A 72,089-nucleotide genomic window follows, 5' to 3' on the forward strand; every position below is an offset into this window, starting at 1 on the left:
CGTCCGCATATGGTGGCCCTACGTTTGGTGCCCGTGCATTGCGGACCGCAATTTGCCAGGCTGGCACACACTTGTGTACATGAGCTCTTATTGATGACCTATCTTCAGGATAGGTCATCAATATCAGATCGATGAGGGTCCAGCACCCCAACTGGAAACAAAATGGTGGACGAAAACAGAAGGCTCTACTGGCAAGTCTAAATCTCCAGATAGGGGGACCAGATCTCGAGAATGGAGGCACCAGGGATCAAGCAAAAAGGCCCCAGGTATGATGACTGTACATTTCCAAAGTGTAGTCAAGTTTCAGTTTTAAACTTTATTTAACCCTGCTGACGGAAGTAATCTATATTGCAGACAGCTATATACTGGAAGACTACCTTGATTTTGCCCTATCCCAATTTCAGTTTTGGGTCTGGAGGGATGCTTTAATCTGATAATTAAACTGGGAAACGATGGGCTAGAAGATCCTTACCTCTAAATTTACATGTTCTGTTTTTCACTCCCCCGCACCATGTTTCAATCTCATTTTTAGCATTGTTCTTAAAACAAACGTATGGAAGAAACCAGAGAAACAAGCCCTGGGGGTCTGTCTAGTTTAATAGCTGTAGGCATCTTCCTAACCATCGGCATGTAGAGGGTTTTCCATGATGTAGCAGAACTAGGTCTGACACAACTTATCCTGATGACTCGTTATCCATTATAATACGAGCTGTGGTCTCGCACCATGTGAGAACTGGCATCCGTCTTCATTGAAACTTAATTTTGTCAAGTCCAAGGAAATTCAAAGCATTTTCGGACAACAGCTTCTCCTAAAAAAAAAAACAGACATCACATGAAATAGATAAAGAATAGTTATAATAAGAATAGCAGCAACAAAATGAGAACAATGGAAAAAAAAAATTCGAAGCTCAGACGTTTTCTAAATTTCAGATGAAGCTCGGCACATAACAGATTCCACCGGGTACTTATTGTTTCGGCAAAAAATAAGCCAAAACGGAAAAGCAGTGTGTGAAAAACTAAGTCCACCCCATGAATGAATAGCTTGTAGTACCACCTTTCCCAGCGATAACTTAAAAATCATGGTTTTATGGAGGACTTTATCAGTCTCTCACATCTTCTGGAGTCTTCTTTACAATGTTGCTTCAGTTCATTGAGGTTTGCGAGTTTATACACAGCTCGCTTAAGATCCCGTCAAAGCATTTTAATTGGGTTGAGGTCTGGACTTTTGGGCATTGTAACACCTTGTTTCTTTTCTTTTTAAGCCATTCTGTTGTAGGTTTGCTGGTGTCTTTGGGATTATTTGCATGACCCAGTTTCACCCAAACTTTAGAATTTAGATACATTATGGCCAAATATCTCCACTTTGGTCTCCTCTGTCCAAAAAACATTGTTCCAGATGTCTTGTTCAGATGCAACTTTGCAGACTAAGGCTACTTTCACACTAGCGTTCGATCGGATCCGTTCTGAACGGATCCGCTCATATTAATGCAGACGGTGGCTCCGTTCAGAACGGATCCGTCTGCATTATAACTTAGAAACATTTTCTAAGTGTGAAAGTAGCCTGAGCGGATCCGTTCAGACTTTCAATGTAAAGTCAGTGGGGGACGGATCCGCTTGAAGATTGAGCCATATGGTGTCATCTTCAAGCGGATCCGTCCCCATTGACTTACATTGTAAGTCGGAACGGATCCGCTCGCCTCCGCACGGCCAGGCGGATACCCTTCAAACGGAGCTCACAAGCGGACACCTGAACGCAGGTGTGAAAGTAGCCTTAAGCTGTTCTGCCATGATTTTTTTATTATTATTTTTTTTATTTTAGAAAGAAGAGGCTTCCAAACAAGCCATACTTTTTCAGTCTCTTTCAAATTGTACTGTCATGAATATGAACATTTAACATGATGAGGCCTGCAGAGTCTTAAGGTTTATTAACACTTTGCAATGAGAAGAATGCTTCCTTCTCTACGGCTGGCTACTCGCGCAGTGGTCTCCTTGACAGTGTGAGAACGAGGGATCACTATTGCAATCACTCGTCCTAATACAGCTGCATTGTTTTTGGGCAGCATATCACTGTTTAGCCCACACAATCTGCTGCCCAGAAACTATAATTTAGGTGCCTGCGCGAACGACAGGATCCCCCGATGAATTAGCGTTTCGCTCGTTTATCAGGTGATCTGCAGCACATTTACACCAGTAGATTGTCGGGAACAAGTGTTCGTAGGAACGTTCGTGCCCTATTATAGCAAGGTGTAAATCCACCTTTACACAGGCTGAGAAATGAACAGATCATCGGTCACAAGCGTTCATAGTAATGCTCTTTAGCAATGATCTGGTGGTGTAAATGTACCGCCAATTACGCTCGCTCATCGGATAATTGGATCGCTTGTGCAGCAAACACGATCGATCTGCTGCCGGGAAATAACCAGTCTGTATGGGGATGAGCGATGGCATTAGCGATCACTTCTCCCCATACTGTGGAGGAGAACGCTGCATGTAAATGCACCGGTTTCCTCCGCTAGCGATCAGCAGATTGTTGGGAAGGAACGCTTCCTTCCCAACAATCTGCTTGTACAACGTCCCGTGTAAATTTTCTTCCCAATTTCCCTGAGCAATGAACGGTTTGACCTCTGGGTTAATTTGCTAGGATGACTGTCGGCTGTCTTGAATGTTTTTCCACTTGTGAATAATCTTTCTGACTGTAGAATAACAGACTTCAGTTTGTTAGGAAATGACCTGATAAACCTTCCCAGAACGATGTGCAGCAACAACTGCTTCTCTGAAATCCCTGCCGAGGCTTTTCCTCCTTGGCATTGTGGTAACGCACCCGAATGCTCCAGACCAGCAATCTGCCAAATCGTCTGGTGGTCACACTTGCTGATGATCAATTAATCAAGGGCATTTGATTGGCAGGTTCTGACTGCTACTTACCTTCTTAATTCCTATGGAAGCAGTAAGGGTGTACTTATTTTTTCACACACAGCTTCTGCCTCTTGGCGTAGTCTTTGCTAATTAAATAATGACACAATGTAATTTTGTCATGTTTAGTTGTTCGTTTCAGGTTGGATTTACCTAATTTTCAGACCTTCTAAGGACCAGATGATTTATTTATTTATTTTTTAATCGTGTCCTGATACGTAAAACCATATAATTCAGGGTGGACTTTTGTTTTTTGCTCACGTCTCTTTTCAACCTTGCATGCCTTCTAATCAAATATAATCCATTTTCCAACCTTTAATCTTCTGTTGAAGTCTTTCATTGACTCAATCAGCAATCCAGGTTTATACTCTCCAAGGGGGAAGGGGTAGTCAGTACCCAGCAGCACTTTGTCCTGTAAGTACAAATATATATTTTTAGGCTTTGTCCCACCAGCAACATATCCACACAATGTACCCCTGATCATGAGAAGAAGGGGAGGGGGTCCCAAATCCTCAATGGAGTGGCGGTCCCGTATGCGTGCTGCCACTCTATTCTCTATGGGACTGTGTGAACTCTCGTTACATGCCCTTTTTGTCTCTGCCTAAGAAGTTATATGGCAGTTTGACTAAAGTGAAGATGACGTAGGGTCCCTGCCAGTAACTCACCTCTCCTATTATATCTACAAGGAGTTCCAGGGCCCGAGGGTCATGTACTAAAGAATCAGTGTAGAAAGAGCCAAGATATTTCCGAGGAGGTTCTATGTTGTGTACGGCGCAGAGATCAGGTCGCACGTTGAAGCCATGATTAATGCGGCCAACAGTAAATGGGAAGGCTCCACCTATAAAGCACAAAAATGTTAAAACCTATGGCTACACCTTGTCCTAAAAGATAGATTTCGCAACCATGCTGTGGAGCCAACATTGTAAGTCTCTGTATTTGAATACATACCGAATAGCAGTGGACTCCAAACTGCAGGCCTCATGTTGCTGCAAAACTACAACTCTCATCATTCTCTGCACTGGTTGCTCATTCACTTTAGCTTACAATTAGACTGCACCCCTCTCATCCACGCAGCTGCCTAACTCAACTCACTGTTCTCCGTCTACCATACTGTCCGTGCGCTATGTTCTACCGCAATCTAACGTCCTCTATAGTCTGAACCTCTCACTCCCATCTCCAAGACTTCTCTCTGTGCTGCACTATATTTATGGAATGGGCTACCCTGGACAATCAGAGTAATTCCCAACATCCACAGTTTTAACTGCTTCCCCAACATCTGCAGCGCTGGCCGGGACTTTAAAGATGACGCCCAGTCGTGAGCGCGGCAGGCGCCTTAGCTGCAGGGTACAGCAGACACCCGCAGCTAATGTCGAAGACCGGCAGGAATGCTGGTCGCAGACTTTTAACCCTAAAGATGCCGTGGTCAAACGTGACCACGGCATCTTGACGCGCCAAAACCCTGAAGCGCGCGCTTCTAGGTGTCCTCCTGCTACTCCCAGCGAGGATCGGGGTTGCCGGATGTAGTTTGCGGCAGCCCCTGTCCTCCTGTGTGACAGGAGGCTGCTGTACATTTGTTCCTGTGGAAGCCCTACCTCTGGCAGGGCTCCATAGGAACTTGGTATAATCCCCAATGAATTCCCTATGAACTATAAAAAAAAATAAAAAAAAAAGTTTTTAAAAATAAAAAAAATATATAAAAATTCAAATCACCCCTCTTCCCCCAAAATGAAAAAAAAATAAAAAATACACATAATTGGCATCGCCGCGAAAACACCCATACTATTAAAATGTAAAAATATTTATCTCATATGGAAAACGGCAAAATAAAAAAAAAAAGTCTAAATGGACGATTCAGCGATTTTGGTTGCTTCTCCTCCTACAATTATTTTTTTTTTAATGAAAAGTGAACAAAAAGTCTTAGACACCCCAAAATGGTATCAATGAAAAGTACAGAATGCCCCGCAAGAAATGAGCCCTCAGACGGCTCTGTAGAAATAATTAGAAAAAAGTTACAGGGGTCAGAATATGGCAACAACAAAAAACAAACAAATTTTTTTCAAACTTTTTATTTTTTTCATTCAGTATAAAAACGCAAGAAAAACTATACATATGTCGTATTGGCGTGACCTAGGGAATGAAAGTAAAACCATGGCATATTTTTTATATTTTTTTCCAATTTCACCCCTATTGGATTTTTTTTCCAGCTCCCTATTATATCATCCCTATATAGAAGTTATAAATAGTGGAATTAGGAAGTGCAACTTGTCCCACAAAAAACAAGCCCTAATAGGGCTATGTCAATGGAAAAGTTATAGCCCCGAAAGGCAGGGAGTAAAAAACATAACCCGCAAAAATGAAAAAAACTGGGGCAGGAAGGGGTTGTGTCATGAAGCATATTCTACATTTTTCAAACCTGGATCTGAATATTTTTGTATTTGGATGTAATTAAACATCTGGTACAGGCACTGAGCTATTCAATACCATCTATCTGTATGGCGCCACCTGCTGTCTGTTCTTTTCCATATTTTGTTTTATCTGTTTCACAGAACTGGTTCAAGGTACTCGGTTTAAATCATTTAACTGCCACCAGCCGTATGTTCTGCAGCAGAAAGGACATGTCCCTGAGCTACCAGGTAATTGGAGCAGTTAACATGGAGATCTCTGGATCCATGTGAGGTACAGGGCTGGTTCTAGCTTTGTTAGAAAGAGATGGTCATCTCCTATATGATGTCTGATTTGCAATTTTTACATTAACCCCTTTCAGCAGGCACATCTTTTTAGGCAGGTTTATCTTGGTGCTAAAGAATATTATTAGTCCCTGACAGTCTATTAGGACATATAACTCTGTAACCTACCTCCATGAGCAAAGCAAACTTTTAGTTTTGGAAACTTCTCGAATATCCCACCCATAATCATACAGCAGATGGCAGTCGTGGTCTCCGCCGGCATCCCTAACAAGAAGCAGCGGAGAACGAGGTTATTATGATGACGTCGGAGATTTCCGTTCTTTATAGCAGTCTATATAAAATGCTTGTGTCCTGAAAATAATTCAGATTCTGAAATGAGTCCAGGGATCACACATGGGAGTCTCATATCCAGACCTAGAACATTCAATATGGTGCGGCTTGCCTAGCGGGGGGTGCCGTCCGCCTTGGGTGCTGGCTCTCAGGGGGGTGCCAGAAGCAATGAGCGCTTCCATCAATACAGATGGAAGTGATCATTGCCGGAGCGCTGATGCCCACATACTGCGGCCGGGAACGGGAGCGCCCCGCCGCCGATCATCGCCATAGGCTTCAGGCCTAGTAGGCAGTAAAATCCTGGCACAGGTGTGCGTGATGACGTCATTGCACGCGCCTATGCCGGGATGCAGCAGCACAATGAAGTGTCCTCGCCTTTCTCTGCGAGCAAGTGCAGGTGAATATTTAGCTTTTATTTCTTTTTTATTTTATGTGCCAACTTTGGGGGACATGGGGAAAAATATTATGGTGGAATACTGTGTGGGGGCAAATTATTATGGGAGAGATTACTATGTGGGGGGGCAAATTACTATATGGGGGCAGTGTGGGGGGAAACTACTGTATGGGGCAGGGTGGGGGCCTTTCTATTGGGGGGGGGGGGGGCACTGTAGGGGCAATTCTATTATTTTTGGGGACACTATACAGGGATTATTACCTGGAGCACAATATAGGGTGTCATTATTACTGGGGGTCTCTAGGGGACATTATAGCTGCTGTGGACACTATAGGAACATTCGGGGTAATTTATCAAACTGGTGTAATGCAGAACTGGCTTAGTTGCCCATAGCAGCCAATCAGATTCCACCTGTCATATTTGACAGCTCTTTTGGAAATCCAGTTCTACTTTACACCAGTTTGATAAATTACCCCCAATTATGTCTATTAGGGTCACTATTTTTTCAGCAGTATAGTACCTGGGGCATTGGGGAGCACAACGGGCACAGTATTGGGGGTGGCAGCAGGATGACACTGTGGGGACACAAGGATGGGGCGGTTGATGGAAAAACTGAGAAATCTAACGTGTCTGTGTTACAAACTCTGTAGAGACGAGATCCGGCTGAAAGAATTAATCATGGGGGTCTGGGTCAGATGCAAGAGAAGAGGAAAGAGAAGGTCTACATGACAGGAGATGCCCCTGCATGTAAGAGGTATGTGGTCAAGTATTGGGGGGGGGGGGGGGGGGCCAGAGAAAGAACCCGCCCCGGGTGCCAAACACCCTAAGCACGCCACTGGGTGCAGTCCTGGACTGGGGTTCCTTATGCCCACCCGCCAGATATACAGGGGTGCATGTCTGCTTTCAAACGATCTGCTCCACAGCTTCAGATTCAGGTTTTCTGCTGCTTTTTTGGCCTGGACCTATCATGGCATCTGTATCTTGGGAGGTGGACTCTTCTGCAACCATCAACTGCAGCAACCATCACACCCCATACATGTCTGAAGTAGGAAATTACCCCAATATAAAGAGATTGTGTGACGCGCTCCGTTATTTCATCCTACAAAGTGGCACAACTGCGTTACAAGGAATAATATGGTGCAAGCTTCACCCAGAGCTAACCTAATGCAGTTCACATCAAGCAGGATTGAAGGGGTAGTAGTCCTTCCTTAACAGGATTTTCTCACTTCACCAAATGGCATTTATCATGTAGAGAAAGTGAATACAAGGCACTTACTAATGTATTGTGATTCTCCATATTGCCTCCTTTGCTGGCTGGATTCATTTTTCCACCACATAGAAACATAGAATGTGTCGGCAGATAAGAACCATTTGGCCCATCTAGTCTGCCCAATATACTGAATACTATGGATAGCCCCTGGCCCTATCTTATATGAAGGATGGCCTTATGCCTATCCCATGCATGCTTAAACTCCGTCACTGTATTTGCAGCTACCACTTCTGCAGGAAGGCTATTCCCTGCATCCACTACTCTCTCAGTAAAGTAATACTTCCTTATATTACTTTTAAACCTTTGCCCCTCTAATTTAGAACTATGTCCTCTTGTAGCAGTTTTTCTTCTTTTAAATATTCTCTCCTCTTTTACTGTGTTGATTCCCTTTATGTATTTAGCAGTTTCTCTCATCCCCCCTCTGTCTCGTCTTTCTTCCAAGCTATACATGTTAAAGGGACACTGACAGGCCTTCTGATCATAATTAGCTCTTTATATGCCCCCCTAGGTCTTATAATAAGTTTCCAATTCATATAAGTATTATCCCTGCGCGCATTGTAAAACGTTAAAAATAATCTTTATAATCACCTGTCCTTTCTGCCCAAGGGGCGTTCTTTGTGCCGCATTTGTGCCCAGCCGCGTCCCAACTGCCAGATCCTTTGACACGCCCATCTCATTAGTATTCACTTCGCTGGGCGGTATTTTCCTGTCCCCGACATTCGGAGATCTTGCGCATGCGCCCGGCACCCTCGCTCGCCGGGATCACATTGCGCCAAGTGAATACTAATGAGATGGGCGTGTCTAAGGATCCGGCAGTTGGGACGCGGCTGGGCACAAATGCGGCACAAAGAACGCCCCTTGGGCAGAAAGGACAGGTGATTATAAAGATTATTTTTAACGTTTTACAATGCGCGCAGGGATAATACTTATATGAATTGGAAACTTATTATAAGACCTAGGGGGGCATATAAAGAGCTTATTATGCTCAGAAGGCCTGTCAGTGTCCCTTTAAGGTCCTTTAGTCTTTCCTGGTAAGTTTTATCCTGCAATCCATGTACCAGTTTAGTAGCTCTTCTCTGAACTCTCTCCAAAGTATCAATATCCTTCTGGGGATATGGTCTCCAGTACTGAGCACAATACTCCAGATGAGGTCTCACTAGTACTCTGTAGAGCGGCATGAGCGCCTCCCTCTGTCTACTGGTAATGCCTCTCCCTATACACCCCAGCATTCTGCTAGCATCTCCTGCTGCTCTATGACATGGTCTGCCTACCTTTAAGTCTTCTGAAATAATGACCCCTAAATCCCTTTCCTCAGATACTGAGGTCAGGACTGTATCACTGATTTTATTTTCTGCTCTTGGGTTTTTACGCCCCAGGTGCATTATCTTGCACTTAACATTACATTTTAGTTGCCAGATTTTTGACCATTCCTCTAGTTTTCCTAAATCCTTTTCCATTTGGTGTATCTCTCCAGGAACATCAACCCTGTTACAAATCTTTGTGTCATCAGCAAAAAGACACACCTTACCATTAAGGCCTTCGGCAATTTCGCTGGTAAAGATATTAAACAATATGGGTCCCAGAACAGATCCCTGAGGTACCCCACTGGTAACAAGACCATGGTCTGAATCAGCGACGGACTGGGAACCTAAAGCGGCCCTGGAAAAAATACTAAAAGTGGCCCCAGTTTTGTAGTCGGGTCCAAATTGATGGAAGGCAGAGCCAGCAATACCATATTGTGGCACATTATACCACCCTAACAGAGCCAAATACCACAGTACATCATAAAATACTGTCAGCAGAAACAAAATACATCCCCCAAAAATTCCACTAGCTGGCCTGAGGAAGGCCCACCAGGAATTTTCCCTGTAAGGTCTATGGCCCATCCGCCCCGGTCTGAATATACTCCATTGACTACAACCCTCTGTTGTCTGTCCCTCAGCCACTGCCTAATCCATTCAACAATATGGGAGTCCACGCACAAAGACTTCAATTTATTGATAAGCCTTCTATGTGGGACAGTATCAAAAGCCTTACTAAAGTCTAGATAAGCGATGTCTACTGCACCTCCGCCATCTATTATTTTAGTCTGATGTCTACTGCACCTCCGCCATCTATTATTTTAGTCACCCAATCAAAAAAATCTATAAGATTAGTTTGACATGATCTCCCTGACATAAACCCATGCTGTTTTTCAGCTTTCAATCCATGGGATTTTAGATGTTCCACAATCCTCTCCTTAAGTATGGTTTCCATTCATTTCCCCACTATTGATGTCAGGCTTACTGGCCTATAGTTGCCCGATTCCTCCCTACTACCTTTCATGTGAATGGAAACAACATTTGCTAATTTCCAATCTTCTGGGACGACTCCTGTTGCCAGTGATTGGTTAAATAAATCTGTTAATGGTTTTGCTAGTTCACCGCTGAGCTCTTAATAGCTTTGGGTGTATCCCATCAGGCCCCTGTGACTTAATTATATTAATTTTAGACAGCTGACTTAGAACCTCTTCCTCTGTAAAGACACATGCATCAATAGATTCATTAGTCTTCTTTCCTAACTGAGGTCCTTTTCCTTAATTTTCCTTTGTAAAAACTGAACAGAAGTATTCTTTGAGGCAGTCAGCTAGTTCTTTATCTTCTTCCAAATACCTTCCTTCTTTTTGTTTTTAATTTGGTAATTCCTTGTTTTAGTTTCCTTTTTTCATTTATGTATCTGAAGAATGTCTTATCGCCTTTTTTCACTGACTGAGCTAATTTCTCTTCTGCCTGTGCTTTAGAAGCTCTTATAACTTGCTTGGCCTCTCTCTGCCTCATCTTATAAATTTGCCTGTCATCCTCGTTTTTTTTTTATAATTACTAAATGCAATCTTTTTGTTTTTAATGATTTTGGCCACTTCTGCTGAGTACCACAGTGGTCTCTTCCTTTTTTTGCTTTTACTGACAAGCCTAATGCAATTATCTGTTGCCTTCAATAGTGCCACTTTTAAGTAGTCCCATTTCTCCTGGACTCTATTGAAACTGTGCTTATCTGATAGGGACTCTGTCAGTTCTGTGAGAAGGTCTGTTAGACGTTCTTCGCTACCTCATGCATGACATTCTTTGTTTTGGTTTCACTTTGTCATCTCCTTTCCTTCTCCCAGCTGTCACCTATTTACACTAATTGTCTCCCTTTATATTCCCTCCCATACTGCCTCACTTTGCGGTTTATACTTCTTCCTGGATGAGTTGTTCACTGCTGGATGCTGCTTCTGCTGATTCCTCAGATAAGTCTGTTTCCTTTATTTGTGTTTCCTTGCTGGCTTGATTCTAGGTGTCCCTGACTCCGTCCGTATTAAGTGCAGGGAGCCGGTGGTCGTGTCCCCTCACTATTATAGGGTTTTCAGGTGTCACATAGTATTAGGTACGTGGGCATGCAATCGTCTACCATAAAGACCTTTGCATGGGCATAGCAGTCAGGGAGAGCTCTAGGGGTTTTATAGGGCTCACCCATATGCTCCTTAGTTTGGGATCAAGCCAGTCGGATGTTTATTTATAAGTTCCAGCTTTCTGCAACACCATCCGTGACAGACTTGTATACCACTAATCTAATTTTAGAAAAGTCTGTTTTTCTAAAATATAAAACTTTTTTGTTTTTGTGTGGTGTGACTCAGTCACTGTACTTATAGTAAACCACATTGACTGGTGATCACTAGATCCCAAGCTTTCCCCTACAGTAATATCAGATACCAAATTCCCATTTGTGAATACTAAATCTAAAATGGCCTCCTTCCGGGTTGGCTCCTCAACTACTTGCTGTAGAGATAATCCCAGTAGGGAATTTAGAATATCTGTACTCCACATTATACACGGCTCATTTCCAAGTGTTACGGCCGCCCTGTAATCTAGCAGTGGTGGTTGTGCTTGCACACTATAGGAAAAAGCGCCGGCCTGTCCGACTCAGTGGTGGTCATAACCCCTGGAAATGAGCAATGTATAATGTGATGGAAAAATGAATCCAGCCAGCAAAGGAGGCAATATGGAGAATGACAATACATTTTTAAGTGACTTGTATTAAAGGGTTATTCCAGTTACATTAATTATCCCTAATTCACAGGGTAGGGGATAACTATTAGATCGGTGGGGGTCCTACCGCTGTGGGTGATGGATAACTTAATGTAACTGGAATACCCCTTTAACTTTCTCTACATGATAAATGCCATTTGCTGAAGTAAGACCACCCCTTTAAATGTGCTGCAGAAGACTATGAACGATTAGAAGACCCAGAAGCTACACATACTAACCTACCAGCCAGGGAAGCCAGTATTTTGACATCCTCCCATCCATCTGCATGTCCCAGGGGTGAACAAAAATGGAGCAATTTAATTCTTCTGCAGCCTGAAACAGATAAAGGCAAATAAGAGATGTTCGTCAGCACCACCATAGTAAATTTCTAACTTTAAAGTGTTTATCCCATAAAAAGTATTACTATGCAATGAGCGGGCAATCCATTGAAGTATTACTGCAATATACACACAATAAAAATATTGTTCTTTTTTTCTGCATTACATTTTCCTCTCTGGTGGCGCCCCCTGCTGTTTCTCCTTCTCCTGCATTCAGCGCTGGACTGACATGCTCAGTAGCTTCCTTGCTCTCTTCCTCCTCTGTTGATCTCAGACCCCTTTAATTCATTTATCCCTACATCTAAATTCATAAAAATATATAGCTGTATCCCTGTCTAGACAGTGGAGAAGGAAATTGTGGGGATGTTACATACAGTGGTGCCGGAAAGTTTGTGAACCCTTCAGAATTTTCTATATGTCTACATAAATTTGACCTAAAACTAAATCAAATTTTCACACAAGTCCTAAAAGTAGTTAAATATATCCAAATAAAACAGGGGAGGCAAAAATATTACACTTTTGGGTCATTAGGTAATTTATTTATTGAGAAAGATCATCCAATATCAGATGTTTTTTAACTAGCAAAAGTATGTAAACCTTCAGGATTAGCAGATCATTTGAAGGTGAAATTAGACGTTTTCAGTCAATAGGGTGACAATCAGGTGTGTGTGGGCAACCTGTTTTATGCAAAGAACAGGAACTATCACACGTTTGTGGAAGTGTATCATGTCACGAACATAGGAGATTTCTGAGGACCTCAGAGGGAAAGTTCTTAATGCTCATCAGGATGGAAAACGTTACAAAACCATCTGTAAAGAGTTTGAACTCCAGCAATCCACAGTCAGATTGTGTACAAATGGAGGAAATTCAAGATCATTATTACCCTCCCCAGGAGTGGTCTATCAAAGATCATGCCAAGAACAACATGTGTAATAGCAAGGTCACAAAGAAACCCGAGGTAACCGTTAAGCAACGAAATGCCTTTCTCGCATTAGCTATAATGAGTGCACCATCAGTAGAGCACTGAACAACAATGGTGTGCACGGCAGGATTTCAAGAAGAAAGACTCTGCTCTCTGTAAAAGCACACTGCTGCCCATCTGCAGTTTGCTAACGATCACATGGACAAGCCAGAAGGCTATTGGAACAATGTTCGGATGGGGCCGAATTAGAACCTTTTAGTGTAAAAGAGAAGCTTTACGTTTAAAGAAAGTAAAACTCTGCATTACAGCATAAAAACCTCATCCCATCTGTTTATGGTAGTTTTATGCTTTGTGTCTGTTTTGCTGCAACTGGGCCAGGACAGCTTGTCATCATTAATAGAAGAATAAATTCTGAATTATACCAGTAAATAACAAAGGAAAATGTAAGGACAACTGTCTATGAGCTGAACCTCAAGAGAACGTGGGTCATGCAGCAAGACAACGGGCCAAGGCACACTTTCTGCAAAAGAATGGTTAAAGGTGTTATCCGAGCCTGGAAATGCCCCCCCCCCCCCCATATATGCCTGGGCCCCTCACACTGTTTTTACTTACCTGGCTCCCCGGTCCCTGCGCCGCTCCTGGTCCCCGCACGGCTGCCGCTGTTTCTTCCTGTGCGCGGATGAAAACATCTGGGGAAGGGGGGCATTCCTAGCATCGCGGCGCATCACGGAGCCGTGCGGGGACCAGGAGCGGCGCAGTGAGTGGGGAGCCAGGTAAGTAGAATCAGTGTGAGGGGCCCAGGCATATAGGGGAGCATTTATAGGCTTGAATAACACCTTTTAAAGAAGAAAGGTAAAGTTTTGGCATGGCCAAGTAATAGTCCTGACCTTAAAGGGGTTGTCTCACTTCATTTATCATGTAGAGAAAGTTAATACAAGCTGCTCTCCAGTACGTATAGTGTGCAAGCACGACCACCACTGCTGGATTGAAGGGTGGTCATACCCATGGAAATAAGCAGTGTATAATGTGATGGAAAAATGAATCCATCCAGCAAAGGAGACAATAAGGACAATCACAATACATTAGTAAGTGTCTTGTATTAACTTTCTCTACATAATAAATGCCACCTGCTGAGGTGAGAGGACCCCTTTAATCCAGTAGAAATGTTGTGGAAGGACGTGAAGCGAGTAGTTCATGGGAGTCCGCCTGCATAGCAGAGCTGAAGCTGTTCTGTACAGAGGAATGGGCTAAAATTCCTCCATGCTGCTGTGCAGGACTGATCAACAGTTACCGGAAGTTAGTGAAAGAGAAGGTTCACATACTTTTACACTCACAGATAAGGGATATTGGATCATTTTCCTCAATAAATACAAACCAGAGTCCCAAAAAGTTGGGACACTAGACAAATTGTGAATAAAAACTGAATGCAATGATGTGGAGATGGCAAATGTCAATATTTTATGTGTAATAGAACGTAGATGACAGATCAAACGTTTAATCCGAGTAAATGTATCATTTTAAAGGAAAAATACGTTAATTAAAAATTTCACGGTGTCAACAAATCCCCAAAAAGTTGGGACAAGTAGCAATAAGAGGCTGGAAAAAGTAAATTTGAGCATAACGAAGAGCTGGAAGACCAGTTAACACTAATTAGGTCAATTGGCAACATGATTGGGTATAAAAAGAGCTTCTCAGAGGGCAGTGTCTCCCAGAAGCCAAGATGGGTAGAGGATCACCAATTCCCACAATGTTGCGCAGAAAGATAGTGGAGCAATATCAGAAAGGTGTTACCCAGCGAAAAAGTGCAAAGACTTTGCATCTATCATCATCAACTGTGCATAACATCATCCGAAGATTCAGAGAATCTGGAACAATCTCTGTGCGTAAGGGTCAAGGCCGTAAAACCATACTGGATGCCCGTGATCTCCGGGCCCTTAAACGACACTGCACCACAAACAGGAATGCTACTGTAAAGGAAATCCCAGAATGGGCTCAGGAATACTTCCAGAAACCATTGTCAGTGAACACAATCCACCGTGCCATCCGCCGCTGCCAGCTGAAACTCTACAGTGCAAAGAAGAAGCCATTTCTAAGCAAGATCCACAAGCTCAGGCGTTTTCACTGGGCCAGGGATCATTTAAAATGGAGTGTGGCAAAATGGAAGACTGTTCTGTGGTCAGACGAGTCACGATTCGAAGTTCTTTTTGGAAATCTGGGACGCCATGTCATCCGGACCAAAGAGGACAAGGACAACCCAAGTGGTTATCAACGCTCAGTTCAGAAGCCTGCATCTCTGATGGTATGGGGTTGCATGAGTGCGTGCGGCATGGGCAGCTTGCATGTCTGGAAAGGCACCATCAATGCAGAAAAATATATTCAGGTTCTAGAACAACATCTGCTCCCATCCAGATGTCATCTCTTTCAGGGAAGACCCTGCATTTTTCAACAAGATAATGCCAGACCACATTCTGCATCAATCACAACATCATGGCAGCGTAGGAGAAGGATCCGGGTACTGAAATGGCCGGTCTGCAGTCCAGATCTGTCACCTATAGAGAACATTTGGCGCATCATAAAGAGGAAGGTGCAACAAAGAAGGCCCAAGACGATGGAACAGTTAGAGGCCTGTATTAGACAAGAATGGGAGAGCATTCCTATTTCTAAACTTGAGAAACTGGTCTCCTCGGTCCCCAGACGTCTGTTGAGTGTTGTAAGAAGAAGGGGAGATGCCACACAGTGGTGAAAATGGCCTTGTCCCAACTTTTTGGGGATTTGTTGACACCATGAAATTCTGATTCAACATATTTTCCCCTTAAAATGGTACATTTTCTCAGTTTAAACTTTTGTTCCGTGATTTATGTTCTATTCTGAATAAAATATCAGAAGTTGGCACCTCCACATCATTGCATTCAGTATTTATTCACAATTTGTATCGTGTCCCAAGTTTTTTGGAATCCGGTTTGTAAATGACCAGGTCTAATTTTCTTGACTCATTTGTTGGATTTGGGTATCTTTATCTACTTTTAGGGCTTGTGTGAAAGTGTGATGTGGTTTTAGTTCACATTTATGCAGAAATAGAGAAAATTCTGAAGGAATTCACAGACTTTAAATCACCACTGTATCCTAGTGCCGTATATTAGTGGAATCACTGGGCTGGATGTGAGGTGCAATTTTCTTTGCAGGGGACAAAGTGGATATAAAGATGGTTGATGGCCACATGTGAAGAGCTGCTGCCCACCCACAAAAAGGAAAGAGACTAGATCTGCAGAAAGGTAAGAACAACAAAAAAGGCAAAAAATGACACTAGAGAGCAGCGTGTTTTTTTTTCCCTTGCCTTGACACAGTCAAAGTAATGGTATGTGTTAATTCAGATTTTTTTCTTCTTAATTCATTGATGCTCATGTCTGTAAAGCTCTGCGGAATATAGTAGCCCTAGATAAGTCCATAAAATAAAAAAAACCATTTAGGCCATTGCTGGTCTTACTGCATATTTCCAGAATTGTTTTTGTACCATGGATTGTTATATGGTAGCTTTTTTTGTAACAAATTGGTTATTGTGGGGGTTTTTTTCCCCCGGAATAATATTTTTAAAGGATTCTTAATAAAAGATATTTTAGGTTTCTGTATTGATCTAGTGATCTATATTCTGATAACCATAAGGCTGAGTTCACCTCAGCGTTCAGCCTTTTCCGTTCTCCTGCTCCGTTATAGGAAAGGACGGATTCGGCGCATAACTGAGCCCGACGGAGCCTGCGGACCCCATAGACTATAACGGGGTCGCGTTCGGCTCAGTAATCTGCCGAATCCCTCCTTTCCATTTTTCTTCTCCTATAACAGAGCAGGAGAATGGAAAGGCTGAACGCTGATGTGAACTCAGCCTGAGCAGCATTTGTTTTGCCACTAGATGTCGCTATTGCTATGCGGAGAAATATACAAAAGTTGAGACAGTATTTTTTTGTTTAAAAAAATAAGTAAATCTTAGCAAGTGTGACACCTGGAGGTAGAATGGGGGTACTGCAGTAAATGTACTTAAGCTAGATGAGTTACAAAGCTCTACATTGTTCTCTTCATGGAAAAGGGCAGCATTTCCGTATTCAGTACCTGCGTAGGTCCAATTGTAGAAAGACCCAAACCTTTACTGTACCTGGACTTACATTCTCAGTGCTTTGTACTGGTTAAGCACATGGCGAACGCTTTGAAAATCAGTAAACCCTTAAAACAGTCACCATTTATTTCTCCTTAAGAACAACTGCTTTTCTAAATGAAAACCTTCAGGCGATCACCAGATAACAGCCGGGTGGTTGCACATTTTTTCTGCAGCAACTGGTCGCATTGCGCTTTCCTGACTGTGTGTAACTCTCTGCAGGGCTCCTCTGATCTGAGGGGGTCTGCCCCTCTGTGGGGTGACATGCATACACCCGATATCTATTTACTGTATACTACAGTCGTGGCCAAAAGTTTTGAGAATTACACAAATATTAGTTTTCACAGAGTTTGCTGCTAAACTGCTTTTAGATCTTTGTTTCAGTTGTTTCTGTGATGCAGTGAAATATAATTACTCGCACTTCATAAGTTTCAAAGGCTTTTATCGACAATTACATGACATTTATGCAAAGAGTCAGTATTTGCAGTGTTGGTCCTTCTTTTTCAGGACCTCTGCAATGCGACTGCGCATGCTCTCAATCAGCTTCTGGGCCAATTCCTGACTGATAGCAACCAATTCTTTCCTAATCACTTCTTGGAGTTTGTCAGAATTAGTGGGTTTTTGTTTGTCCATCCGCCTCTTGAGGATTGACCACAAGTTCTCAATGGGATTAAGATCTGGGGAGTTTCCAGGCCATGGACCCAAAATGTCAACGTTTTGGTCCCCGAGCCACTTAGTTATCACTTTTGCCTTATGGCGCGGTGCCCCATCGTGCTGGAAAATGCATTGTTCTTCACCAAACGGTTGTTGGATTGTTGGAAGAAGTTGCTGTTGAAGGCTGTTTTGGTTCCATTATTTATTCATGGCTGTGTTTTTGGGCAAAATTGTGAGTGAGCCCACTCCCTTGGATGAGAAGCAACCCCACACATGAATGGTCTCAGGATGCTTTACTGTTGGCATGACACAGGACTGATGGCAGCGCTCACCTTTTCTTCTCCGGACAAGCCTTTTTCCTGATGCCCCAAACAATCGGAAAGAGGCTTCATCGGAGAATATGACTTTGCCCCAGTCCTCAGCAGTCCATCCACCATATTTTCTGCAGAGGATCAATCTGTCCCTGATGTTTTTTTTTGGAGAGAAGTGGCTTCTTTGCTGCCCTTCTTGACACCAGGCCATCTTCCAAAAGTCTTGGCCTCACTGTGCGTGCAGATGCGCTCACACTTGCCTGCTGCCATTCCTGAGCAAGCTCTGCACTGGTGGCACTCCGATCCCGCAGCTGAATCCTCTTTAGGAGACGATCCTGGCAATTGCCGGACTTTCTTGGACGCCCTGAAACCTTCTTAACAAGAATTGAACCTCTTTCCTTGAAGTTCTTGATGATCCTATAAATTGTTGATTGAGGTGCAATCTTAGTAGCCACAATATCCTTGCCTGTGAAGCCATTTTTATGCAACGCAATGATGGCTGCACACGTTTCTTTGCAGGTCACCATGGTTAACAATGGAAGAACAATGATTTCAAGCATCACCCTCCTTTTAACAGGTCAAGTCTGCCATTTTAACCCAATCAGCCTGACATAATGATCTCCAGCCTTGTGCTCGTCAACATTCTCACCTGAGTTAACAAGACGATTACTGAAATGATCTCAGCAGGTCCTTTAATGACAGCAATGAAATGCAGTGGAAAGGGTTTTTTGGGATTAAGTTAATTTTCATGGCAAAGGAGGACTATGCAATTCATCTGATCACTCTTCATAACATTCTGGAGTATATGCAAACTGCTATTATAAAAACTTAAGCAGCAACTTTTCCAATTTCCAATATTTATGTAATTCTCAAAACTTTTGGCCATGACTGTAGACACCGCAGTCTTTTGATGTAGAGACGCACATTCAACCAGAATGCAGTGCAACCAAGATAATATCATTATAGGTGGTCAGCTACGCTGTTAGGGGTGCGTCTGTCGACGAGCTGTTGACGGTTTCCAGTAGCAGCCAGTAGATTGTCTACGTTCCTGTGTCTTTTTTAGGACTACTTACAGCATATACTGGGTAGAGCTCTGGCGAGTCAAGTTCATATTGATTTACATGAGAGCCAATCTGAACCCCCGGGAACCCCAGTTCATTCACACAGCGATACATTTCTTGCACTGCCAGGTCCGGGCTCTGCATTGGTAGCGTTCCGAGGCCAACAAATCTCTTTGGATGCTTCTTGACCACAGCTGCCAAGTCATCATTGAGGAATTGGGACAGGTCTAAGGTGTCTTGAGGCTTGGCCTGGTAAGAAAGAGCACAAACCTGAAAGTGACATCCTTGTCCTTTTTAAATGTACAATTTATGATTTCTTAAAGGCGCAGCAGAAGGTTAAAAAAAAGCTCTAATTTTTCTTCCACACAGGTCTGCAGTAGTCGGTAGGTGCCATTGAAGGGTATGCAATGGGCACAGGGTTTTCTAGTTTTATGTGAATATAGTTTAGTTATTGTATAAATATGTGGTTTTGTCATACACTTTGTTTTTCAATTCTTCATAGTTTTCAAGATCTCTGCTTGTTGTCATTGAATTGCATCCAGGACAGATTTTTTTTTCCTCTGCAATTAAATGATGAAGATTTCCATTTGCTTACAGCAAACAAAGATCTTGAAAACAGCATGAAATTAATACACAGAATTCTAGAGCTTTGCTTTAGACTGTGATTTAGCTATTATTGCTGAAACTAACCCCCCCCCCCCCTCCTTTAAGGCTACATGCACACGACTGTATGTGTTTTGCGGTCCACAAATTGCAGATCCACAAAGAAAAACGGATGCCATCAGGTTTTTTTTGCGGATCCATTGTAACAATGCCTAAAACGGACAAGAATAGGACATGCTCTATTTTATATTTTTTTTGCGGGGCTACGGAACGGAGATACTGATGCGGACAAACAACGCTCGTGTGCATGTAGCCTAAAGAGTATCTCTCCCTTTTCCTGACATGTCTCTGTTAGTAAATACTTCTGGGTTAACTTTTCCTATAATTCTGTGCAGTGTTCCGTCGTTATTTCTCCTGGAAATGTTTGAATAAATTGACAACTAGGCGTGACCTTTTTCCCTTATGAGAGGGGTGTGTCCTTGCGCTCGCCGCTGTGGTGAGCACTGATTGGACAGTGTCAGTAGGTGAAGACACCCCCAAAACTGATAACCGCAGTTGTCAAATTATGCCTAGCTTTCTAGGAGGAGTAACCGAGGAAAAGCACAAAGCAGACCTATAACAATAGATGCTCCAGAATTGTTACACTATGAAAAATACTAGTGTATACTATAATTATCATGTCCGGATAACTGGCGGGTCCTCTGGAAGAGATCTTAGTTATTGAGCCATTTCCAGTATTTTTTTAATAGCACTTACCCAGTAGCTGAACATTACTGGAACGGTGGACAGAGCTTGTATGGTCACCCCTGTTCAAGAAAAAGAGTCTCGTTGGTAGAAAGTTCTCACAAAGTTTCCAAAAGAACATGCCCCATACTGTACCCTGCATGCTGATACTGGGGGTGGGGGGGGGATAGGAACGCCCAGTGCCTGATAGGATCCGGTGTGTTGAAGGCCGACCTGGCCAATCGCTTCCTCTGACAATGGACATGTCATCCCGGAGACCTGACATTGTCACCAGAGCCCCCTCACTATGTGTCTGTGGTCCGTTGTGTCAGTGATATCTTGGAATCATCAGTCATAAGGGGAAGGTGAACACAAGCAATGCTGCAGCGTATCTGATTGTACAACTCGTCAGTTATTGCTGTAAATGGGAGCCACTGGAGACCGAGCTGATCGTACTGGCTCCATAGGTTAATGTCTATGCTGACCCTACTGTATGTAATCATGCCTGTACTGACCCTATATGATCATAGCTATGCTGACCCTACTGTATGTAATCATACCTGTACTGACCCTATATGATCATACCTATGCTGACCCTATATGATCATACCTATACTGACCCTATATGATCATACCTATGCTGACCCTATATGATCATACCTATACTGACCCTATATGATCATACCTATGCTGACCCTATGTGATCATACCTATACTGACCCTATATGATCATACCTATGCTGACCCTATATGATCATACCTATGCTGACCCTATGTGATCATACCTATACTGACCGTACTGTATGTACTCATACCTATACTGACCCTATATGATCATACCTATATTGACCCTATATGATCATATCTATGCTGACCCTACTGTATGTAATTATACCTATACTGACCCTATATGACCATACCTATGCTGACCCTATGTGATCATACCTATACTGACCCTACTGTATGTACTCATACCTATACTGACCCTATATGATCATATCTGTACTGACCCTATATGATCATACCTATGCTGACCCTATATGATTATACCTATGCTGACCCTATATGATCATATCTATGCTGATTCTACTGTATGTAATCATACCTATACTGACCCTATATGATCATACCCATGCTGACCCTATAGGATTATACATATGCTGACCCTATATGACCATACCTATGCTGACCCTATATGACCATACCTATGCTGACCCTATATGACCATACCTATGCTGACCCTATATGATCATACCTATGCTGACCCTATATGATCCTATACCAATACCTACCTAATTGTTTATTAAACTGAAAATAACTCTTTGTAATGTCTATTCTATTTGCTCTGTCCATGGTACTGTACTGCATTTGAATTGGGACTATTCATGTAATGAAATATCTTGAAATATTCCAGTTTCCATAGTGCTAGGAACAGCACACACAATAGACTGCCTGCTCCTGTCTTCTGCAGCTCACACTTCAGCTTTGCTGTGTTCACTGATGCAGAACCTGCAGAGTCCTTTCATGATAATTAGACAGATCTATTGTACTGCTAGAGGCCTCGATAAGGGGCAATCTATTAAATGCTTATACTACACACGCAGTTCCCCTGTCACCCCCAGGAATATTATTGAGGCCCTCCCTCACTTCCTATTCACTGTTCGTATCTTGATATTTTTGTTCATTAACTCCGATGGTTGCAGCTGCTGTAAATCAGCCCCCAAATGTCTGTACAGACAATGCAGGGAGTGTGTGCCTCCAAAACTGTGACCCCTGGTGAGGTTTTTTAAAGAAGAGAAGCAAATAAAAAATTATAACCACATTAGGCACATTGGTCATTCCCCTGTGCCAGTTTTCTGGCATAAAAAAGTTGCAAATTTTTATGTGCTTTGCAGTTTGCTCGTCATTTTACAAAGAAGCGGGTGGTGCAGGGCTGGGCCTCGCTAGCCTGGAACATTTATCAGAATTTGCGCCAAGTTTGTCATAACTTTTAACTGGAATCTACATCATCTTCAGGCCTGGATATCACTCCTGGGGCTCAGATATACAGAAGTGTGCCTCAGTTACTAAGAGGTGTGCGCCAGTAAGTTTGGTGCATCTGAAGCCAGCAGCGGAGAGATTAAGGCCGGTGTGTGAAATATCTTCATAAATGTCCCTCATTATTTTTCTTCTACAGACTTACATCCAGTTATTGTCACTAAAATGTAATATTAGACATTCCTTTTACCTGACTGATCCATCTCTTTTAGCCGCACTTCTGGATCCCAGCAATTGGATTGAACAACCCTGAAAACATTTCCATCCTTCATCAGTTTTGCCTCTCCCTGGGGAAAGAAGTAGATTAATTGGAGAAAAGTAACATACACAGTGACTGCACCAGCAGAATAGTGAGTGCAGCTCTGGAGTATAATACAGGATGTAACTCAGGATCAGTACAGGATAAGTAATGTAATGTATGTACACAGTGACTGCACCAGCAGAATAGTGATTGCAGCTCTGGAGTATAATACAGGATGTAACTCAGGATGAGTACAGGGTAAGTAATGTATGTACACAGTGACTGCACCAGCAGAATAGTGAGTGCAGCTCTGGAGTATAATACAGGATGTAACTCAGGATGAGTACAGGGTAAGTAATGTATGTACACAGTGACTCCACCAGCAGAATAGTGAGTGCAGCTCTGGAGTATAATACAGGATGTAACTCAGGATTAGTACAGGATAAGTAATGTATGTACACAGTGACTGCACCAGCAGAATAGTGAGTGCAGCTCTGGAGTATAATACAGGATGTAACTCAGGATCAGTACAGGATAAGTAATGTATGTATGTACACAGTGACTGCACCAGCAGAATAGTGAGTGCAGCTCTGGAGTATAATACAGGATGTAACTCAGGATCAGTACAGGATTAGTAATGTAATGTATGTACACAGTGACTGCACCAGCAGAATAGTGAGTGCAGCTCTGGAGTATAATACAGGATGTAACTCAGGATCAGTACAGGATAAGTAATGTAATGTATGTACACAGTGACTGCACCAGCAGAATAGCGAGTGTAGCTCTGGAGTATAATACAGGATGTAACTCAGGATCAGTACAGGATAAGTAATGTAACGTGAGCAAAGCAAGTTTTACTCTATCTTTGTACTGTATAAATATATATATTTACAGTATATTTAAACCTGACCCGATCAGAACTAGAAATGTCATGCTTTTCCTCTGTGTAGACCTTAGAAATTCCTAAACAATAGTAACTGAGTGTCTATGAGACTCCTCATTCTTTAACCTTCATTCCTATGCTGGGCCCTATAACATGATTTATAAGTTGCTGACAAAGCTGCAGCTATAATACAATATTCTGCTCTCCCCAGAGTAAATATGTCCATAGCTGGTGTTTTTATAAGATTGATCGATGGCTGTTCCCAGCTACCAGGTCCCAAACTAAAAGGAAAGCTCGGCATCTAGTATTTACAGCATTCCACAATCGCATTGTTAAATCTATTTGCTGATAATTTTCTTTATTTGTTCTGTTATTTAATAATACAGTATGATGCGTTATTCTCTTTTCTAAAATCTAAATTCATCAGCGTGCAGATCATTGTGGGAGGTTAGAGTCACACATGGCTGCCCGTGGCCTGTGGTGTCTTTATTTTGTGGAATGAGTTGTATTTTTTAATTTCACCATTTTGGGGGACATTTAATGTGTTGTTTTGGTTGGGGGGTTGGGGGTGGAAAACAGCAATTCTGCCATGATTTTTTGAGCTTTAATTTTACAGTATAAGTTATATGTTTTACACCATTATTGCCACTTTTGAGTAAATGGGTGGGGCTTAGTAGGAAAGGGTGTGGCACAAATTATAATGCAAATCTATGCCAGCTATAACCATGGGCGGCCAGAAGATGTGCCAAATTAATTGAGTCTGTGACCATAAATTCAACGCACTTATTCAACGCACTTCTTGTTAAGACTGACCTATGACACACCATTCTTAATAAATTAACCCCAATGTATTCTTTTCATGGGACAGGTTGCTACAAATATACCAATTATGTATCTTTTTTTATTTTTTAATAAAGGGTGTTTGACAGGAAAAAAATTATATATATTATTTTTCCGAAAACCATTTTTGTACTTTTTAAATTCTTTATTTTAGTCCCATTCCTGATCTCTGATACAATACACTGTAATACTTATGTATTGCAGTGCATTATGTGTAAAACTGACAGGAAACCTACTAGGCCCTTCCTTAGGGCCCAAAGCTGGCCATACATATACTTTTATCAGCCAAACCTCCTGAGAACGGTGGGTTCAGTCGACACAGTAAAGTGTGTGGGGAGCTCCTGACTCTCCCCCTGACAGAGGATGTTGGGAGAGACAAGTATAGGGCGAAATTAATATTTTTGCTTGATCCTTTTGTTCTCTGGGGAGGTAAGCGGTAACCAGAGGCATCTGGCAGCGGCTTCTCCTCTCTCCCCATAGCATCTGCAGACATGTTCGGCCGAGCCAAGCATGTTATGTGTATGCTCAAAGAGTATAGACACCAAGCTGTTTATTTTGTAGTCATCATTTGCTTATATCTTTGTGCATTTAATAAGCAGTGTGCTATTACTTGTAGTTCTATGTATTGTGTTTCAGCCAAGATAGCGTGCACCTGCGTTCTTATTTTTATACATTATGGAGGTGCTGGTTCATAGATAGGTCTTAAGCATAGCAAACCACCGCATCCGTCTAACCACTTGAATTTCCCGGTCAGCATTGACCGCAGCATCTAAAGGCTTGCACATCTTGGATCAGAGTTATCTGTGGTTCCGACCACGAGCGCAGTATGTCAGCTGTATAATGCAGTTTTCTTTGAAAGCAAAATGAAAAATTCCTTCCTATTGAGAGATTAGGGTTTTGTTAGAATCTGTAAAAAGGATGTTTTCAATAGGTCAAGAGGCTGAATTTCGGGAAACAAAGCTCTGCCTGGTATCTGAGAGGAGCACAATCAAAGCAAAATCAAAGGCCTATTTTTAGCGCACCCTCTGGCCTAGTTTTACTGCAGTCCGCACTTAAGGATGAGGAGACCAAGATACAAGACTGAAATCAAAATCAAAAGCAATCGATTTATAAAGCTTCTTCCTCCAAGTAGTTACTGAGTAAAGCAAAGTTTATTTATCTCTCTTTTCTGTGAGATTCTGAAAGAGGTAGATATGCTCGGTATGGTTAGAGAATAAGATAAAAATGCCAAAAATTTGACATTACAACAATTCACGATACACATTATATCAATATAACTAGAGATGAGAGAATTTCAGGTTATTAAAAATGTTCACACTTTTACGGGTAAAATGTTTCACACTGTTTACGGGTAAAAGGTAAATTGCGTTATGGATTCCGTTACCACGGGCCATAGCACAATTCTATGACGGAAGGACTCCCCTGCATAACGGGAATGGAGCGGATCCATTTTGCAACCCATTGACTTCTATTATGACGGAATGAATAACAGAATGCCTCTAAAGGCATTCCGTCATAGAATTACTTTATGGTCCGTGGTAACGGAATCCATAATGCAATTCACCTTTTACCAGTAAACGAAGCGTGAACGAATTTCAAAATATGAAATTCGCTCATCTCTAAATATAACCACCATGTTCCACAAATCAAACAGTAAAAACAGACAAATGTTGTGATCAATGCATGTGAATATTTATTATATACAGTACTTTTGTCAGCCAAACCTCCTGAGAACGGTGGGTTCAGCCGACACAGTAAAGTGTGTGGGGAGCTCCCGACTCTCCCCCTGACAGAGGAGGTTGGGAGAGACAAGGATAGGGCGAAATTAATATTTTCGTCTGATCCTTTTGTTCTCTGGGGAGGTAAGCGGTAACCAGAGGCATCTCAGGATGAATTACTCTGTTTGCCCTGGAGGAACTTTCATCCCAAAGTCACTTTACAGTCCTATTCAGAATGAGCATGCTTACCCCTTCTAAGTTTAGCCTACCAACCATGCTTATAACAGCAGCCCGACTACTGGTCCCTCTCCTCTGGAAGAACGATGCGGCCCCTTCGGTCGTGATGTGGACCGAAAAAATTGACCAATTATACCGGTTTGAAGAACTGGCCCACTGGGAAGGTCATTCTAGAGCGACATTTGAAAAAATATGGCTCCCCTGGAAACGATTCCGCAAGTTCTAAGCTTTGATTTTCTAGACGGAAAGATACAAGATTGACATCTGCTTTACCCCTCCCTTCCCTCCCTTAGTTCTACCCTTCCTTTGTCTTGTCGTGTTCTCCCCACCATATATCTGTTTCGCAAATTGATTGTGTTTCGTGTTATGTATGCCACCATTTGAGATGTAGCGTACTTGCTGATTAATTAATTTTCCAGCTGCGTCTGGTCCACGTGATGTATGTTATTTTACATAACTTTGTGTATTACTTCAATAAAAAGAAATTTGACAAAGAATATAACTGCTATAATACTGCTCCTATGTACAAGAATATATCTACTATAATACTGCTCCTATGTACAAGAATATAACTGCTATAATACTGCCTCCTATGTACAAGAATGTAACTACTATAATACTGCTCCTATGTACAAGAATATAACTACTATAATACTGCCTCCTATGTACAAGAATAGAACTGCTATAATACTGCCTCCTATATACAAGAATATAACTACTATAATACTGCTCCTATGTACAAGAATATAATTACTATAATACTGCTCCTATGTACAAGAATATAACTACTATAATACTGCCTCCTATGTACAAGAATATAACTACTATAATACTGCTCCTATATACAGGAATATAACTACTATAATACTGCTCCTATGTACAAGAATATAAGTCTATAATACTGCTCATATGTATAAGAATATAACTACTATAATACTGCTCCTATGTACAGAATATAACTACTATAATACTGCCTCCTATGTACAAGAATATAACTACTATAATACTGCTCCTATGTACAAGAATATAGCTACTATAATACTGCCTCCTATGTACAAGAATATAACTACTATAATACTGCCTCCTATGTACAAGAATATAACTACTATAATACTTCTCCTATGTACAAGAATATAACTACTATAATACTGCTCCTATGTACAAGATATAACTACTATAACACTGCTCCTATGTACAAGAATATAACTACTATAATACTGCCTCCTATGTACAAGAATATAACTACTATAATACTGCTCCTATGTACAGAATATAACTACTATAATACTGCCTCCTATATACAAGAATATAACTACTATAATACTGCTCCTAGTACAAGAATATAACTACTATAATACTGCTCCTATGTACAAGAATATACTACTATAATACTGCCTCCTATGTACAAGAATATAACTACTATAATACTGCTCCTATGTACAAGAATATAACTACTATAATACTGCCTCCTATGTACAAGAATATAACTACTATAATACTGCTCCTATGTACAAGAATATACTACTATAATACTGCCTCCTATGTACAAGAATATAACTACTATAATACTGCCTCCTATGTACAAGAATATAACTACTATAATACTGCCTCCTATGTACAAGAATATAACTACTATAATACTGCCTCCTATGTACAAGAATATAACTACTATAATACTGCTCCTATGTACAAGAATATAACTACTATAATACTGCCTCCTATGTACAAGAATATAACTACTATAATACTGCCTCCTATGTACAAGAATATAACTACTATAATACTGCCTCCTATGTACAAGAATATAACTACTATAATACTGCCTCCTATGTACAAGAATATAACTACTATAATACTGCCTCCTATGTACAAGAATATAACTACTATAATACTGCCATATGTACAAGTAACTACTATAATACTGCTCTACAAGAATATACCTACTATAATACTGCCTCCTATGTACAAGAATATAACTACTATAATACTGCTCCTATGTACAAGAATATAATACTATCTAATACTGCCTCCTATGTACAAGAATATAACTACTATAATACATGCTCCTATGTACAAGAATATAACTACTATAATACTGCCTCCTATGTACAAGAATATAACTACTATAATACTGCTCCTATGTACAAGAATATAACTACTATAATACTGCTCCTATGTACAAGAATATAACTACTATAATACTGCCTCCTATGTACAAGAATATAACTACTATAATACTGCTCCTATGTACAAGAATATAACTACTATAATACTGCTCCTATGTACAAGAATATAACTACTATAATACTGCTCCTATGTACAAGAATATAACTACTATAATACTGCTCCTATGTACAAGAATATAACTACTATAATACTGCCTCCTATGTACAAGAATATAACTACTATAATACTGCTCCTATGTACAAGAATATAACTACTATAATACTGCCTCCTATGTACAAGAATATAACTACTATAATACTGCTCCTATGTACAAGAATATAACTACTATAATACTGCCTCCTATGTACAAGAATATAACTACTATAATACTGCCTCCTATGTACAAGAATATAACTACTATAATACTGCTCCTATGTACAAGAATATAACTACTATAATACTGCCTCCTATGTACAAGAATATAACTACTATAATACTGCCTCCTATGTACAAGAATATAACTACTATAATACTGCTCCTATGTACAAGAATATAACTACTATAATACTGCCTCCTATGTACAAGAATATAACTACTATAATACTGCTCCTATGTACAAGAATATAACTACTATAATACTGCCTCCTATGTACAAGAATATAACTACTATAATACTGCCTCCTATGTACAAGAATATAACTACTATAATACTGCTCCTATGTACCAAGAATATAACTACTATAATACTGCCTCCTATGTACAAGAATATAACTACTATAATACTGCCTCCTATGTAGCAAGAATATAACTACTATAATACTGCCTCCTATGTACAAGAATATAACTACTATAATACTGCCTCCTATGTACAAGAATATAACTACTATAATACTGCTCCTATGTACAAGAATATAACTACTATAATACTGCCTCCTATGTACAAGAATATAACTACTATAATACTGCCTCCTATGTACAAGAATATAACTACTATAATACTGCCTCCTATGTACAAGAATATACACTACTATAATACTGCCTCCTATGTACAAGAATATAACTACTATAATACTGCTCCTATGTACAAGAATATAACTACTATAATACTGCCTCCTATGTACAAGAATATAACTACTATAATACTGCTCCTATGTACAAGAATATAACTACTATAATACTGCCTCCTATGTACAAGAATATAACTACTATAATACTGCCTCCTATGTACAAGAATATAACTACTATAATACTGCCTCTTATGTACAAGAATATAACTACTATAATACTGCCTCCTATGTACAAGAATATAACTACTATAATACTGCCTCCTATGTACAAGAATATAACTACTATAATACTGCTCCTATGTACAAGAATATAACTACTATAATACTGCCTCCTATGTACAAGAATATAACTACCATAATACTGCTCCTATGTACAAGAATATAACTACTATAATACTGCCTCCTATGTACAAGAATATAACTACTATAATACTGCTCCTATGTACAGGAATATAACTACTATAATACTGCCTCCTATGTACAAGAATATAACTACTATAATACTGCTCATATGTATCAAGAATATAACTACTATAATACTGCTCCTATGTACAAGAAATATAAATCTACTATAATACTGCTCCTATGTACAAGAATATAACTACTATAATACTGCCTCCTATGTACAAGAATATAACTACTATAATACTGCTCCTATGTACAAGAATATAACTACTATAATACTGCCTCCTATGTACAAGAATAGAACTGCTATAATACTGCCTTTCTAGAACACATACTGTATTTGTAAATGATATTCCATATTTTTCAGTAGTTTTCTTCAGATTTTTTCTGAGCTGTTGCCTGGAGATGCGGTGAGATTGGGAATGGCTCATTATTTCACCAAAAACGTGTAACATTGTGTAAAAAAAACAAAACACGTGCATTGACAGAAATGTCCTTGGCAGGATATTTATAAAAGATGACATTGTTACCTTGGCAACCATCATCTTCAATATGGTTGCACCTGAATATGATTCATGCCGTTCCTTTTTTTGTAGTACGGGTACCTATATATGTCAGCTTCAGCGAAACGCCTTTATTAAAGGGCCTGGTCCAACCCCTTCCTCTGGATAGGCCATAAGTATCTGATCGGCAGGGCCCCCACCAATCAGCCGTTCTGCAGTATTTCTGGCTCTGGAACTACACAGCTCTGTCCCTTGTGATCTGCAGCATTCCCTATAATAGGAGCAACCTAATGGTTCTTGCAAATCCGAAATTACATGCGACTTGCAGCTTACAATGCGGCCACAGCGGGTCACAGGCGGCAATCACTTCTTGATCATGTGACCACAGTTACAATGTAGCCCTGGCTTTAGTCGGAGCAGAGAGTTGCTACAAACTGCATCTTCTGTGTCTTAGTAAGCAGTGTGGTGGAGAAAGAGGCACACTCCTCTTAATAAATATCGTATCTTGGCCTGTCCGCGCGCCACAAGCTGACATCCATGCTAGCTATGGCGCTAGAGTTATAGATTTGCCTTATCTTAGATTTCGAAGCACCGAAATCCGCATCAAGATACACTTAAAATATGTGTCCTATTGATTTAAATGAGAATCCACCAGAAGTGTGACCTCCTATCGGTCGTCATATGCACCGCTGCCGCCACTCACCGGCCTCATGATGCATCCGCACGTCACACGTTATTGCAAAGCGCACATGACCATGGACCGGAAACATCAGGGCCAGAACCCTTACCCTGGGTTCAGACCTGAGCGTTCTGAAACGAGCGCTCTGTATGCGCGATTGTACCGGCGTTTACAATCGCGCATACAGAGACAAGCGAACACACATTGTCGCGCGTTCCCGAAAGTCTATGTATGGGAACACGCGACAAACGCCCCCAAAAAAAGCTCAAGAACTTGTTTGAGCGTTGGGCGTTTTACAGCGTGATCGTACACGCTGTAAAACGCCCAGGTGAGAACCATTCCCATAGGGAAGCATTGGTTTCTCCTTGTTGAGCGTTTTACAGCGCGTAGGAACGCGCTGTAAAACGCTCAGGTGTGAACTTAGGGTTAGGCCGTATGGCTTTTTCAGTGTTTTGCGGTCCGTTTTTCATGGATCCGTTGTTCCGTTTTTTGTTTCCGTTGTGTTTCCGTTCCGTTTTTCCGTATGGCATATACAGTATACAGTAATTACATAGATAAAATTGGGCTGGCCATAACATTTTCAATAGATGGTTAAGGAAAAAACGGAACGGAAACGGAAGACATACGGATGCATTTCCGTATGTGTTCCTTTTTTTTGCGGATCCATTGACTTGAATGGAGCCACGGACCGTGATTTGCGGGCAATAATAGGACATGTTCTATGTTAAAACGGAACGGAAAAACGGAAATACAGAAACGGAATGCATACGGAGTACATTCCGTTTTTTTTTTGCGGAACCATTGAAATGAATGGTTCCGTATACGGAACGCAAAAAACGGCCAGTAAACGGGGAAAAAAAACGGCCGTGTGCAGGAGGCCTTAGCGCTGGAACAAAGCCGTCGGTGAACAGATGACTGGCTTAAGTTTTTCTGTAGGCTGAGTATTTTTGGGGTCATAAGGAAAATTTATGTGGGGGTCGGAGAACCTCTTTAAAATTTAAAAATACAAAAAAAAAAAATATATATATACATATATATTACAAATAAAATTTACAAATAAAAATAGAGACGATCAAACCTTGCATGAATGTTCCATCTGGACCCATCCTCCGTAGCCATATCTCTGAGGAAAAAAGAAATAAATGTTAATCATGTTTTAACAGATTAATTACATCAGACTGCAAAGAAAATTGGTTAAAAATCCCTTTAATCGGGCAAATTAAAAGGGTTGCCCCAAGTACTCCCATGGCAGTATTATGTTAGCACTATATGGTTGTATTATGTGGGCTATGTGTGACAGTATTATTTTGGCACTGTGTAGTGTCCTGTATATTGCAGTATTATGTTAGAACTATATGGCAGTATCATGTTAGCATCATATGGTGGTATTATGTGACTTGTGTGCACACTATGTAGTAGTATTATTATGTGTTCTGTATATGGGAGGATTATATTAGCTTTAGGGACCATTAAGGGATAGTACCCTTTATTAATTTGTGATATTTATTTTGGACTGTTTTAGGCTGCTTTCACACTAGCGTTCGGGTTTCCGTTCGTGAGCTCCGTTTGAAGGAGCTCACGAGCGGACCCGAACGCAGCCGTCCAGCCCTGATGCAGTCTGAATGGAGGCGGATCCGCTCAGACTGCATCAGTCTGGCGGCGTTCAGCCTCCGCTCCGCTCGCCTCCGCACGGACAGGCGGACAGCTGAACGCTGCTTGCAGCGTTCGGGTGTCCGCCTGGCCGTGCGGAGGCGTGCGGATCCGTCCAGACTTACAATGTAAGTCAATGGGGACGGATCCGTTTGAAGATGCCACAATGTGGCTCAATCTTCAAGCGGATCCGTCCCCCATTGACTTTACATTGAAAGTCTGGACGGATCCGTCCCAGGCTATTTTCACACTTAGCTTTTTTTTGCTAATATAATGCAGACGGATCCGTTCTGAACGGAGCCTCCGTCTGCATTATTATGAGCGGATCCATTCAGAACGGATCCGCCCGAACGCTAGTGTGAAAGTAGCCTTACACATTTGACCCCAAAACAGTTAAAATGTAACACATATCTGACACTAATCTTTCTCTAAGTATCTGCTGTTCAACCAGTACGTGCCTGTATTGATTTCCCATGCATGCTGTAGATTATCAACCATGTATCTCCCATAAATCATGTTAAGTGATCTGGAGGGTCTTTTTTTTTTGTCTATTGACAATCTTAAGAAATTTAGTAAAAAGACGTGACAATAGTTTCAGATGCGTAAAAAACCGAAATTGGTAATAAATATTTTATGATTTTGAAATCAGAATTAAGAAAACTTTTTGCCCTCCAACGATCAACTGTATTCTATGAATAAATCTGTCGGTGTTTTATTGCCCTGCAGCGCCACCACAGGAGAAATGAAATATTACACAGTGTCCATTCATATCGATGCAGTGTCTGTGTAAGGCCCCTTTCACACGAGCGAGTTTTCCACGCAGACGCAATGCATGACGTGAACGCACAGCACCCGCACTGAATCCTGACCCATTCATTTCAAGGGGTCTGTGCACATGAGCGTTGTTTTTCACGCATCAGTTCTGCGTTGTCTGAAAATCGCAGCCTGTTCTATTTTCTGCGTTTTTCACGCAACCCTCGCCCCACAGAAGTGAATGAGGCTTCAGTGAAAAACGCATTGCATCCTCAAGCAAGTGCGGATGCGAAGCGTTTTTCACTGATGGTTGCTAAGTGATGTTGTTTGTAAACCTTCAGTTTTTTTATCACGCGCGTGAAAAACGCATCAAAACGCATTGCACCAGCACGGAAAAAACTGAACGCAATCGCAGACAAAACTGACTGAACTTGCTTGCAAAATGGTGCGAGTTTCACTGAACGCTTCCGGAGCCAATCCGCATCGCTAAGGGCTCATGCACACGAACATATTTTTTGTCCGTGTCCATAATTTTTATTTTTTTTGCGGTCCATATGCGGAACCATTCACTTCAATGGATAAGCAAAAAAAAAAAATGATGGAAATGACTCAGTGTGCATTCTGTTCTCATAGGTCCACATGGCTGTTCCGCAACAAAATAGAACATGTCCTATTATTGTCCAATACGGACAAGGATAGGACTGTTCTATTAGGGGCCAGCTGTTCCGTTCTGCAAAATACGGAATGCACGCGGCCAGTATCCGTGTTTTGCTGATATGCAATTTGTAGGCTGCAAAACATCCAACGGTCGTGTGCATGAGCCCTAAGGCAGCACAGGACATGTCCTCCAGGGTGAGAGGCGCTTTTCACTCTGGTCCGAACACTCCCCGCTCTCAAAATACCCTCCTAGGCTGTGTGAGAACGGGTTTTCTAATCAGGACAAACCTGTATATGGGTAAATTCACACATTGCGCGCAGCTGCTGCTCTCTGTTTACTTCAGAGGTCTCATTCTGGAGATAGGAGTGGGTCCCATCGGTGGTACCCGCACTTATCCGATCCATCAATGTCGGAAGCCAGGCAATCCCCTTAAAGGGAACCTGTCACTGGGATTTTGGGTATAGAGCTGAGGACATGGGTTGCTAGATTACTGCTAGCACATCTGCAATACCCAGTTCCCATAGCTCTGTGTGCTTTTATTGTGTATAAAAACCGATTTGATACATATGCAAATTAACCTGAGATGAGTCAGAGCTTGAAAATATGACTCTTCTATGGTCACACAAGTAAGATATGACTCTTTTATGTTAATTTGCATATGTATGAAATTGTTTTTTTTTTACACAATAAAAGCACACAGAGCTATGGGGACTGGGTAATGCGGATGTGCTAGCGGCCATCTAGCAACCCATGTCCTCAGCTCTATACCCAAAATCCTGGTGACTGGTTCCCTTTAATTCTACCACTGCTTGCTTTATTTATTTTTGGATTTACAATGTTTTTTATTTATTTATTTTTTGTGAATTTTTTCATTTGTTACTTTTGTTACAATTTGTTTAGTTTGTTACTTTTTTACATTTCCACCCTTGTGTTTCTTCTCTGCTCTGTCTATAACTATTGTACGTAAATATATTATTCGCTGTTTCTGTAAAGAAGCTGAAAAATCTACAAATCCCAGGACACGGAGTCTGATGCCACGGGGATCTGGTTAATGATTTCCATAGGCGAAAGTATATGGATCGTGTTGTTTACTGCTCCTGAGTCTGCAGCAGTGAAGTAAAGGTCACCTTACCCTCTCCATTAATATTTGAAGAGCATAGAAAGTCAGGGGCGGTGTACATCTTGCTGCAAATGACTGTCCGCTGCCCTGTCCTCCCTCCTCGTGCGATCTATTGATTTGTTAACAAGGTGCAATGACCCATTCATACAGTATTCATCCCCTGAGGAGGGGGGAGGGAACCATAGTCAATAAATCTATTACCGATAATGACTGATTATTGAAATCCCTGGGATTAAAGTTGTTGTGCCCATGATGCCAACTGTGCAAATAGTGTTGATTAAAATGTTCCCATTTTCAGCTCCTATGCAAAAAAAAAACACAACAAAAAAAACACTTATTCTTGGTATAGTTTCTAAGATTTCTGCGGCTTTGATCGAATTATATTTGGGCTCTAGGTTTGGCGGATACATTGGGAGCCCTTGTTGACGTACACACACATTAGCCAGGCTGTCCTACGTTTTGCCATATATTCGGCCCCACTAGTATAAGCCCTCTGGTGCACTGCTGGTGTTGGGCGTAATGTGCTTGCAGGGTTATAAGCGGGCAGAACGGAGAGGCGCGGACTTTGCTGAGTCAGTTGGAAAGTTCACAAGTGAAAGTTTTCTCAGTTTACTAATTAAACAGTAACGATCCTCTGTGGAAAAAAAAAAAAACATAGCCAGTTTGCTGATTCTCTGATCTAGGCTGTATTTACCCCATTTAGGACAATGGAAACAATGAGATTGATTTTGTCATAGATTTGTATAGATAATGCCCCCCCCCCCACTTGTGCCCCCAGTATTATAAAATCCCCCTTTTAGCCCCCAACCCATAGCACAGACAAAATCACACCAGGTGCTGCAGGACCTGCGCTTCTAGCAGGTCTTGCTGTATCCAGTGAGTAGCAGCGGTTTAAGGAGTGAGTGTCCCTATGCATCCAAGTGGATTAGGTTTTTAATGATTTTGTTTTTATCTTGTAAAATCTCATCCACCTTTTTGGCGCTGTAGTACGCAGCGTATTTTCTGCCCATAATTTTGTGGCGGAAAAATCTGCATCATATTCCCCAGGTGTGAACATACCCCTAAGTTCAATAACTAGCTGGTACGGTGTTGAGTTGCAGTGCAGTGCTAGTCTTAAAGTCTTAGACTTAAAATTCACGGGAGCGTATTCAGTCCGTGAAATACATTCTGTACGTCAGAGGTAATTCCCGGGCCGAACGCTGCTCCTGTGACACGACCTCATGCAATTATAATGATTTACAGTTCTGTGTGTCCCTGCCAGACCTTGGCTGTACATGATGCCATCAGTGCGATTCAGTACAGCCAAGATCTGTCAGGGACACACAGAATTATAAATCACAATGCCCTGACATTGCGTTGCAGGAGCAGCGTTCAGCCCGGAAAAAAACCTCTGACGCTCAGAATGTATTTCACAGACTGAATACACTCATGGGAAATTAGCCTTAGGCCTCTTTCCCACAAACGTATTTGTTCTGTGGCCATATTACGGGACGCATACGGCGGTTCCACAATACAGGGGTCACCAGCTGTGTGCATTCAGCATCACGGATGCGGACCCATTTACTTGAATAGGTACGCAAATGCAGTGCAGCATGGAGCAGAACCCCACAGAAGCACTGCGGAGTGCTTCCGTGGGATTTCGTTCCGTGCTTTCATACCGCAAAAAAATAGAACTTGTTCTATCTTTTTGCAGAATGGACGGATTGCGGACCCATTCAAGTTGAATAGATCTGGATCCGTCCTGGCTGCCGCACGGACGTTGCCCGTGCTTTGGGGACCGCAAATTGCGGTCCCCAATGCACGGAACGAATATCTTCATGGGAAAGAGGCCTTAGGGCTGTTTCTCACCAGCGTGTGCAGTCTGGAAATCAGGCTCCGTGTGTGAGCACGATTCTCTGTTCTGGACACTGCTCGTCTTGCAGGAGCTCTGGGCATTATACTGATTTATAATGCTGTGTGCCTCTGCATGACCTTCCTTCTACAGGATCATACTGACCTAAAGCTGTCACTATGATTCTGTAGCAAAAGTTCATGCAAAGGCACACAGCATTATAAATCAGTATAATGCCCAGAGCTCCTGCAAGACGAGCAGTGTCCAGAACGGAGAATCGTGCTCACACACGGGAGCCTGATTTCCAGACTGCACGCGCTCGTGAGAAACAGCCGGCTTAATGGTCCAGATTAGTGTGCAGAAGACTTGCATGCAATCCGCACAAAAATTGGATAAGGGTACCTCACATGGTTGCAGGATAAAAGGCAGAAAACCCTTGTGGTTTTTTTTTGTGCGGATTTCTGTGCATTTCTGCGCCAGATCCGCACCAGAACCCCCATGTGTTATTTGTGGTTTCACCCTGGAAAAGGGTGAAATCTAGTGTTGATCGAGCATGCTCGGCCGAACACCAGTTGGCGGTATTCAGTCGAACGTAACGTGTGCACAAAAAATATCTGTGAGATCCAGTGTACTTTTTCCGTAGACGGTGTCCACTGTGGACAGTGACATTACCTGGGGTACATCTCCTGTGTAACATTTCCTTGTAATTTTTGGCAGCACTTGCACTTTATATACAAGTAAATATACAGGAAAGAATGTTTCCTAACACTTTTTCCCTCTAAAATCGATTTTATCTTCCGTTTGGTGCGTATTTTTGTCAGTCTGTAAAAGTGGCGTACTACTCGGACAACATTGTTCCCAGCAGCGACCTGGGAGTCCAAGATGCATCCAGACATCCTCCGCATGCTGTTCACAAACCATTTCAGTGGAGTTTCCATCAATTTCTGACCTTTTCCTATGAACCAGACACCCTCCCCTCTTCAGAGCAGGGGCTGCCTGGTTTAATGCTCGGGTTCTCACATTGAGTTCCATTATACTAGGGTGCTCGGTAGAGCACCCGAACATCCCGAAGTGTTCCACCCGAGCATCCTGAGGTGTTCGACCCAAGCACTTTGGAGCTCGATCAACACTAGTGAAATCCAAATCAAAAATTGCACAAACAATTGACATGCTGCAGATTTCTAGTACTAGTTTTTAACCAGAACTAATGCTGGAAACAAAACTGGGCCCCAGTATGGTCAATTGGGTTTGGTGGTGCTTCCGCCATTTCCAGCTATCCTGGATACAATTAGCTAAATGTTTTTACTGTAATGCTAGTGTGAAACTAGCCTTAAAGAAGCACTCTCACCAAAATTTTCTCTGGCACGTTAGAATAGTGCATGATGTAAACTGCAATGAAGGTAACCTTGTTACTGGTGACGGTATTTATGAGTTATTCTCTCCCAACTGATCCTGGGCGGACTCTGTGACTCTCCACCTGACACAGCGTCTTATGTGTGGACAGTCTGACTCTGCTTATTCCTATCGGAGCCTCCATGTCAGTCTCATTGGAAAAAATAGAGAAAATGACTTCCTGGCCACCAGGGGTGGGATCCATCCTGTTTCCCTAAAACAGCAGTCACTCTGGAGAAGTGGGGAGAGGCAGGATGCCAATCTGGATCCCTACCTTCAGGTAACGGGCAGTGGAGCACCTCAGGACGCTATGGCAGTGCATGGAGCTATAGAGTCCCTACTCTACCATTCTCTTGGTGACAGTCAGTTTAGACCTGTGGCCTAGAAGACATCAGCGACCTGGTACAGGGAATGCAATGCAGGCCACCAGTGCCAGAGGGCTGGAGAGCTGTGCCTCTTGTCGGGGGATCAAGGTAAGATGAGTAAGGAATTATTATTTTCTGTTAAGAGCACTAGAAGTACCAAGAGGAGACTATAAAGGGTGAGGGAGAACTATTAATGATGAGGGGGCACTACTAATAATAAGTGGCACTATTAATGATAAGGTGGTACTACTAATGATAAGTGGCACTATTAATAATAAGCTGCACTATTAGTGATGAGGGGCACTATTAATTAGGCATGGACACTTTTAACGGTTAGGGTGTGCTCTTAGTGATGATGAGGCACTGTTACTTAGACATGGGCACTATTAATGATTAGGGGGCCCTGCTAATGATGAGGGGACACTGTTTATAATGAGAAGGCACTATTAATGATTAGGGGGCACTATTAATTATGAGCGGGCACGATTAATGATTAAGGGGCACTATTAATGTTAATGACAGTAGCAAGGTGCAGAAGTGGTAACACCACTCTGGGGTGTTACATATAGTCACTGTATGCCATGTAATACTGGTTGTTGAATAGTGTTTTTATTTAGTAACAGTATGGTGGTTCTAGTCAGTCACTATGTGGTGGTAATAGAAACATAGAGTCGGCAGATAAGAACCATTTGGCCCATCTAGTCTGCCCAATATACTGAATACTATGGATAGCCCCCGGCCCTATCTTATATGAAGGATGGCCTTATGCCTATCCCATGCATGCTTAAACTCCTCCACTGTATTTGCAGCTAACACTTCTGCAGGAAGGCTATTCCCTGCATCCACTACTCTCTCAGTAAAGTAATACTTCCTGATATTACTTTTAAACCTTTGCCCCTCTAATTTAAAACGATGTCCTCTTGTAGCAGTTTTTCTTCTTTTAAATATTCTCTCCTCTTTTACCTTGTTGATTCCCTTTATGTATTTAACAGTTTCTATCATCTCCCCTCTGTCTCGTCTTTCTTCCAAGCTATACATGTTAAGGTCCTTTAATCTTTCCTGGTAAGTTTTATCCTGCAATCCATGTACCAGTTTAGTAGCTCTTCTCTGAACTCTCTCCAAAGTATTGATATCCTTCTGGAGATATGGTCTCCAGTACTGAGCACAATACTCCACATGAGGTCTCACTAGTGCTCTGTAGAGCGGCATGAGCACCCCCCCTCTGTCTACTGGTAATGCCTCTCCCTATACACCCAAGCATTCTGCTAGCATCTCCTGCTGCTCTATGACATGGTCTGCCTACCTTTAAGTCTTCTGAAATAATGATCCCTAAATACCTTTCCTCAGATACTGAGGTTAGGACTGTATCACTGATTTTATATTCTGCTCTTGGGTTTTTACGCCCCAGGTGCATTATCTTGCACTTATCAACAATAAATTTTAGTTGCCAGATTTTTGACCATTCCTCTAGTTTTCCTAAATCCTTTTCCATTTGGTGTATCCCTTTAGGAACATCAATCAAAAAGACAGACCTTACCATCGAGGCCTTCTGCAATTTCGCTGATAAAGATATTAAACAATATGGGTCCCAGAACAGATCCCTGAGGTACCCCACTGGTAACAAGACCATGGTCTGAATATACTCCATTGACTACAACCCTCTGTTGTCTGTCCCTCAACCACTGCCTAATCCATTCAACAATATGGGAGTCCAAGCCCAAAGACTGCAATTTATTGATAAGCCTTCTATGTGGGACAGTATCAAAAGCCTTACTAAAGTCTAGATAAGCGATGTCTACTGCACCTCCGCCATCTATTATTTTAGTCACCTGAGTCTAGATAAGCGATGTCTACTGCACCTCCGCCATCTATTATTTTAGTCACCTAATGAAAAAAAATCAATAAGATTAGTTTGGCATGATCTCCCTGAAGTAAACCCATGCTGTTTTTCACCTTTCAATCCATGGGATTTTACATGTTCCACAATCCTCTCCTTAAGTATGGTTTCCAATAATTTCCCCACTATTGATGTCAGGCTTACTGGCCTATAGTTGCCCTATTCCTCCCTACTACCTTTCTTGTGAATGGGCACATTTGCTAATTTCCAATCTTCTGGGACGACTCCTGTTGCCAGTGATTGGATAAATAAATCTGTTAATGGTTTTGCTAGTTCACCGCTGAGCTCTTTTAATAGCTTTGGGTGTATCCCATCAGGCCCCTGTGACTTATTTGTATTAATTTTAGACAGCTGACTTAGAACCTCTTCCTCTGTAAAGACACATGCATCAAAAGATTAATTAATCTTCTTTCCTAACTGAGGTCCTTTTCCTTCATTTTCCTTTGTAAAAACTGAACAGAAGTATTCATTGAGGCAGTCAGCTAGTTCTTTATCTTCTTCCATATACCTTCCTTTTTTTGTTTTTAATTTTGTAATTCCTTGTTTTAGTTTCCTTTTTTCATTTATGTATCTGAAGAATGCCTTATCGCCTTTTTTCCCTGACTGTGCTAATTTCTCTTCTGCCTGTGCTTTAGAAGCTCTTATAACTTGTTTGTCCTCTCTCTGCCTAATCTTATAAATTTGCCTGTCATCCTCGTGTTTTTTTTTTTTATAATTCCTAAATGCTATCTTTTTGTTTTTAATGATTTTGGCCACTTCTGCTGAGTACCAGAGTGGTCTCTTCCTTGTTTTGCTTTTACTGACAAGCCTAATGCAATTTTCTGTTGCCTTCAATAGTGCCACTTTTAAGTAGTCCCATTTCTCCTGGACTCCATTGAAACTGTTCCAATCTGATAGGGACTCGTATACCACTAATCTAATTTCCTGTATAGAGAGAACCCTGGTATTGTTATTTCCCAGTCATTACTCCCATTGAACCATGTCTCAGTAACAGCCACTACATCTATATTCTCAGATGCCATTATAGCCTCAAGTTAATTGATCTTATTCCCTAAACTGCGAGCATTTGTAGACAAGACTCTGAGCTTGTCATTTCTTAACTTTTGTGCTACTGGCCTCTTCTGGCATTGTTCCGGGGGGCAGTTGGACTGCTGGATTATCACTCTTTTGCCCCCCTTTCGTAGTTTAAATGCTCCTTAGCAAATACTTGGAACTGTTAATCAAGGACATTCGTTCCCTTGAGAGAAAGATGCAAACCATCTTTCTTGTACAGTTCTTTTCCATTCCAACAAGAGCTAACATGAGACACAAAGCCAAACGGTTGGTTCAGACACCATTCACCAAGCCATACATTGAATTCCTTAATGCGCATCTTCCTGTCATGCTGAAGGTTATGCACAGGCAAAACTGCAGAGAATGAAACAGTTGATGCAACCTCCCATATATCCTTTCCAAGTGTGTGAAAAGCTTCTTTCACCTTTGAAACCTCATTGCAAGCCAGATCATTTGTTCCAAGATGGACAATAACATCCACCTCCCTTTCCTGCTTTGCTTGCCTAACAATATTAAGGATCCGTCGTCTATCCCTGCTAGCGGTAGCACCAGGGAGACATCTCACAACACCATTCTCCTCAAACTTCACACCTCTTATGATGGAATCGCCCACCAACAGCTGCTTACTATCAGTCCTCACCTTCTCCTTTTTGTCTTTGGCTGCAGTCTTGCATACTTTAGGCATTGGAGATGATTGTTTCTCACCCACTGTGCTTGAGCCATCCTCCATGTTGCTCTTGCACTCTGAAAGTGCTGCAAATGAATTATGGAGAGCCACAGACTGTGGGACATGTCTTCTATCCACAACTCTCAGTCTACCAGAACCTGCAGTAACCCATCTTCCATTTCTAGGGGGCCTCTGTGGCAGTGGCATTGCAATGTTGTCAGCCTGAGTTTGTTTAATGGTTAATTTACAAATCTCATATTTAAAAAAGTCAATTTCCTGCTGCATTATGGAGAGCTGTCTACAGATCAGACAGTATCCAAACCTCCGAAGAGTGGAACCTGAAATAAAAGCACAACAATTCCTGCACAGAACCAGGTCTGCTATTGTAAAGAGGGGAAGGATTTTAAACAAGCAAATCTTACTTGTTTAGATTGTATCCACCTCCAGATTACCTCATGAGTATCTCCTGAATATCTCCAATGCACTTGTAAAATCAGGACTGTTTTGAAACACAGTGTCTGAGTATTCACCAGAAACACCACTGAAGTTCTGCTACAGTGGAAAAGCTCTGCGTTAGACTAAGTTAGTCTCCTGAATATCTCCAATGCACTTATAAAATCAGCACTTGGAAAAGCAGCAAGCTATAATTGGTGCTGGTCATGGTGTAACAGTAATTTGGACTTTGTATAGTGATATCACTGGTAGTATTGGCCTTTGCATGGTCTTTGTATAATAGTTTCTATTCGGTAACAGTCTAGTGGTATTACTTAGTCACTACATATCAGTCATGGGGTGGCGGTATTATTTAGGCCTTGCGCAGTGGTATCATGGGTAATATTCTTTGTTTGGTAAGAATATGGTGGTAATATTTGGTTGTGGTGTAATTTAATAATAATATATGCATGTGCATAATTTTTTTTTGTGTGGGTGGGGAGGGGAAATATACCTTGAGGCTTGTGATCCTGATCTACACCCTAGCAACACCCCTGAGCAGCTTACTGTACTTCTCCTTCTGAACTAACTGAATGAGACACTTTTCAGTTTGCCCAGAGCTACATTCTGTCCATTGCCCAAATGCAGGCGCTGTACTGATGATGTAATGGTGGGGGTGGGGGGTGGGGGGGGGTGGACGTCATGTTATGTTGGGTAGAGAACCTGTTTAAAATTTGGAGACCATGACTGCTGCCTAAACATATGACGCTGCGTCAGGTAGATAGTCAATGTCACATGACACAGCTGAGGACCAGAAGGGAGCAGTAACTCATGAATACCGCCAGTCTGGATCCTGCACCTTTGTAACGGGCCAGAGAATAAACATTTTTGTGGGAGGGCTTCCTAAAACAGGAAAGTATTAATGCATGGCATATACGACACTTACCTGCTTGAGGTCAGGCCACTCCTTGGGCAGAATGTGACTGTGAATATCTATTTTCATTCCGTAAGACTTCCAGCGACTGATAATCCCAATGATGATGTGAGAACGTTACTCTTATACTTTGTAGCAGAAAAAGGCTCACACCCCCGGAATAGAACCAATCAGAACGTGAGGCCGGCCGGGCTCAAAGTGCACATTGTTGCTGATTCTAGAAGTAAACTTGTACGTCGGTGTACAGTAGGACGGTAAAATGAGGACGCAAGTCACTCGTCATACAGGGAGGAGCCCAACGACCATCTTTTCTGCTGTATCTGTGAATTATAAGAATATGAGAAGTCACCAAGGAGACCCCTCCACATAAAAATGTTAGGCCACAGGCCGACTACATAGATGCAGGTCATGGATCTCTGAGGTGATTCCTAATATTTATAAAGAAAGATTGCATCGGGTGAGGTGTGTATTATCAGGGTCTGCAGCATCAGAGATGTGTATTATGAGGTTCTGCAGCAGCTGAGGTGTGTATTATTTGGTTCTGCAGCAGCTGAGGTGTGTATTATGTGGTTCTGCAGAAGCTGAGGCATGTATTATCATGTTCTGCAGCATCAGAGATGTGTATTATGAGGTTCTGCAGCAGTTGAGGTGTGCATTATGTGGTTCTGCAGAAGCTGAGGCATGTATTATGAGGTTCTGCAGCATCAGAGATGTGCATTATGAGGTTCTGCAGCAGCTGAGGTGTGTGTTATGAGGTTCTGCAGCAGCTGAGGTGTGTATTATGTGGTTCTGCAGCAGCTGAGGTGTGTATTATGATGTTCTGCAGCAGCTGAGGTGTGTATTGTGATGTTCTGCAGCAGCTGAGGTGTGTATTAAGCTGTTCTGCAGCAGCTGAGGTGTGTATTGTGATGTTCTGCAGCAGCTGAGGTGTGTATTAAGCTGTTCTGCAGCAGCTGAGGTGTGTATTAAGCTGTTCTGTAGTAGCTAAGGTGTGTATTATGCTGTTCTGTAGTAGCTAAGGTGTGTATTATGAGGTTCTGCAGCAGCTGAGGTGTGTATTATGAGGTTTTGCAGCAGATGATGTGTGTATTATGAGGCTCTGCAGCAGATGATGTGTGTATTATGAGGTTCTGCAGCAGCTGAGGTTTGTATGATGATGTTCAGCAGCAGCCAACACACCCATTTTAAATAAATGAATAAATTATACTGAAATATAATGTATTTCAATAATACTTTTTTTTTTTTTACTTTGGATACTGATTCATACTTATATTTCCAGATTTATTCTACGGGTGGTTATCAGTCCGATGCTGCACTTTTACAAACAACAGAACCAACTGAATAGATTTTTATTATTGTGGGGGTACCTGTTCTTTTACTGTACATGCAGAGGCGTTTTCCTATTTCCAGCACCGTAAATGTTTAGTAACCACAACCCTCGTCTTATCTCTTTACAAGTCATCGGGGAAGACAGCTTCATAGGAAGCCTCATGAAAATGGAGACAATGAGAAGCGGCACAGGCTTGTTGTGAACTAATCATAGGAAGTCGGGGTGAAAATACATCTTTCTGATGACTTTCGTGATGCCACATAAGCTGAAGATTTCACAGGAAATAGATTTCCTCCAAATCTCTGCCAAGGAGCCAAGGGAACGGTCTGGTAATGAGAACGATGGGAGAGGTTATGAGTAGTTATCGATCGGTGCACCTGATCCTGGAGGAGAAAGCTGAAATAATGTCTGTGATAACCGGATCCCAGGCTGAAGCGTCCGCCTATATCTCTGGGTCATTAATGAGCAATTGCCCCAAAAATAAGAACTCCACCCGCCACCAGGCCACTTGTACCAGCTGCTTTCCCCTAGCGGCAGGGCAGAATCTTCCCATGCTCACAGCGTACTCACAACAGGCCCTTTAGGTGGTCACCACCAGCCACAGTCCTCACAGCGTCTCGCGGTACACAGCAACGGCCCATTACTCACAGTCGTCAGTACGCACACAGCTGACGGTTGCTGGGCATAGAAGGTTTTTGGCAGCGGAGGTCCATGGCGTAGGTAGCGGTCTGTAACTGCCCACGAGGGGCTCCAGCTGCACCTATCTCTTGGCCCCACCTAAGATGCAACCTGACCCCTGACCTCAGTACAACCGCGTGCCCACCTCTACAGTGTTAAGGGTACAGTGCAGCCAAAACACAGCTCGTGAAGCCCCGCAACTGGGTAGCCCCGCGAACACGCTCAGGGCTGCCCACTTATGGACAGAGCTTTCTCCTGGAAATCAGCTCCTATACTTTAACTGTATGTGGTGCTGAGATTTTACATCATTAGAAGCGGCCCTGGTGTCCAAATAGCGTTGAGGGGACAGGACGCCCTTTAAAAAAGGGCTGGGGGATGGAAAATGGGTGTGGAGATGGAAACAAAAAACGGACAAACAAACTGGACATACTGTCTGCTGGAAGGGATGATTAAGTGCTCCAACAGTCCTCATCGGGGCATCCCCTTACAAGCTGAGTGACCAATATGACCAGTAATACAAGGGCAGGAGCTTTGTGTGTTTCTTTCTATTACAGAGCTCTGAAAATCATTTTTCCTACCATACAACCAGAGAAAATTCTGACTGCCTACCTCCAGCACTAGGGGGAGCTTAGGAGGTAACTGAAGACTTATTTACTATTGAGTTTGATTGGAGGTGTGTAGGTTGGTATACAGTGAGCTCCCTCTAGTGGTGGTTGCAAGAAGACAGAATGTAATCATTTGAAGGGGTTGTCCTGGCGGTCTGGTCTGAATGGAGAAGATGAGGAAAGAGAACGTCTACAACAAAGGTGACATCACTGGATGTAAGAGGTATGTGGTGCTATGTAGGAGAGGAGATGCTCCGGCTCCCCCCCCTGCCATTTGCAGAAGGAGGATTCAGAGCTGGGTGAGGACGGTCAAGGGGGGCAGCAGGCCACGGGCGGGGTGGCAGATGGTGGGGGGAACCACAGGCCTCGAGCAGGATCCTGGGGAGGGAGGAGAGCGGAGGAGCTTCCTGGCTGTAGCCAGCTGTTTATTGTATGATGTGAAGCAGGCAGTGCAGCCAGGACAGACCTCCCCCCCCCTCCGTATGATGTGTAGAGACAGAAAATGTTGAATAAGCCACGGCACTCCAGAGGGATTCCAATCAATTTCTTTATTACACCTTGTGTACTACACAAGGTGTAATAAAGAAATTTAATAAAGAAATTGATTGGAATCCCTCTGGAGTGCCGTGGCTTATTCAACATTTTCTACTACGGAAATCCCAGGACCAGGATTTAATGCTACAGGCACCACCACGTATTGGATCTGCTATATTAATAGTGAGTAGTGCTGGCCTATTTTTCTATATGTGTAGAGACAGGCCGCAACTATAAAATGTCAGCTGTACAGTGTTTGTTGGGAGTGGCCTATTATATGTAGGAGGGGCTTTTAATAATGGGCGGGATCCCAAAAATTTGCCACATTGTTATTTTCTTACAGAGCTTTTAGAATCGCCAAGTAAAAGAATCAGCGCAACACACTACATCCCCGACCCTGCATTTTTAAATATAAAGGGGGCTATTTTTGCCTTTCAGACCCCCCCTAGACAAAATTCCTGGGTGCTCCCCTGAAAGTATGGATTTCATTTAATAGAGAACATATAATGGCCCCCACATATTTCGTTTCTCTACAACAACAAAAAGTATATTTCAGGAAGAGATATAAAACAAAATTATATATTGTGATTCTGGAACCCAAAAAATGGTCCGGTCTTACAGAGGTTAATTCAAATGCTGCTATAGATGTGCCGTAAGCCGCATTAGGAAAATGCACTCTGACGCCAATATAAGCAATGGCTGGGTCAGGTGTAAATGATAGTCTATGGTTTTTGTTTGTGACGCCAATTGCAGCGTGCGCAGGGTACTAACGCAGGGCCCTTTGAGGTGTTGTAACTCACGTACCAGGTTAGGAATGCCAGAGTGGTGAAATGTCTCTGTGTGGTAGCAGTAATGGTGTCAACGGTGTCTCCTACCTGGGTACGGCTGGACTCCTGGATCCTGGCTCACTTGCAATAAAATGAGTGTGTTGCTAGTAGGAGTAATTGAGGGATTTAGTAGCAATAATTGAGATCCAGACTTGGAATATAGTTCAAACTGGTCTTTACTTGATGCAGCCATAATCCATGCGAGATACAGCAATATATATGAAAAATAAGACGGGATGTCCAGCTTCCTAAAAAAGATGTTGTTCTTTATTCCAAAAATGACACAGAATAAAAAACAATCCAACACGGCAAGCAGGTCTACATGTTTCGGATGCTCTATACTGATCCTTATTCATGAACAAGGATCAGTATTAGAGCATCCGAAACATGTAAACCTGCTTGCCGTGTTGGATTGTTTTTATCCTGTGTCATTTTTGGAATAAAGAACATCTTTTTTTGGAAGCTGGCCATCCCGTCTTTTTTTTCATATAGCTTGCAACTGGTGCCCCTTCCAAGCACAGTCCGTGCTTCCATCGCAAGACTGACCAGGTGAGCGCCGCCTACGGAGTTTTCATACCGAGATACAGCAATAGTCTGAAGTCCCAGCAGGTATTGGCAATGTGTGGCAGGAATCTATATCTTCTGCTATCATATGCCTGGAGCTCTTTTGCAGGATAAGTCGTCTGCTTGTGGCTCTGTAATGTGGCAGGAATTAATATCTTCTGTGCTATCTGTCTTCTGCTGTATTGGGGACTGACTTGCTGAGGAGGAATTTGGCTTCTCCTGGTCTCTGGACAGTACTCACAGTTGTGCTCACAGGGTATGGTTCTTCCTGGAATACTGGAGGTGGCTGCTTGCTTTCTACCAGCTAAGGCTGAAGGGCTCAGACTGGGAATGATGATCAATTGTCTCAGCCGAGACAAGATCCTGGCTATTCCAGTCCTGGCTATTCCAGTCTAGAAACACTAAACTGACACTAAGTCCCTGGTAACACATTGCATTGCAGCATTTACATTTATACGGCTTAGAAAATGCACATTTGTGAGAATATTGGATAAAATCACATTAGATGACAGTATAAATAAACTTAACAGATTGTAGCGGGGTAAAAGAGTTTTGTAACATAACTCTGGGATGTTACAGATGCATCCCTCTATTCTCCATCCTGTAAGGGTCTCAACTAATAGCTAGCACATTAAAAAAAATGGAAGATAAAACAACAGGGACACCAGGCGGACTAAAGGTGTAACAGCGGCTGCTGTGCGCCGCTGTTCCCCTGTTTACCACCGCGATCCTGGGCGCCGTGCTCAGCAGTTATCTGTGGCGGAGCTTCCCATTCATCGCTGCAGCTCTGGGCTCTTTGTGTAGGTGCTGTGGTTCTGAGGATCCGCTCCACAGTTTAATCTTAGCCCCTGCCACAGCATGCTTGCTACAGTTTTTTTGCAGCACTTCCTTAAGGGCCGGCGCGCGTCACTTCCTGGGTTTTATGGGTTAGGTCATGTGACCTCGCTGACCAATCCTAGCCCTCATGAGCATATATAAGTGGCTCGGCCCCCTTCCCAGATGCCTCAGTGTCAAGATCCTTGTGTTTTGCTAAAGATCCTGATACTCACGTGTGTTCCTGAATTGTACTTCGTTCCTGGATTCTGCTAACCGTCTGATCCCTGCCTGCTTGCCTTGACTCTCCTGTTGCTGATCTGTACCTGTGCCGCCTGCCCTGACCTTTTGCCTGTCTGACTATGCCTCTTCCTCATCCTTCTGTCCTGCACTGTTGCTCCTAGTAACAACTCCCCCTGCCTGGCTACGCTTGTACTTCTGGTACCTTTCTCAGGTACCTCCTGGTCCGTCTGGACCAGCTGCCTCGTGTGCCTACCCTCGGTAAAGTCTATCCCCACCATCAGGGGTACTGTGAAGAATCAAGGGGTTCACTTAGACAACTCCCTTAGGGGAGGTAGGACACATGGCACAGTGGGTTCACACCCGCTGGTTCGTGACAAGCGCCCACCTCTCAATGAACGTGCCAAGCAAATTACATACAAAAATCGCTCAAAGCCCACCTAAAGAGTACAACATATGTCCAAAGTGGAGAATTCCGTTAGTCACATCAAACTAGGAGGAAACCTCATGTAATTCAAAGTGCAAAATGCAGCTAATAAGGCATAATACCAGGATAAAGGACTCTGACCACCGGTAATGTCCCACTGCCAATGCATTTTGCTGTTTCTTCCTCTGGGAATCTGAGTCTCTCTGTTGTCTTATCTTACATTTATTTGTCTGGAGCTTTTTTAATTGTATGTATTTTACTGGTATTCATTCAATAAAGATCTTTGTGATTTTTTTTATAATGTATTAGTTTACATGTTTTTTTTTTTTTTTTGCTGTAATATATAGCGGATTTGCATGTAGTCCGCCTGGCAGGCACCAGCTCTGTACTCTGAACCATTTAATACAGATAAATGGGAGCTGCCTGCGAGGGACTGTGTTCGATCAGTGGTGGTTGGAGCAGCAACACATACTATATGTGACTGCCAGAGTTTTATTGGCTTCACACTAATGTTTTGTGCTAATTATATCTATAAATCCTCCCCACAGACGAGTGTTTAGAGGCTGTTTTATAAACCAAAATATATTAAACTGCACTGAGCAGCGTGTGCAACGAGCTGAGGGAACACCCGCCATGGACCAGAATAACTAAGAATAAATGGACAAAAAACACTATAAAATACTGTATATAAAGCCGCCTGGTAAATATACGGTGAAGGTCCCCCTTGTGCCTCCAAACAGTTCTGACCCGTCAAAGCCTGGACTCCACAAGACATACAAGGTGTCCTGTGATCGGGCACCTTATCCTTCATGGATCAGACTCAGGTGAAGATTAGATTGAGATCTGGGAATTTAGGAACAAGTCATCACCTTCATCTCTTTATCATGTTCCTCATTCTCAGACAGTTTTTGTAGTGTGGCCACAGCATCCTGCTACTCCCATTAGGGGGCACCGCGGCTTTGAAGAGGTTACTTGTTTGCACAACGATTAGGTAGGTGATACGTGTAACATCCCCAGAATTCAAGGTTTCCACATGATGCAACGTGATTCATCAGACCAGGCTGCCTTCTTCTAATAGTACACCTGGTGCCATCTTTTCTCCAGGTAAGTGACTCACATGCACCGTCCAAGTGATGTTAAGTGATCCATCAGACCAGGCTGCCTTCTTCCCATAGTGTAACTGGTGGCATCTCTACCCTAGGTAAATTACTCACATGCACCCGGCCATCCACATGATGTAATGTGATTCATCAGACCAGGCCACCTTCTTCCCATAGTGTAACTGGTGCCATCTCTTCCCCAGGTAAGTGACTCAGACACACCCAGCCGTCCAGATGATGTAACATAATTTATCAGACCAGGCCACCTCTTTCCCATAGTGCACCTGATGTCATCTCTTCTCCAGGTAAGTGACGCATACACACCCAGCCATCCACGTGAGGTAACATGATTCATCAGACCAGACCGCCTTCTTCCCATAGTGTAACTGAATGAATCCGAAAGACAACAAAACACATATGCATAAGTAATATATTTTATTAAATAGTCACATAAGGACAACAACGTAGACAATAATGGATAAAATTGATGAACAAAATAGCAGTAATGTAGTGGCACTGTGGACCAGCGCAACACCAAGGTACCAGATGGTAAATCTATCCCCCAAGCGCACGTCAACTCTTGGTCTAAATAGGCCTAATGGCTAAAATATCTGAGATAAACCATCTCATAAACCAGACCATAGAGTGGCGTCAGCTTAAAAGATATAAATGCCACCATGCTGGCCTCATTCTAAGCATGAAATGGGTGCAGTGTGTAACAGGGTTGTTAACACCAAGTGGTTTAGTAAATCACAAATTACACTCAGCACCCAGATATGCAGCCAGCATGAGAACATACATGAATATATCAATGAAAACGATTCAAGGGGAACCAACCTGGAAACCTGAGAGAGCGCACCCCTGACGCGCGTTTCGCACAGCTTCCTCAAAAAGGGGCGTGTCCGTTCGGCCTATGCATCTGCACTTTAAATACTGTCACAGCTGAAAGAAATGTGCCCTAAACCTATCACAGCATACCAGGCTGATTACCGACACTCTATCACCTGCGCCCATGCTGAACTGCCTCCTATCAGAGCTCCGACGTTTCCCCTCCGCTTGATCTCACGTCACTTCCGCCCAAACTCTAGGTAGTACGCAGTACGTCACTACCGCCCATCCTCCAGCAACACTTCCGCACATACTCATCAACTGTGTCAGCACCGCAGCATCGTCATCAGGGGTGAGCTCAGCCCAGGGTCCGTCACTTTAATAGAAGTATCTCACATATATCAAATGCCTAATAAGGGTTGGGAATATTAAACAGACACAAGGCTTATTTCACTACATTAAGCAGTACGATGTCTCTATAATATCTATACATAAAATATGACATAGGGAATTTAATGCAAAAGGTGAAAGTATAAAAAATGAAAATATATAAAGTGAAAATATAATCGATGTGGGTAGTGTATGGCTAGGGTAACAGACAAATCTGTCACTCACCCAATCACTCAACCAAATCAATGGAAAACAAAATTACAAAATACTGTAATTAATAATAATGTGAATCACCTAATATACATAAAGTAATAAAAGGTTTGAACAGGGTTTTCGTAATATATCATCATTGACATTAATAGCATAATAAACAGATACATACAAATATTAAAATAACAATAATGATAATAATAATAATTTTGTTTTTATTAGTTTTGTAACAACATGGCCAGAACTAAGTAACCCACCTATACGACATGTCATATATATATATATATACACGCATGTATATACGGAAATCCTAGCCATCCTTACAAAAGTGAGATATATCAATAAATACTGTACATAGATATCTGGATGTATAACATCCATACTCATATATAATTTATAAGTTATTAACGCAAGATATATACAAATCCCTAAATAAAGTGCTGAAAGTGATAAAGTGAAAGTGCTCAGTGCGCATGCAGTGCAAAGTGATAATCTGTAGGGCTCATATTAATGCCCTGCAAAATCTCAAACATCTTTAGACAATATTGAAACAAGTAAACCAAAATAATAGTGTCAATTACCCCCATACACCAAAACCCTAACTGTCAATCAATAAATAGAAAAGGAGGCTTCAATTTCGCCACATGTGTCCAGGATTTCGACCACCCCATACAGTATATCCATCATCTTTATATGGATCCTTCCAGGCGAGACCTCGCTGTTAACAGGAATAGGACACACATCTCTCAATCCGTAACATACACAATCACGTCAGTGCATCCCGAATATGACACGAAATAAATCAAGACCTGTTAAAATACAAAAATTACAAACATTAAAATAATATAGCAGTTAAAACCAAAAAAGTCCTGGGCATTAAACCCAGACCAGGAGCAGATGAAACACAAAACACCTATTAGTCTGAACCAAGAGCACAGAGGAGCACACCAACAGAGCATGATTATTGTATCTGAAAGAGGAATCCTAGAGAACGGGGGATGGAAGTTGCACCATCTACAGAAATGGCGCAAAACTATTCCCCTCATTCAGCCCGAACGGTGCAACTGTATTTAACAGGAATATCCACTTTGTTTCCTTTTGGGCTAAAGTTTTCTTCCAATCTCCTCCTCTTGGGGAGATCAGTACACGATCCACACCCCTAATTCTAAGTAGGGTACTGTCCGAATTATGTTTGTCTTTAAAGTGTCGTGGCAAGGTCTTTAATTGTATAACATCTTTTTCTTCTCTTGAAGCTTCAATGGCCAATACATGTTCCCTAACCCTTCTTCTTAATTGCCGTGACGTCAGTCCAACATAAATGAGGTTGCATGGGCATATAGCCCAATACACAACCCCAATTGTTGAGCATGTGATAGTGTGTGTGATCTTGTACACTTTATCACCTGCCGCATTATGAAAATGAGTTGCTCTGTCCATATTAGTGCAGGCAACGCATTTCCCACATTCTTTACTCCCCCATGGTGGCCCTTTGTTACCAAACAACCCCCCTTCCTTTCCGACATAAAAACTGCGGACCAATTGGTCACGCAGATTCTTAGCCCTCCGGAACGTTGTTGAGACATGTGGGGGTATCACTTCCTGTAATTGGGGATCAGAGGTCAGTATGTTCCAGTATTTACTTAATGCTGTATTACCTCTTTCCACTTACTGGTATATCCTGTGATGAACCTGATCTGTTGCGAATCTTGTCGAGTGTGTTTCCTATGTAGTAAGTCGCTTCTCCTTGAAAGTCGTGCACGCTTGTAAGCTGTCTCTATACATCGATTCCCATATCCTCTCTCTTCAAACCTTCTTCTTAAGTCCTCCGCCTGTACCTCAAATAGACTGTCAGATGAGCAAATCCTGCGCGCACGCAGGAATTGCCCCACCGGAATGCTCTTATCAAATTACCTGGGTGTGACGATCCTGCGTGTAATAAAGCATTCACTGAGGTGCCCTTGCGGTATAGGTTGGTACCCAAATGTCCATTGGCATCCACCTGGAACATCACGTCTAAGAACTCAATATCCGTACGGGCCACCTTAAATGTGAGTTTGATATTCTTAGAGTTATTATTTAACACCCGGATATAGTTCTTGAATTCCTTCCTCCGTCCCCTGCCAGATAATCAGTATATCATCGATATACCTACCCCAGTATTGGACCATTACTGGACTCTGGCAGGGGACTGGATTGGAGGATGTCCCTCTCCCACAGCCCCAGGAACAAATTTGCATATGAGGGAGCACATGCCGCCCCCATTGCAGTGCCCTGGAGCTGTAGGTAGAAGGACCCCCCAAAAAGGAAGAAATTATGGGTAAGAACATAATTGAGAAGGATTAAAATAAAATCACACTTCTCCTTACCCATAAGCTGTGGTCCTCAGAAAGAATTGCGTGGCTTCCAACCCATCATGATGTTTAATTGAGGTATAGAGGGACTCCACGTCGCACGTAGCGATCAACATATCAGGTTCCAAATGTATACCCTCCATTTTTCCTTAAGATGTCCGTCGTATCCTTTAAGTGAGTAGGTAACCCCTCCACCAGTGGCTGTAAAAAATGGTCAATGTATTTACAAACGGCATCATTTAAACCATTCACCCCCGATACGATGGGCCTACCAGGGGGTTTCATCGCATCCTTGTGAATCTTAGGCAAAAGATATAGGGTTGGAATCACAGGGTAATCAGGCAACAGGTGGGAAATCTGTTTCCTTGAGATGACCCCTTGTTCAAACCCGGATTGCAGGATAACCTCCAAATCCTGCTTAAATTTTATTAGGGGGTTAAATGTTAATTTCTTATAACAGTCGGCATTTTGTAACTGTCTCTGCACCTCTTTCTCATACATGCGTGTGGGCCATATCACGATGTTACCGCCTTTGTCGGCCTGTTTTAGGACCACATCATCCCACTTCCCAATCTGTTTCAATGCTTGTCTTTCACCAAACGTGCAGTTATCTCTCCCTGTTTGGTCAGAGATATGTGAAAGTTCATTTTCAACTAATTTCACAAAGTAATGCACATTGGAATATAATGACAAGGCTGGGAAGTTTTTTGACTTTGGAATCAGGGATTTGGGGAACTCACCAGATTTTTCTGCAATTTCTTGTTCCTCCAAAAGTGCAATTAAATTACTTAGTGCTTCCTGTTCCATTTGTGTGGCAAAATTAGGATCCTGTCTCTGAAAATAAATCTTTTTGAAAATAAGACATCTGGCAAACAGATGTAGATCCTTCACTGTGGAGAAGTAGTCAAATATACAGGTAGGTGAATACGATAATCTTTTCGCCAAAAGTGACATTTGATCATCAGTCAGCACATGATCAGACAAATTGATTACCTGTAATTGGCGTCCACCGTCTTGACCCCTCCTCCCGGCAGGTTGCTTTACTACCCCAGGCTTGCGTTTATTGTCCCTCCTCGGGTATCTGCGTGTGTCCTGACCAGATGTACTGCCGTCTTCACTTCTTGATGTACGCGAAGACAGTGAGACAGACCGTGGTCTACCCTCATGCGTCTTGTATTTCCATTTATAAATTCTGTTGCTTGCCATGTCTTGTTGATCACGTTGAAATTTTCTAGTTTTCACAGCTTTAATTTGTTTTTCCCAAACCAGGAAGGCCTCATCCATTTCTTTCTTGAAGCTTTCCAGTTCAACACCATTTATTTTCTGGGAAAGCTGTTCCTCAAGTCTAGTGATCTCACCATCCAGTATTAGCATATTCTTACCGTTAGATTCTGTAATCAAGCGCATCAGCGTAACTGAGCATGTGCCACATGCTGACTCCCACTTTGTGCAAAATTCCTCATCTTCTTGTCCGTAAGACGGAAACATCTGTACCCTTAAACCTCTAGGGATAAGTCCTCTTTCTATGTATTTATCTAAAGTGGCTTTGTTCCACCACAATTTCATGCGTCTGTGTAGTGCATTCCTCAATTGTGCCCTCAGCTCAGAGGCATTCCTGCCTCCTGGGTCCGGGCCCTCCGCAGCGCCACCTGCAAAAACTGCATCCACCTGGGACACCCAGGTGGACTCACGTGAGTGGAAGTCCATCCTCTTTGCTTTTAGCAACTCCTCTGTGAAAACACAGGAAATAATTAGTAGAACCGACAATAAATTCTCAGCCAGTGAGAAGACCATATGTGAGAATTAACTCAATGAATCCGAAAGACAACAAAACACATATGCATAAGTAATATATTTTATTAAATAGTCACATAAGGACAACAACGTAGACAATAATGGATAAAATTGATGAACAAAATAGCAGTAATGTAGTGGCACTGTGGACCAGCGCAACACCAAGGTACCAGATGGTAAATCTATCCCCCAAGCGCACGTCAACTCTTGGTCTAAATAGGCCTAATGGCTAAAATATCTGAGATAAACCATCTCATAAACCAGACCATAGAGTGGCGTCAGCTTAAAAGATATAAATGCCACCATGCTGGCCTCATTCTAAGCATGAAATGGGTGCAGTGTGTAACAGGGTTGTTAACACCAAGTGGTTTAGTAAATCACAAATTACACTCAGCACCCAGATATGCAGCCAGCATGAGAACATACATGAATATATCAATGCATTACTTTGTGAAATTAGTTGAAAATGAACTTTCACATATCTCTGACCAAAAAGGGAGAGATAACTGCACGTTTGGTGAAAGACAAGCATTGAAACAGATTGGGAAGTGGGATGATGTGGTCCTAAAACAGGCCGACAAAGGCGGTAACATCGTGATATGGCCCACACGCATGTATGAGAAAGAGGTGCAGAGACAGTTACAAAATGCCGACTGTTATAAGAAATTAACATTTAACCCCCTAATAAAATTTAAGCAGGATTTGGAGGTTATCCTGCAATCCGGGTTTGAACAAGGGGTCATCTCAAGGAAACAGATTTCCCACCTGTTGCCTGATTACCCTGTGATTCCAACCCTATATCTTTTGCCTAAGATTCACAAGGATGCGATGAAACCCCCTGGTAGGCCCATCGTATCGGGGGTGAATGGTTTAAATGATGCCGTTTGTAAATACATTGACCATTTTTTACAGCCACTGGTGGAGGGGTTACCTACTCACTTAAAGGATACGACGGACATCTTAAGGAAAATGGAGGGTATACATTTGGAACCTGATATGTTGATCGCTACGTGCGACGTGGAGTCCCTCTATACCTCAATTAAACATCATGATGGGTTGGAAGCCACGCAATTCTTTTTGAGGACCACAGCTTTGGGTAAGGAGAAGTGTGATTTTATTTTAATCCTTCTCAATTATGTTCTTACCCATAATTTCTTCCTTTTTGGGGGGTCCTTCTACCTACAGCTCCAGGGCACTGCAATGGGGGCGGCATGTGCTCCCTCATATGCAAATTTGTTCCTGGGGCTGTGGGAGAGGGACATCCTCCAATCCAGTCCCCTGCCAGAGTCCAGTATGGTCCAATACTGGGGTAGGTATATCGATGATATACTGATTATCTGGCAGGGGACGGAGGAAGAATTCAAGAACTATATCCGGGTGTTAAATAATAACTCTAAGAATATCAAACTCACATTTAAGGTGGCCCGTACGGATATTGAGTTCTTAGACGTGATGTTCCAGGTGGATGCCAATGGACATTTGGGTACCAACCTATACCGCAAGGGCACCTCAGTGAATGCTTTATTACACGCAGGATCGTCACACCCAGGTAATTTGATAAAGAGCATTCCGGTGGGGCAATTCCTGCGTGCGCGCAGGATTTGCTCATCTGACAGTCTATTTGAGGTACAGGCGGAGGACTTAAGAAGAAGGTTTGAAGAGAGAGGATATGGGAATCGATGTATAGAGACAGCTTACAAGCGTGCACGACTTTCAAGGAGAAGCGACTTACTACATAGGAAACACACTCGACAAGATTCGCAACAGATCAGGTTCATCACAGGATATACCAGTAAGTGGAAAGAGGTAAATACAGCATTAAGTAAATACTGGAACATACTGACCTCTGATCCCCAATTACAGGAAGTGATACCCCCACATGTCTCAACAACGTTCCGGAGGGCTAAGAATCTGCGTGACCAATTGGTCCGCAGTTTTTATGTCGGAAAGGAAGGGGGGTTGTTTGGTAACAAAGGGCCACCATGGGGGAGTAAAGAATGTGGGAAATGCGTTGCCTGCACTAATATGGACAGAGCAACTCATTTTCATAATGCGGCAGGTGATAAAGTGTACAAGATCACACACACTATCACATGCTCAACAATTGGGGTTGTGTATTGGGCTATATGCCCATGCAACCTCATTTATGTTGGACTGACGTCACGGCAATTAAGAAGAAGGGTTAGGGAACATGTACTGGCCATCGAAGCATCAAGAGAAGAACAAGATATCATACAATTAAAGACCTTGCCACGACACTTTAAAGACAAACATAATTCGGACAGTACCCTACTCAGAATTAGGGGTGTGGATCGTGTACTGATCTCCCCAAGAGGAGGAGATTGGAAGAAAACTTTAGCCCAAAAGGAAACAAAGTGGATATTCCTGTTAAATACAGTTGCACCGTTCGGGCTGAATGAGGGGAATAGTTTTGCGCCATTTCTGTAGATGGTGCAACTTCCATCCCCCGTTCTCTAGGATTCCTCTTTCAGATACAATAATCATGCTCTGTTGGTGTGCTCCTCTGTGCTCTTGGTTCAGACTAATAGGTGTTTTGTGTTTCATCTGCTCCTGGTCTGGGTTTAATGCCCAGGACTTTTTTGGTTTTAACTGCTATATTATTTTAATGTTTGTAATTTTTGTATTTTAACAGGTCTTGATTTATTTCGTGTCATATTCGGGATGCACTGACGTGATTGTGTATGTTACGGATTGAGAGATGTGTGTCCTATTCCTGTTAACAGCGAGGTCTCGCCTGGAAGGATCCATATAAAGATGATGGATATACTGTATGGGGTGGTCGAAATCCTGGACACATGTGGCGAAATTGATGCCTCCTTTTCTATTTATTGATTGACAGTTAGGGTTTTGGTGTATGGGGGTAATTGACACTATTATTTTGGTTTACTTGTTTCAATATTGTCTAAAGATGTTTGAGATTTTGCAGGGCATTAATATGAGCCCTACAGATTATCACTTTGCACTGCATGCGCACTGAGCACTTTCACTTTATCACTTTCAGCACTTTATTTAGGGATTTGTATATATCTTGCGTTAATAACTTATAAATTATATATGAGTATGGATGTTATACATCCAGATATCTATGTACAGTATTTATTGATATATCTCACTTTTGTAAGGATGGCTAGGATTTCCGTATATACATGCGTGTATATATATATATATGACATGTCGTATAGGTGGGTTACTTAGTTCTGGCCATGTTGTTACAAAACTAATAAAAACAAAATTATTATTATTATCATTATTGTTATTTTAATATTTGTATGTATCTGTTTATTATGCTATTAATGTCAATGATGATATATTACGAAAACCCTGTTCAAACCTTTTATTACTTTATGTATATTAGGTGATTCACATTATTATTTATTACAGTATTTTGTAATTTTGTTTTCAATTGATTTGGTTGAGTGATTGGGTGAGTGACAGATTTGTCTGTTACCCTAGCCATACACTACCCACATCGATTATATTTTCACTTTATATATTTTCATTTTTTATACTTTCACCTTTTGCATTAAATTCCCTATGTCATATTTTATGTATAGATATTATAGAGACATCGTACTGCTTAATGTAGTGAAATAAGCCTTGTGTCTGTTTAATATTCCCAACCCTTATTAGGCATTTGATATATGTGAGATACTTCTATTAAAGTGACGGACCCTGGGCTGAGCTCACCCCTGATGACGATGCTGCGGTGCTGACACAGTTGATGAGTATGTGCGGAAGTGTTGCTGGAGGATGGGCGGTAGTGACGTACTGCGTACTACCTAGAGTTTGGGCGGAAGTGACGTGAGATCAAGCGGAGGGGAAACGTCGGAGCTCTGATAGGAGGCAGTTCAGCATGGGCGCAGGTGATAGAGTGTCGGTAATCAGCCTGGTATGCTGTGATAGGTTTAGGGCACATTTCTTTCAGCTGTGACAGTATTTAAAGTGCAGATGCATAGGCCGAACGGACACGCCCCTTTTTGAGGAAGCTGTGCGAAACGCGCGTCAGGGGTGCGCTCTCTCAGGTTTCCAGGTTGGTTCCCCTTGAATCGTTTTCATTGATATATTCATGTATGTTCTCATGCTGGCTGCATATCTGGGTGCTGAGTGTAATTTGTGATTTACTAAACCACTTGGTGTTAACAACCCTGTTACACACTGCACCCATTTCATGCTTAGAATGAGGCCAGCATGGTGGCATTTATATCTTTTAAGCTGACGCCACTCTATGGTCTGGTTTATGAGATGGTTTATCTCAGATATTTTAGCCATTAGGCCTATTTAGACCAAGAGTTGACGTGCGCTTGGGGGATAGATTTACCATCTGGTACCTTGGTGTTGCGCTGGTCCACAGTGCCACTACATTACTGCTATTTTGTTCATCAATTTTATCCATTATTGTCTACGTTGTTGTCCTTATGTGACTATTTAATAAAATATATTACTTATGCATATGTGTTTTGTTGTCTTTCGGATTCATTGAGTTAATTCTCACATATGGTCTTCTCACTGGCTGAGAATTTATTGTCGGTTCTACCATAGTGTAACTGGTGTCATCTCTTCTCCAGGTAAGTGACGCATACACACCCAGCCGTCCACGTTCATCAGACCAGACTGCCTTCTTCCCATAGTGTAACTGGTGTCATCTCTTCCCTGGGTAAGTTTTTATTAAAACTGGTACAAAGGAAAATTTGGCTCAGTTTCCCATAGCAACCAATCAGATTCTACCTTTCATTTTCCAAAGGAGCTCTGAAAAGTGAAAAATGGAATCTGATTGGTTGCGATATGAACAACTAAGCCATTTTTTCTTTGCACCAGTTTGAGAAAATGTTGATAACCCCCCACCCCCCCACACCCAAGTGGTGAATGCTGTGTGAGCACTATAAAGTGGAAAACCCCTTTAAGAAAAGTCCCCAAGGACTTTCACAATTCTCCAGATTTGCTGCTCTCTACTTGGAATAAATAGCAAACATCTTCCTTCATTATTTAATAAGTCTCCGGCATAATCAGAAATCTAAATCCACAAAGGTCAGTCGAGTAGTTTATTCTGCATCGAGCCTTTCCCGAAGAGGAATCATTTTGGTCCAAAGAAGTGAAAAAAACTAAAAAAAATAATAATAATGTGCTTGTGGAAATTGAAAGGACCTTTTCGGCAGTTTAATTAGGCTGTGGGTACTCGAGAAACCATCAGCACCTCTGACTTCCGTTTTCAGATTCTAGAGATGATTAATTAAACACATCTACGCCGCGCCGATCCCCGGACTTGCTGGTTTTTAATTAAACCAAAGCGAACTTCAGAATAAGACTAATATTTCTGTTTCGGGAGAGAATGTGGCGGTAATTTGTGGATACTGGGGTGATTTCGGCGTTTTCCTGTATTAGATTTCCGGATAAAAAAACTAAATAACACAAAAAAACACATCTGGTGGGAGGAGTCTAGACGTGGGATGGGCTTAATTTGTTGGGCGGAGCTTCCAAATCTTAGCACCAGGATTTAAAGGAAACAGGACCCTTTAAATTAAAGGGGATTTCCAATTTCATGTAAAAATAAGTTCACATTTCTAGTATACGTTATCAAAACCAGCACTTTATGTGCTGGTCTTCATATTCCCTTGAGGTCATAAATTAGGCGCATCCTCCGGCAGTCTGTAGATTTCTGGCTTCATCTGCACCAGAAAACTGGTGAAAAGGAAGATAAATTGGTCTCCGGTATTGTCTACGGCCCTTTCCCGTGCTTGTCACGCCCCCTTTTTGAAAAAAGTGGCGAGGACAGCGTAAACACAGGTAATTGCTCCTTTATAAAAAAAAATAAAAAAAGTCCCATTTAAAATGTCACACAAATACATAGCTCTTTTCTGGCCCCTTTGTGTTTGATATTAAGATCTCTGCTTGCTGTTAAGAAATGGAAACATCCTATTTGTACATCTATTCTGATCGCATGCAAGAGACAAGGGAGAGAATGGGTTATTAAATGCTTTTGAAGGTAAACAGGCATGTTTATATTCACTGACAGCTAGCAGAGATCTTTAAAACGGTAATGAACAAAAATAAATAATTTTGGCCTTTTTTTCCCCCTTTTTTATGTTAAACAAGTGGGTTACATAATGTGATCACTTTATTGTACAGGTCATTACAGACCTAGTGATACCAATGATAGGTATTTATTTTTATTTGTTTTTTTTAGGAATTTTTTTATGTGAAAAGTGTATTTCTTTAAAAGTTCATTTATTTTTTTATTTTTTTACTTTTACAATATAATAGACTGTAATACCTCTGCATGGCACTGCCTATGAGTGTCAAACTGACAGGCAGGATATTAGGTCCTACCTGACAGCCCTGTAGTCAGTAGGTTTAGGATTTGGGCTGCCTTAGGCGTCTTTCACACGAGCGTGACGGATTAGGTCCGGTTGCATTCAGGATGCGTTCAGTGAAACTCGCACCATGTCGCAACCAAGTTCAGTCAGTTTTGTCTGCGATTGCGTTCAGTTGTTCAGTTTTTTTCTGCTCGGATGCAGTGCGTTTTGATGCGTTTGTCACGCGTGTGATAAAAAACTTTAGGTTTACAAACAACATCTCTTAGCAACCATCAGTGAAAAGCGCACTGCATCCGCACTTACTTCCGGGTGCAATGCGTTTTTCACTGAAGCTCCATTTACTTCTATGGGGTCAGGGATGCGTGAAAAACGCAGAATATAGAACATGCTGCGACTTTCACGCAACGCAGAACTGATGCGTGAAAAAAAACGCTCATGTGCACAGACCCATAGAAATGAATGGGTCCGGATTCAGTGCGGGTGCAATGTGTTCACGTCACGCATTGCACCCGCGAGCAAAACTCGCTTGTGTGAAAGGGGCCATAGCGACCCATGGGAACCCTGTGATCCCATTGAGAGAGCCCCCCTCCCCTTCTTTAACCACTTAGGTGTCAGTCCACTGCAAGGTCTGTCACATCCTTGTCAATGACATTATATGAGTCGCAGACACTCATGGCTTCTTCTATCTACACGTAATAATCAATGATCTGAGAGGAGATAATTGTCACAACCAGACAGCTGAGAAGCTCTGACAGAAGCCTTTCAGAACCTCCTCCTTGAGTTCTCTTTGTTGTGATGTTCAGTTCCTCATCTCGTTAGCCTCTCTCAGCTGTCATGTGGTTGGACTGATTGCATCCCTTTAAATTCCGCCCCATAATGCATTACTGGGCGGCTTATACTTCTTCCTGGAGTGTGTGTGCATGCTGATCTTGTTTTCCAGTCTGCTACAAAGTTAAGTGCTGATCATTTATCTGTTATTTACTGTTTGCTAAATCCCAGGTGACCCTGACTCCCTCCGTGTCTGGTGTAGGGAGCCGGTGGTCGTGTCCCCTCACTATTGTAGGGTGTTCAGGGGTTATATAGTCGAGGTACGTGGATATGCAACCATCCACCTCTGGGATTGTTGCATAGGCTGAGCAGCCAGGGAAAGTCTCAGGTCTTGTGCAGGGGTCTCCCTTATGGTTCCTTAGCTTTGGATCCAGTGAGTCATATATGCATGTTACTTTGTCTTGTTTCCTGTACACCGTCCGTGACAATAATGCAAACAAAAAATATATCACAGAGGACATTAACCGTTTCTTTTTGCCGATTAACTGGCTATTATCAATGTACTTGGCTTGCGCTCATATGACTATATGCTAGTTCCACAAGTTCCACATAGGACACAGGTGCATCATTGAGGACTCTTATATCAATACTCGCCATTACTTACCATCCTATCTATTTTGTCCCCCCTCTTATAGTTTGGGAAGTGTTATTTGTATTTGATGTACACACGATAGGGTGGGCACGTTAGTACTAGGCACGGGGACAGAGTGGACCTACCATTCAGGTGCATCTTTGGGCTAAGTCAGATTAAGGGCAAGCATAGGGATAGTATTCCAATGTTATCTCCCCGTGTCCTTACCTACCTCCACGTACTTCTGCGCCTACTTTGTATTGGATTTATTTAGCGGTGTTGCACTTTGGTTCTCTTGGGGTTTTGATCTTGACCCCTTTTTAGGATTAGATGTATTAAAAGTTAAGTTTCCAGTTAATGCCCTCTGTGATGTGTTCTTCTTTCCACATCTATATAAAATGTACGTGTACCACTTGTATGTTCCACATTGTTGTGAATAGTTTGTTGAAAACAGGTTTAAGGGAAAGGGGACTCACAGGTCCCAGGTGACTTTCCACAATAGCAATACCCATAAAAAAACATCCGAATAATAATCCTAAAAAGACGTCTCCAGCCATCCCTCATCTTACTAAACGGTGTGTAAAACACCCTAACCGCACAGTGAATCACATACACTATAATCTTCCGCCTACAATTACTGGATCTTCCATATTAAGGAGCCCCACTCTAGGAGATTTACGAATACATCCCTATACCTCCACTTCCACGACTAAGATAGAAACAACCAGGGTCCTCTACGTCCCCGAAAACGATCCCCAGAGAATCTAGCCACAACGTTAGCACCGACATCATCCATGCCATTGGAACACTAGCAAATACTGAAGATCAGAATGAGGAGGAATTCCAAACAAGGGGGACTCACATTGCACAGCCCTACCCTAGTCCTAGTCCGGACACACCTATCACAATATTATCAGAGGACAATCTCAATATCTCCACTTACTCATTATCGCCATCCAATTCTGACCAATTTCTAGCCCTTCCATCCAATTTGACCGAAGACTCTTTTAGATCTGGCCTCCCCAACAGTACGGACACCCAACCACACTCCACCGACCATTGGTCGTGAAAAGTCATATGTATGCTAGTTAGTGACCGTACGATAGATGCTAATGCATCATAAAATAATGTTCAGTACCAATAGTCCGCATATGGTTAGGCATATCGCAAAATACATGCCAAATGGCATAAAACACCCTTCATACTGACTGTAACAAGTAATACATACCCATATGATTTTTCACGACCATTGGTCTGCACTATATCAGTGTATATGCATTGATATTTACCAGACATACAAATTCCCTCACACGATATGTATATTTATTATACAATCACCTCAGGCGTATACCGCACTTTATTCTTGATGTCTTTTGTCTCTATTTTAATAACGCTTTGTATGCGTTTTTGAATAAAATTTACTATATATTTGGAGCTGAGTGGGCTTGTTGAGGGTTCATAACGCTGTCCAACATTGGTTTTGGGGCTTTTTCTCTAGTTGAATTTTGTGTAACCTGTATACACTAATCATTGCTGTTGCTGTGGTTCCCACAGATTTTCCTGGTTACAGACCCCATGAATTTAAAGGCAAGAGAACGTACCTGGCAATCTCGCCTTGCGGAAGTATTTAGAGATGCAAGCGCATCAGATAATTTTAATATTCGGAGGAATGTGAGCGAGCTTCAGAACACACTAAAATTGCATTTCCACCGTAGAATAAAAACATAGTGGAAGAAGGCCTTTTTAGAAAATTATATACAGCGGGGTTTGATCCCTAGGGGTTTACGTATCCAGGTGTTCCCGTCATTTCCAATTACAGATGAAACTCTCATAGAGAAATGGGAGGATGTCTGCACTAAGAGTTTGTTGAAATTTATGGAATTGCTTGTAGGCTTAAATTCCGATATGTTGTCAACATTAGATAAAGACATTGAATCTACACCGGGCCAATTGAAGGCATTAATGACAAATGATGAATGGAGCTCTTTTAATTGTCAGTTGGAGTCGCATGGGAAAAGGAGATACAATTGCTAAAAACTAAGAAGTTTGATAGGGACCTGAATGATGTACAACTTAATGATTTTCCTATTTCATGACGTAAAGTCATAGTTTTATTAAAGACACGGAGGCGAGTATTGCTTTCTCCTTCTTTACTGTCCACCAATAGCAGCAAAGAGAAAAAATTGACATACAGGAAATGACCACAGTCCCTCCTCCATGGCCCCTATAATAGGCCGCTCTTCCTCTGAACCTTCCTCTTTCTTTGAGATCCTGGTGCCAAGAACACGAACACCTTCATGAAAACGCTGAACTGTAACTGGAACGGATAAGTCCAACGCCAACGAAACGTATCCAACTAGCCAACAGGGCCCAATTGTGGTAGAAAATTTGCCGGTAGTACAGCATCCTAGACTGGATCGACCTTCATCCTGAAAAAGAGAGCAGACCATAGGTCCAGGTGAAACAAATACGTCAGGACTAGATACGTCCGGCATCCCCGTACTCAATAGACACACATGGGATTGAAGGACTGAAAATATAAATCTTAATAAATAACATTAAAGATAATGAGACTTCTAATAAACACAAGAAATGACAATAATAAGAAAAGACACTTAACAATCAACGAGGTAAATGACAAACCCCCATAATAAAAACCCAAGGGAGGGAACAGGGTGGGCAATACTCGCCTCCGTGTCTTTAATAAAACTATGACTTTACGTCATGAAATAGGAAAATCATTAAGTTTTACAGCAAGACACGGAGGCTCATATTGCAAGTTCAAAGCCGCTCAATAATAGAAGTAACCAAACGAGCCTGAGGACGGAAATAGAATTCCCTAAACGAGGTGACATTAGACCAATCAGCCAAACGCATGACGCCCTCCAATATGGCCCCTGAAAGCGCCAACGAGGTGGCAGAGGCACTCCGCGCTGAATGGGCCGTGAAAACGGAAGTGTCTATACCAGCTAGCGACATGACCCATTTAAGCCAGCGTGCCAACATCGGGGTAGAGACCGGTCCAAAAGGAAGTCGGATAGACAGGAAACAGCTGAGATATGGCGGATGACCGATGTGCCCTAGTCCTGGATTCGTATTCCCTAAGGCGAGCCACAGGGCACAAAAGAGGAGAAGAGTGGAAACTGGGATAGGAGACAAACCTGATGTTAGTCTAGTACGACGCGAAACGTTAAAAGTGACCCCATCCGGGGTGAAAGAACGAGCGTCATAATCAAGGGCCCGAACATCAGAGACCCTTTTGCAAGAAATAAGGCAAAACAAAGCCAACAACTTATCCGACAACGGTCACAATGACAGGGCAGAATTATCCGGCCAAGAAGATAGAAAGGAAAGGGCCAGAGAGACGTCCCAGGTAGTGGAAAAAACGAGGTCGAGGAGGACGTGCCAACCGTGAACCTCGCAACAGGCGAGAGACTGAAGGATGTTGACCAGCAGGACCACCGTCATAACCAAGATGGGTAGATGAAATCGCAGACCTGAACGGGTTGATGGTCCGGTATGCCTTCCCCGCCTCAAAAAGTGACGTGAGAAACTGTAACAGGTGAGCTACAGGTGCCGAAACGGGATCCAAGTTCCGTTCCACGCACCAGCTAGCCCAATTTCTCCAGGCTGCCCGATAAGACTTTCTGGTGCCGGGAGCCCATGCGTTGTCCAGTAACCGTCGAGTCGCTTCCGAAATGCCATCGACAGCTCCAGGTGTCCGGAGATCTGGCATGCCCGCAGCCGAAGGGAGCCGTCGAGGAGAAGTGGGTGGTGTAGACCCCGAGGGTCGCGGAGGAGATCCGAACGAAACGGGAGAAGCAGGGGTACTTCCACTAGGATCGTCAGCAACGAAGGGAACCAGACCTGAGACCCCCAGAACGGAACCACCACAACCAAATCCGCCAGATGTCGTTGAACCTGAAGGAGTGTCCACCGAATCATCGAGAACGGGGGGAAAGCATCAAGGCGGGATACCGACCAATCTTGGAGGAAAGCATCCACCGCCAACGCCTCCGGATCCGGACGCCAGCAGAAGAACCGGGTCCTGCACCATGATGTCCCTGGAAAGGCAAAACGACCAAAATTCCTAGGCTAACCGGGCCAAGATCGCCGAAATGAGTACCGACCAGCCGGTTGACGTATCGGACCGGCTAGGAGCTCCAAGGCGTTGATGTGGAGGAGAGACTCCTCCGCCGACCAGGAGCCTCCCGTGGAAACTCCGTTGCAATGCGCCCCCCAACCCTGGAGGCTCGCATCCGACTCGATGGTCAACACTGGCAAGAATCCGAAGATCGCCTTGCCATTCCACGCTTCCAGATTGGCTATCCACCAACTCAACTCTTCTCGGGCTTCCGAGTCCCGGAACACCACGCCCGCAAAGGAGGCACCGGTCCGAAGATGCGTGATCTTCAGTCGCTGGAGAGCCCGGTAGTGCAATGGGGTCAGAAACACGGCCTGAAATGATGATGCTAACAGTCCGATGATGCGGGCCAGATGACGCAACGAGAGGTGGAGAATGAGAAGAGCATGCTTCAACTCCTTGCGTATCGCGCGCAACTTCGTCATCGGAAGACTGAGGGACCCCGAGACCGAATGCACCATGAATCCCAGGAATTCCATCCGCTGCGATGGGATGAGGCATGACTTCTCCGAGTTGAGGAGGAACCCGAGGCCCGTCAGTAAGTCTGCTGTCCATTGCAGGTGTCCTAGCAGAGCCACACTGGACTCGTGCAACAGGAGGATATCGTCCAGGTAAACAATGAGGCGTACACCACGACTCCTCAGCCAGGGTACAACAGGACGTAGCAGCTTGGTGAAGCACCAAGGAACTGAAGACAGCCCGAATAGAAGGCAGGTGAACCTCCAGACCTCACCTCTCCACGAGAACCGGAGAAGATCCCTGGAACGAGTGGCCACTGGGACCGTCAGGTAAGCATCTTTTAGGCCCAGCCTTACCATCCAGTCTCCAGAATTCAACAGGTCCCGAAGAAGGTGAAACCTCACCATCTTGAAACGACGGTAGCGTACCACCGTATTCAGTGCGCGAAGGTTGATGACAGGTCTCATCTGACCCCCTTTTTCCTGCACAAGGAATATGTTGCTGGCGACACCCCACTCCGAAGGAGGGGCCTGTCCTACCGCCTGCTTGTGCAGGAGGGCGTACAGTTCCGTGTCTATAAGTGCGTGAACCGGGTGTGATATCGGTATAGGTGGGGGGGAGGGAACCAGGCACGGGGACCCCGTGAGCTCTATATGGAAGCCCCTGACAGTGGTCAGTACCCATGGATCTGATGTGATGCGGCCCCAGGCATGAGAAGAACTTTGGAGTCTGCCCCCCTACACAAGGTACCATATAATCCCCCATCTGGGGAAGAATACCCAAGGGTCCGCGCGAGTTGGGGTTGCCTCTGAAGGAGCGAGATCTCCACTGGCCTCCTCTGGTGGAGAAGAGGGGTGAGGAGTTGCGCTGTTCCTGGAAGGGAGGTCGCTGTCCCAAGGACCCACGTCCTGCGCCACGGGCCTGAAAGTTTGCACGGCCGGACAGGTGGACCCTGCCACTGCCGGCCCGATTAGAGACCCGTCCCCAAATACCCTGCGCATAGACGACTGTGCTTTATCTAGCGCGGTGAAGGTACCAACAAACCGGCTCACATCCTTAATAAAGGAGTCATCGATTAGGAGCCCCTGGGCATCTTTACCCGCCTCCGTGAGTGCCAAATTTGACAATTTGGGGTCGAGCTAAAATAAGATAGCTTTACGCCTGTAAATCGCCAAGGATGTATTGGCGTTCCCGGCAATGCAGACTGCCCTTTGGGTCCAACCCCGCAGTTCTTCGGGATCTATTGGGGAGCCCTCAGTTCTAGCAGCCTCGGCTAGCTCAAACATCTTGGCCAGCGGGCCAAATACATCAAGCACTTTGTCCTGGCAGCTGCGCAGAGCTGAGTCCAGGCCCCTCTCAGGGTTCCAACCCGTTTTGGCCAGGAATTGTGACATTTTGGGGTCCAACACAGGCGTGTCACAAACCTTGCTGGGGACTAATGGCCTGGGGCACTCGGCCCTAAGCTTGTTCCGTGATTCACGGCTTAGAGGGTGACGGGCCCAGTGCTCTAGATAATTACCCACGTGCTCAGTGGGAAGCCACTCCGCCGATAAGGGGTGATGCAAGGTTTCGGGGTCGAACATAGGTTCACCCATCGAATCTAGTATGGCATCAGGTCGGTTAGCGGCGGGGAAGGACACTCCGTCCTTGGCAGAGGAGGCCGCAGTAGCGGACCTTGAGGGGCCCTGAGTTGGGAGCAACATCCTCCTCTGACATGTAATCCGCATCCGCGAAGCCTCCTCGTCCGATACTCTATCCGAGTCGGATAAATCAGGGGATTGTGCTCTAGCGCACTTCCATGTTCGCGCCCGTTCTGCCTGGCGTGATGAGGCTCTTTTCCGTGAACTATGCACGGCATCAGGGGTGGCAGAATGCGCACCAGTCAAGGTCTCCTGTGGTACAGGAGGTTCATTAGAGGTAGGCTGCTGTAAGGTAGCGGAGTCTAGCAAGGGCATTCTAGAAGGCTGAGCTAGTGCCTGAGGAATACTCTGTGAGAGAATGCTCGGCATGGGGCCCATGGCATCCCTTATGGCATCTGACACAGAGCGCTGCAGAGCCAGCGCCTGTGCATCCACCTCAGGGGTAATCTGACCCTCCGGAGAGGAAGGGGGGACATAGAAGGGATTCTGTGTAGGGCTGGACATGGTATCCCTGATAGAATGGCACAATGAGGGTACACTGGAGGGTTAATAGTGGAGGAATCTGTGAGGCAAACTGTACAGTAGCAGGGAAGGAGCAGGGGACCGGTGCAGCGTGCAGGGGCCGGTGGCAAGGTAACCGCGTGTGACCGGAAGGGCTGCTACGGACGAAATCCCGCGAGAATCGCGGCAACCAGGCAGAGAATGGCCGCCGAGATCTCGCGAGAACTCGCGGTCCGAATCCACACGAGGAGCTACAGTAATGGCGCTGCGGCAGAGAGAGGAGCGGAGGCCCCGCCCCCGACCGCCGGCCGAGACTGAAGTGAGCTCTCCTTTCTGCGCTGGAAAAGCTCTGGTAATGAGGTAATGCGGGGGGACAAGGGACGCCGCAGAGGGAGACTCTGGCAGCAAAGCGAAAGCGATGTGAAGGGGTCACAAAGCGCAAGGGGTAACCTAAAGGGGAAAATCTGAAAACGAAAATAAAAACAGCTAAAATACTAAAACGTGGGTTGCAAACCACATAAGGAGTGCTGCCAGCAAGGGTTAGTCACCCTAGCATGAAGCAGCGCAGCAAGAGATTGACAATACAAGCACAATATTAAAAAATTGACAGAACCATAGGTGCACTTAACTGGTGGCAGCAGCAAAGAAAGAGGAAGGTTCAGAGGAAGAGCGGCCTATTATAGGGGCCATGGAGGAGGGACTGTGGTCATTTCCTGTATGTCAATTTTTTCTCTTTGCTGCTATTGGTGGACAGTAAAGAAGGAGAAAGCAATATGAGCCTCCGTGTCTTGCTGTAAAACTGAAGAGGGTGTACCGATGGAGCTCGTACGTCTTCTGTGTCTTCCTTATCAGCAGCAAGTGACACCAGCAGTTATACTGGTCATCAGACAAGTACAGGTGTAACGACAAGATGGAGAGGCAAAAATAAGAGAAGATGAGATTATGGGGGACAACCCAACAAAAAGAGACAAGAGGAGAGAAGTGGTGGACACCAGGACTCCA

At 43.0% G+C, this 72,089-nt stretch overlaps 1 protein-coding gene across 1 annotated transcript; it reads right to left on the bottom strand.

Moving 5' to 3' along the window:
* Positions 1–296: 296 nt before the first annotated feature.
* ACMSD (aminocarboxymuconate semialdehyde decarboxylase) lies at positions 297–44,074 on the bottom strand. Its single transcript, XM_044304893.1, has 10 exons — positions 43,934–44,074; positions 32,248–32,292; positions 22,621–22,717; positions 20,427–20,476; positions 19,080–19,316; positions 11,877–11,970; positions 5,769–5,864; positions 3,579–3,751; positions 3,227–3,325; positions 297–809 (listed from the first exon to the last, which is right to left on the bottom strand). The coding sequence occupies exons 1-10, from the start codon at positions 43,988–43,990 to the stop codon at positions 747–749; spliced, it is 1,011 nt and encodes a 336-aa protein (XP_044160828.1). The 5' UTR covers positions 43,991–44,074; the 3' UTR covers positions 297–746.
* Positions 44,075–72,089: the final 28,015 nt, after the last annotated feature.

The sequence above is a fragment of the Bufo gargarizans genome, chromosome 8 (assembly GCF_014858855.1).
Source record: "Bufo gargarizans isolate SCDJY-AF-19 chromosome 8, ASM1485885v1, whole genome shotgun sequence".
In the NCBI taxonomy this organism is placed as follows: Eukaryota; Metazoa; Chordata; class Amphibia; order Anura; family Bufonidae; genus Bufo; species Bufo gargarizans.

Bases quoted from the DNA above. Each gene is read 5' to 3' on its own strand.
- ACMSD (XM_044304893.1), bottom strand. From the start codon at position 43,990: ATGAAAATAGATATTCACAGTCACATTCTGCCCAAGGAGTGGCCTGAC. The intron at 3,326-3,578 runs GTGAGTTACTGG...TTGTACTTACAG, and splicing joins TTGTAGATATAATAGGAGAG to GACAAAGTGCTGCTGGGTAC. The intron at 810-3,226 runs GTTGGAAAATGG...TTTTTTTTTTAG, and splicing joins ACTTCAACAGAAGATTAAAG to GAGAAGCTGTTGTCCGAAAA.